The sequence below is a fragment of the Nesoenas mayeri genome (assembly GCF_963082525.1).
Source record: "Nesoenas mayeri genome assembly, chromosome: 13".
NCBI classification, from domain to species: Eukaryota; Metazoa; Chordata; class Aves; order Columbiformes; family Columbidae; genus Nesoenas; species Nesoenas mayeri.
This window is the reverse complement of record NC_137550.1, coordinates 7,874,984-7,947,072: the sequence shown is the minus strand read 5'-3', so window position 1 is coordinate 7,947,072 and position 72,089 is coordinate 7,874,984.

Here is a 72,089-nt window from a genome sequence, read left to right as displayed (position 1 = left end):
CTCTCCAGAGCAGACAGCCCTCAGCTGTAGCTTTCCACGCTGTGAAGCTGACACCACACAAATCAAGATGTGCCTTAAACTTGTCCTTGATGTGCTTTGCTTGTGTACTGACCTCACAGCTATTCCCTATAATTTTATAACAAATAAAAAGCAGAGGGATTTTCTAGCACCTTCCAGAACCAAACCAGACAAATCTACAGGAGTACTGCTACAATACTATTTAATTGCACCCTCAGAATCCAGCTTTTGAAATCTTTTTCCACAAATATTCATGTATATAGGGATAGTACATATGGAAATTGCTTAGATCTTGATGCAATAAATATATATCTGAAAATTTTGCAACTGCATAGAGCACCAGTAAAAACAGATGGCTCTGTAGACATTTATTTCTGTTCAAAGTTCATCAATTCTCATTCTAGACACTTTTATTTTGCAAGACAGTAGTTTTTGAGTGGTTTTACTACTGATTATCATGTTTTGATGCAGCAGGCTGCAGAGGAAAAAGTTAAACTAACTAGAACTAATGAGCAGTAAAACTTACCAGCACAGATACAATCGTGGTCAAATGACAACAAGCACAGGACATGAATAAGAAGAATGTGTCCAGTTACTCAGATTGAGTTTTTAAAAAATGTTTAGAAATATCAATTCAGATTATCTAGAAAATATCCCATTAAATGGACAAAAAAAATTTAGCATAATGTTAATATGCATATATACTTTATAAATAAATTCAGGAGAGAAGAAAATAAAAAATATGCAAAAGATCTTTCATATATTTTTCTTCTCTTCATCAACAGATGAAGATTTCTTCCTTCTTCAGATAAAATTAGCAATGTCTTCTATTAACTTAGCCTTTTAAAAACGACTGCATGCACTGATGGCTGTTTCGATATACTTCCAATCTTCTGTGTGAAACTTATCGAATTGAAGTTCATTTCCTTTTTTTTTTTTTTTTTTTTTTGTTTGTACTGAATTCTCTAGTTCTTCAATTTTTCACATATTTGTCAAATGCTCTTTGGATTTTACAATTCATTCTTTTCCAATGAAAATGTGATTAATTCCTGAAGGCTTCAATTAAGATTTTGATCAAAAATCATGCTGTAGGAGTGGGACAAGAAGGGCTGGTGCAATGCCCAAGTAGTGATGATTAGCAATGTTACTGTTATATCTCTGAAACCATAAATCATGCCAATCCCTGCAGAGAAGGATGAGTATCTTAAAAGTTTAGTATTAATTTATTACACTGCATGTAATACAATACTTTTGCTGAGTAGATATGAACCAAGTCTTCTTACGATGCCTCTGCGCTGTTTTGAGAGCGTACTGCTGCCACATGGTTACCTTGGGACCTCAATGAGTATGATTGCCTTGGTATAACCAAATTTGTACTGGAACACAATTAACATTAGCGCTGCTACAACTTGGCTTGACCTTTTCACTTACTGACATCCTGAAACATACTGGCTGTCATAACATGCAAATGTTACAAAGTAAAAACATCCTCTCATGTGTGTTACTGGGTACCCACTTTACCTATCACTGCTTTAGGTGAACACCAGCAACCACATTTTCAGTAAAATAATCTGTAGCTTGCCCCTCTGTTTAGGCTATCAACCATCTTTCTTGTTTTTTTATCACAAATGAGGCCATTTTAAAAGATACTTATCTAGAAAGATTGGAAGGTTCCTTACATCAGAGTACTGCAGGTAGTAACATTTTCCCACTGAACAGTAAAATTACAGAAATCCATTAGATAGCTAAATAAATGACTTTAAATATTAAAACACTAATATCACACAGATATACATATTGAGACTTTCTAGCATCAAAATATTGGAAGAGACAGTATTCATCTTTTGACAAGCTAATTAGCACACGAGACAGTGATTAGTAGCATTCCTAAGAAGTTTCATATTTTTTTTTTTTCTGTAGATTTTAAGGAAAACAATGCTGTCAAAGAGAACTTGAGCTTCTCAAGAGCTTGAGAAGGGCAAAATAAGAATATAAAATTGAAAGAAAAAAAAAATGTTACTTATTGAAGGAGAGGAAAAGTGAAGGAGTAACATTTTTGTAAGTAACTTCTCTGGAAGTCTAATGAAAGAAGATAAAAATCTTAAAGACCAATGTAGAAATATTTGAGAACTAGATCCAAGATTAAAGCCTCAGGCTACATGGGCTCCCATATGATCTGAGTAAGAAAGAGCTGGTTAATTTTCTTGAAAATTGGATTGCAAAAGCTTAACAGCTTGCAGTTGAAGATGACCCACTTTGCATTGAGAAGGCATACAGAAAACATTTAAGAAGGAAAAAAAAAAAAAGGAAAGAAAAATAAATCCCGATTCAGAGGCAGCATTATGCTTGGCCTCTCAGATGAGAGGATATAAGGAAAGGATCCTCCGCAAGGTAAAATATAAGGATAGTAAACTTATTTAACATGTCATTTTCTTTTTTATTTTTTTTTTTTCCTTCTGTCTCAAGTGCTATCACTGCAGCAAACAAAAGATTCAAATTAGCCCTGCTGAACTGAAGAAGTGAGGTGGCCATTTCTGCTTCTATTTCAACAGGAAATAACATTTCGCATTTCTTTTTCAAAAAGGCTTGGGGAGGACAGGATATGCATACCTGTTATAGCCTTCACTGCTCTTTCAAAGACACAATTTTCACACACTCAGAGCTCTACAGCTTTGAAAAATCCCTATAGCCAAATAGAAATGCATAACCTAATAGATCATAGTATTAATGAGACTTCATAATAGAGTTTAAATCTTTCTTGGAAGAACACTCCATGCACAGCACCACAGAAGTCTTTGAAAAAAAATTCCATTCAGCTCCAGGTTTTGATTTTTGTCACTAAAGATCGAATAGTTCCAAATAACAAGTAACAAATATTTCATCTCCAAACCAGTAATTACCACAAATGTACTGATTTCTACACATTTTGCACTTGTTCAGCACCTCTGAAGACAAGATCTGAGATACCAAGTCAGCCATACGAAAATTGGAATCAGTGAATCCCTTTGACCTTTCACCACAGGAGGAAATAAATTCACATTATTCTTAATAAGAACTATAGAACCTATACAAATATTCAGTCGGTACCTTCATAAAATAATATAATTAACAGGAGTAACAAAGACCAAACATTACAAAAAAATTTACGGAATCTCAAACTTAAAACATACAATAATCCTCTTTGTATACTGGTTTAATGATGAAATAATACATTCGCATTTACATTGCAACACTTTATATATCTATAGATCAGATTCAATGTCGATTAATTGGTTTTCAAATGGATCTAAGTTCAGTTGTTAAATAATCAGTAACTTCATTGCAAGGATCCTAGTTGTTTAGTAGTTCTCTTTCCCCCCCGCTCCCAATCTCTTTTTTGTTGAAAATTCCATGTCAGTCCTCTGAAATCTAAAATACCCAACTTTTAGAGAGGGGGGGAAAAAAAAAAACCAAACCTACAAGCTTTCAACAACTTTATAAAAAAAAGTTCTTCTATTTTAAACACCTAATGGAACAAACCAAACTAACCTTTGAGACTATGGCATGTTAAATTAAAATGTCATACGGACTTAGTATTATTACATGACTTCCTACTGATATTAGGAAAGACCAAAATATAGAATTGCAACTTTTTAAACATAACAATAGAAATTTCACACTTCAAAGGTTTTTCCTCATAGTAATTTTCTTACTTATTTCCACTTATATAAATGAACAGGGGATTATACAAGATCTATTTAGGTTACATCTCATAGTTGAACAGCTGCCTCACAGACTTGATTAAAAGCATTCCAAATATTGTTAGTTTTCAAGATTTCCAAGAATATTCTACATACATAGTGCTACCTATAGTTTGTTGATCTGCTCCAGCTGTGATCCTCAACTCTTATTTTTAGATAATTTTTCTTCCATGTACTAAGGTTTTCCATTCCTCCCTTCAGAAATTTATGTATATTGTCTATTTAAATCACTATTTATCCCACATATTCAGCTTTCAGGTATATAACTGACCTGCAGCTGAAATAGTGAATGGCCAGATTTCTTTAAAAGTCCTGTATAAATATACAGTCTGATTTATTGCATTTAGAATTTATTTAAATGAAATATGTTGTTTCTCACTGACGTTCTTTGAATGTAATGAAGGAAAAAAAAAAAAAAAGAGGCTACTTCAGGTTCACATACATAATTAGAAAGCTACTTAAATGAATTTTGAAAAGATTGTGAGAGTTATTTTGAGGTTTCTGTTTGTTTCTTTTAAATTCTTTAAATTTTTTTAAAGATTTTTGAAGTGGTTAGCTGGAAAACACTGGTCTGCATTCAAAAATATAAAACAGAGTGCGTAATCTAAGGAACAAAACCTTCATGATAACTACTTGATTTTATTTTTTTTTTTTACATTTCCAACTCAAGTGTGTATTAAACTGGTCTCTTGTGAGTGTACCTAATGAAAAAAAAAATCTATTTCAGCAGATATTTTTTCAGGTGATTTGCTTACAGCAAAATGAAACATTCAGCTAAAAAGATGATGGAAAATTTAACAAGTTATTTCCATTTCTTTTTTAAAAAATTATTATTTTTATGGTTAGAAACTAGTGATTTCTTTACCAGTGACTGAAAAAACATGGTGCTGTTATGCTTCTTCCTGTTAAGGTAATACTGCATCAGGAACCTTCTGCAATGTTACTTAATTGCATAATTATCAGCACCAGCATCCTAGGCTTCTACCTAATTATTTTCTACTACTTCCAGATTGCTGTTCCCACTCCACAATGTGCAAGGACCTCAAGTCCATCTACAGTGTATTAGAGATAAAGAATTCAATACCATTTAAAACTGAGGAAAACGTTCATTCATACCACAATTGTCTCAATTCTTGAAAGTGCAAAATACCCTTTGATACAAATTTAAAGCTAGTTCACTAAGAACTCATCACTCTTCATGTTTACTTTTCACATAATGAGATTTTTCTCTTCTAAATGTCCAACTACTTTACTTTGTGAATCAAGTTTAGGTTTCAACAATAGGGTTACACATCTTTTTTGTTCCTACCTCATTTTCTGCTCAGATATAAGTATATTCTGCTGTACCAACACCTTCACAATTGTCTCCAAGCTCCACTAGCAAAGCTGTTCTTCCTTCCCTCTCCTTCCTTTTCAGAAAGTGTACTTTCAGTTCCAGGCATTTAAAGCTAGTTCCTTTGGCTTAATTTAAGTAATCTCAATTTCTCTTCTGTGGAAGTTTAGTGGTTTTTTTAGGGTTGTGGAGATTTTTTTGTTTGTGGGTTGTGTGGGGGTTTTTTTATGTTGTTGTTCTTGTTGGTTTGGGTTGGTGTTTTGTTTAGCTTTGGGTTTGTTTTCTTTGGGGTTTTGTTGGTGTTTATTTGCTTTTGTTTCCTTTCAATGTAAACAGAAAGTAGTTCTGAACTGTATAGATTCAAGAAGTCTTCTCTGTTGACACACGGAGACTACAATCACATGGATGCTGTTAGCCCAGTGATCCCCTCACCTGCCTGGGGAGTAGCGTGTACAAGCAGGTTTATAACAAAGCCGACAGCTGTTCTGGTTGTTCCTTTGATATGTTATCAACCAAGACACAGAGTGCTACTAGAGAGAAAACAGAAAACTGGAGGCACTTTTGCAGCTCCCAGTATGCCATTTCATTCTACCCATCACCTCAACATCAGCATTCATCCTCTCTCACCAGTATATTTACTACTAGCTAACACTAAAGCATTTCAGATATTCCTGAAAGAATATAACAAAAAAAGAAAAAGGTCTGTAGTTCTAAGCACTCATCAGTAACACAACTAAGCAAAATTGTTGGTACTCTGTGCAACACTCATGCACACACTCCAATTTCACTTTGTTTACTTTCAATAACTGCTGTGAATATTTTAAGCCATGCTATCTGGATTCAAAGAATAGCCAATAATAAATGTGAATCATAGAATAGTTTGGCTTGGAAGGGATCTTCAAAGCTCATCTAATCCAATCCTCTGCCATGAGCAGGGACATCTTCAACTAGATCAGTTTTCTCAGAGCCCCATCCAGCCTGGCCTGGGATGTCTCTGGGGATGGGACAACCACCACCTCTCTGGGCAACCTGGGCCAGTACTTTAACACCATCACTACTTACCTTGAAGTGAATCTTTGGAAAACACAAGGGGTTTTTTTTCATAAATTTTTGCTTAAACTTTAAGACAAGTGAAACAAAGGAATGTCATCAACCCAGAGTTATCCACTGTCCTACACCATGAAGGACAAAGTGAGAGAAATTGCAAAAACTGGATGTACCACACGGATTTTAAAGCATTCTTTTCTCATGGAAGTAAAAACCAAGAATAAAATTTCACAAGAAGTGTGCAGAGCCTTCTAAGCAGGGGAACATAAGGCAATAATTGAATCCAAAACAACAAAGTAAGATCATTAATATGAATTTAATTTATGTCCTTCAAGTCTTACCTTGTCTTCCTCGATCTTGATAGTGAAACTCCATCATTGCCCTTTATAGCCAGACTGGAAGAGAGGGGAGAGCAATGCTTAGCACACACAAACTACTACAATTAATAAATAAGAACTGTCAGCAACAAGTTACATTTCAATTTAACAGTTGAAATGTAGAGAAGAAATCTCTATCAGCAAGACGACTGAAATTTAAGACTGAGGGGAAAATTATTTTTCTATCTATATAGCACAGAAGAAAAAAAAAAAGTGTTAAACTCATCCTAGTGTCTTAAAACTTCTGTTATAACAGTTTTGGATTTCATGTATTTTCAAAATTTCAAAGTTTACAAGACTTTTCCCCAACCAGAAAAGGATGACTCTTGTGCCTGTATACAACAATGTAGCTAAGGTTTTACTTCATATAATACAATGGTGTTTGTAAGGACAATGCAGAAAAGGTCAAGGCTAAAAAACCCCAACACAGTACTTCATGTCTTGTGCAATTATTTATATCCATGAAAAATGAACATAAGCTCCTATCAAGATCAGATGGATCAGATTTAAACAAATACCATTAGACACAACTTGCATTCACTTTGCAAAGTGAGAAAGCCACACTACATTACAAGGAAGTTAAGTTAATGTATTAAGACCCTATATTAAGCACAATGAATAATTATCTTATCAGTAAACATGCTTAAGCCTATTAGCATCAAAATATAACAATTGCCAGATCATCTAGAAAGCTCTCTCCTTTGCCTACAAACCGTTCCACTACTGCATCAACAATAAACACAAGTGACCTCTGCAATTTCTATTCATGCTAAATTAAAATACATCTGAACACATGCATCTATCAATTCAGAGGTGTATTCAAATAAAACCAGAAAAAAATGAGTAGCATAAGAAGTGAAATCCAGAGTTTAATAATCACACATACAGCTCACTTTATTTTGGCCAATCAGCTTTTAATAGTTTAGCCTAGTCAGACAAAAGTCAATTAGTACTTCTTTAATAGACTAATCATTTTGCATTTAATTGTCATATCAATAATACTGGCATATCCCTACAGCAAAGTCAATAGTTATTACATTAACTAATTAAAATCTGAGTTAAAAGGTAACTCACTGAGTGTTCTATTCAGAAAATGGAAATTCTTAGAACTAAAACCAACTCGTCATGGCACAGAGGTAGGGAAGGTTCATTTTATTTTGTGGCTCAATGAAAAGTGTTGTGTGACTCGCTCATACTGTTAGGAGTGACTTGTTAATTGTCATAATGAGAAGAACAGTCAAATAGATGGGTCTTCTCTGAAGTTGCACAAGATTCCCACTGGATAATATAAAATGCTGACAGATACTAAAAGAATTCACCACTTGTTATTCATTGCAGATTAAAATTTAAACACCTGAGCAAGTCAAGCATTTGAACCAATTTTCTTAGCTTGGCATTATAAAATACAATAACCTGTAAAAGGAATTGTTGGAGACCACAGGTCAATTAATGACTCCAGGAAAAATATCCCTATTTACTATAATGGAATACTACAAAATTGCTCTGTGTTCTTCTTCTCTTTATGAATTTGAAAAATCTTTCACAGTAGTATTGTTCTTAAGAGAGTTGGAGGATCATGTAATGGCATTACATGTATTACTTGCTGAAAAGAATAGTCAGAAAAAAAAAAACAAACAACAACAACAACACCACAAAACCCACACACCCGAAAACCAAACAAACACCACCACAAAACACAGGAGAGTAGAGAGTTTGATATCTGAGTGTTAGTCACAGTTGCTGCTTGGTTTTGGTTTTGTTTTGGGGTTTTGTTTGTTTGTTTGTTCGTTTTCCTAGTAGATTAAAAAAAATAATCTAGGATAGCTGAAACCCTAGGATTTATGGTTGAACTCAAAATTTATGGTAAAACTGAAAGATAAGATGCAACAAAATGGATAGAAACTTTGTTTCTAAAGGGAAGAAAAATAAAGTAATCAAGAATAGTATACTTAAATTTATATTTATTAAAAAAAAAAAAAAAAAAAAGAAAGGGAGAAGAAAAAGAGAAACACTGTACCAAGAGGAATACCAAGAGGAATAATGCCATGAGATAATTTTAGTGATGGTTGATCAAGGATGCTTTTGGAAATACAGTAGTCTGTGGAGATTAAAGGAAATTTTGAAGAGCCTGAGCTAATAAGTCTGATTTCAAGCTAGATAACATCCTGAACAACAGCAGAAAAGCAGACATTTTTCTTTCACTACAATGGCCATCCAAAAAATATACAACATTTTCACAGTGCATTTATAAATAAATTTTATAAATAATTGACATGTGAGTACATATACACTGCGCACAGATTCATTCACTGCGTATTCATAACAAATACACCTCAAGCTGCAATTCTAGCTCAATCAGTTTTTAAATAAACACATCTATAATTACCTAGGATTGAAAATACAAAATTGACTTTGATGAATAACAGAAACCTGCCTCTAAATACAGTTAGTACAGAGAAAAAAATATACGATTAGCACACACTTTCAAATATGTATATTCTAAATATTTTTACATACAGTTTATCCCAGATATTTAACATTGTATTTAACATTGAATACAATTCTGTTGTATTAATAGAATATTATTTGGGTCTGATAAAACCAATTAGATAAAAGCAAGGCAAAGCCATCAAGAAGTTGAGATGAAGGGAGAGTCGGAAGAACAAAAGCATGTCATAAATATCAGATCTTTAATGCTCTACACCACCACTAATCGTTATATCATCTCTAAAGGTGAAAAAGAGAGATGCACAAACTAATGAGTTCAAATCTTTGCAAAGAGGATTGCTATGAATAGAATCTCCATATTTCTAGTACTTCAGCTTCAGAAATAGAAATATCCAATAATTTTTAACAGGATTTTTCTAAGGCATTACAGTTTTCACATTAACATATACACGTGTGTATTTGCACACACATACTAAAGTACTGGTAAGCCCTGGCTGGGCAGTTTACTATAACAATAAATGGAGACAGAATCAACATCTGGCTCTCTGGGAAAAAATACCTTCAATGTTTCTCATGCAAAATCCACTAGTTTTTTTCCTGCGATTTATCATATTGTTTTTATGGTTAGAAGAACTAAAAAGCCAATGTAAAAAAATTACATTACTGCAGCGCTGGAACAGATTGCTTACAGAAGGTGTGAAGTTACTATCATAAGAGGTCTTTCAGGATAAGTTCTGACAGCATCTACTTAGGCTTTGATTCCATCTTGCATCAAGAGACAGACCAGACAGTCTCCTGAGGGCCCTTGCAATGCAATCTTCCTGCAGATCCACTTTTCTTCTTCATACTATGAATGCATAAGAGAAACCAGAGAAGGTGCAACGGGATTTTTGTTAATAGCAAATAATACCGATTAAAATAGAATGTAGGAAGCCTAACTATCACCTCTGTGATTTGACTTCTAAACCACAATACTTCAAAGCATGTAACCTCTTCCCTCATGACCTAGTAATGTATTCAGAAAAAAATTGCAGGAGCCAGAGATTTATTCCACTTCCAAGACATGTAGTTTGTTGTATGAACCAACTAATGCACAATATATATTTGAATTAAACCCTGTCCACCTCTCCTGCAAGTACTTCAGGAAATTCATATCAAATCTGTCTGCTGCAGTTAGTTTTTATGACAGAACTATTACAGAGAAATAAACAGTGTCACTGGTGAAAGGAATGTCAAGCTGCTTTGAATTGGCTAAACAGCATCTGATGTCCTCAAGGATTATAGTGCATTATGACCCTGCCCTGCCAATCTGTTTAGCTTCTGACGCTTCACCATATGGGGTCAGAGCACTGATTTCTCATATAATGCTAAATGACCTAGAAAAGCCCATAGCATTTACATTGCAAACACTTACTAACATTGCAAAGACTTACACACAGATGAAAAAGCTTTAACATAAGTATTCTGATAAAGTCTCATTATATTACTAAACTTGAATATCCTTATACCTTAGTGGCTAGGATAACCAAATAAATGCCCGCCTACATGGGTTTCACAATATACATGGCACTTTTTTTAACTGACCTCAGCTAAGAAATGCAGGCAATGTTTCTGATATCACCTTGAGACTTGTACAGTGTAATTTTTCACTGATCGTGGCATTTCATGGAAATTATCATGGCTTGCTAGGCCAGCAATGCTCATGGGAAAACAGAGATAAACTGAAAGAGGAAGGAACTCCTGTTCAAGTTTAAGAACAACATTCTGAGCAAATAGCACAGTGAAATGGTCATTAGAAGTAAATAAAAATACTTTCTTCTGATGAACTATAGTATAGCCAAGTAAACAGCTGCATGCTTACTGCAAGACAACAAATTGCTCTTCTTTCGCACAAACTCTGCTATTACAACGTTACAATATAAATATCTCCAAAGACAGGGAAAAAAACCACAAAAGTATACTAAGTTGAGCAAAAGAGAAAAAAGCTTTGATCAGGTTTACTATATGAGTAGATGCAAGGAAACTGGAACAACACAGGAGCAAATATGATGTCAATAAGGATGTCTTCATGCATTCTTTAAACATTCAAAACTCACGGTTTCAATGGGAGTACTGGTCTAAAAATATCCAGGCTGCAGAACACCATACATAAACAATGAACAGAAGGAGCCTTGAAACTTAAAATGTTTTATCAAGATTTTATTTCCTTTTTTTTCATAAGATAAATTGGCCTGTTTTCATTACTAACATTGATAAACATATACATTGAACCAACAGAAACATTACAATCAAACACTACATTCCTTACAAGCAAATAATGATGTTGCTACAACAAACCTCTACATAAAAACTCTCTTTTGGAATGTACGTACGATTTAATCTGGAAGATTAACATTAACATGAGAGCTATGGATAATGAGAAAGCACAGAAGAGGAATGGGAGGGGAAAGCGATGCAGGGAAAGGGGTAACAGACCAAAAGGTTAACCATCTTCTGTAGTTATTTCACAGTACAGCATGTTAGAACATCTTAAATTAGCAGAAAAGGCTCAAAGGATACAAAGAGGTATGTATTAAACATCCAAGAATGCAATTTGATGTGTTTACAGGGCTGTCAGAGGGAGCAATGTCAAATAACATAGTGGATATTATTTGATTTTATAGTCGGTTACAAGCGAATGTTGAGTGCTATGGTCAGGAGCAGAGACCCAACCTCTATTATTGTTAATGGAAGCACTGATCCCAGCTAGAATTATAATTGTGCTAGAACTGCAATTGTTTGGCCTTCAAATACCAAAGTGCTGAAAAAAAACCCCAAAGTTGTATCGAGGACTTCTCAGATGTGGAGGCACTAGAAAGGCTACACCAGGTAAGACACTTTAGCAGGGAAAGGAATTCTCAGCTCCTATTAGAGATTTTCCTATTTCAGGATTACACTTCTTGCTAAGAAACAATTGCCTGCTTCTTTTTGTTCTCACTCTTACATTTTTTCCTGCCTCTCTTACATAAAAAATGTAATAAAATTCAATTTATTTCCAAGTTTATAAACTTGCCCCACCAACATTCACTTAGCCTCACCAAACCATTACTTATTCATACCTGACTTTCCTTTCCTACCTTTTTTTTTTGCTTAAGAGAAAGGTTAACTAGAAAACAGGAATTCAATTTAATGAGAAACAAAGAGGCAGATAGCTTAGAAATGTTTTGCAAAACAGGCACCACTCTTACATCCCACACAAACAGACAGTAAGCCTTGTAAATAAGACTCTCACCTGTGATATGGTAGACTCATGTTCACGTCACTATTCTTCCCAACAAACACACAAATATAAAAAAAACATACTGACCTATTTAGCTCCCTATCTCCCCACTGAAAATGTTATAGATTAGGTGTCTTCACCTATAATATCAGAAGCGGCTCAGGAACTTGTATAAATATTTCTGTATTTAATAGACCTTAATTATTTATTTTTCTTCCAAGAATGGATCCAGTTCCCTCTGAACCTATGTAAAATCTTCATATTTAGAGTATCCTGTGGCAGGGAGTTCCAAAGCTTTTACTAAAAAAGCCACCCAACTGTTTGCATCAGGTCTACTCTCCAGCTCATTATTTTCAACGTAGGGCCATATATTCCAAACTGACTATTTGACATATCATGAGTGTGCCTTAGGCCCCAAACTAAAGAGCTCTTATTATCTTTAGGAGGCATTCTACCTAGTGTCATTGCTAACACTTTCCCTAAGGCAGAGCATGACAGACTAGCTTTGGTCCAGTGATTAAAACACTTATCAAGGATCTGGGCGAACGTAATAACTGGCATTTTTCCAACAGAAAATATATTTCATTGAACAATTCTCACCCAGCTATGCTGAAGAGCAAGCTTACTTTCCAGCTGCTGGGACAAAGCAATGACCTTGCCCTCATCTTGAGAGAAATTTCACCTTTAAAGTCCATCTCCATTAGAAACTGTACATACTGCCCCTGCTAATGGGAAATAAAAGGATACACCACAGAGGCCAGAAGTTAAAGAATATTCCTGCATTTGTACGTGGGAAAAAGACAGTTTCTTAATCTTTGTGTTCTCAAAACAGTCTAAGTACTGAAGGGACTAAACCAACACACTTCTGGATACTAGCTACAAGAGTAGAAGATGGCTGACAATGTTTACGATATCATCCATAAATGCAACCAAAGCAGTAAAATCAACAATATATTCCTCGGTTGCCCAAAACAATTTAGAGTTTACTGCTTAGGGACGTAATGACAACAGTGATATTAAGGTCTTGTGCAGACTTGAGCTTTCAATGCTGTATTATCAGTGGAGTAAGGGAGAGCTACAGGCTTCAAGACTACTTGGTACAGAACAAATGAGAAAGGCATCCACAATAATGTCACAAAAACTCTTTGGCTTAATTTTTCTTTTTACTGCACATGCAACAGTGTTAAATATCTAACCACCATTAATTTAGCCCTGATCAACAGGAAATTTAAATCCTGGACTATTACATTCCAGACTAAAACAGAAAACACAGACAAATGTATTTTCCTAATACTTATTTGTTCTGTTGGAGCGGGATAAAATAAAGATGAAAACTTCACACAGAGCCCTTTTTATATTATCAAAAAAAAATAAAAGTAACGGAATTAAGAATCCTACTAGCCAAAGACATGTTTACGAACAGTATCTTGCCTTCCTTAGTTCACTTAACAACACTATTTACGAGAAAACTCACAGAAGTTCAATCCATTCAGTTGTATTCCTAAACATTCAATATACAAATTTCAGCTCGCACCATGAAAAATGGTCAAAATTTTAAACGAGGTCATTTTGGGTAACAAGAAAACACATATAGAAAACATCCATCCATTTTTCTTCATGCTTTATGCATTTGAAAATACAAATGCACATACAAATCCACATTTTTTATGAGTCTAATTTTTTAGTCCCATAATTCCAGAAAAACATCAGTAAGCACAAATGCCATTTAAAATAGCAATATTCACTGAGAGTATACATAAACAAGTAGGCACCTATTACAGTGAGAGGAGCTCAAATTGGTCAGAGTTTTGACAAAAATCTGTCTAGACCTTTTCTTAAAAACAAGCACATCTAAAAAAGATCAGAACAGCTTTTAAGCTCAAATGCCAGGGTTTTTTTTTTTTAAATACACAACAGAGAAAGTAATTTCTGGTATGGAGATAATTAAGACTAAGATCAGAAATAAAGGAGATTTGCAAACAAATGTCTTCCTACTGCACCCTTGCAGAGTTTTCCCTTACGCTCAGGCTTGCTCTCAATCAAGCTATTCTTCAGGGCTTCCTAGGTTGCAGTAAACACACACTTTGTTATATCTGTAGGTAAAATATTTCATGTGCTCCCTCAGAAGCCTCAGCCTTTGCTGCACTGTAGGTTTCCTGCATGCTCACATCTGTTTTCTTCTTGCCCTAAATTCCACACTGGAAGTTTATTTCTTCTTTAGTATGTCCACAAGAAGGAGTAATCTAGCACGAGGTGCCTCCATCTGACCCTAAGCCAGGACAGGACAAGAATTTTCTCTCTGCCCAGCTACAGCCTTTTACAGAATGCTATAACGTGCAAAGTAATAGAACAGATTCTGTAATGATTGTACCACATATCTCCTTTAATAGTAATTCAGCTGGCAGGTTTCAACAGTAAGATGTCATCATAGGATTATAGGATCTAGTTCTAAAAGTAAGAATAGTCTAGAAACTGATGCATTAAACAAGTCAGAAGTTCTCAGATTACGCAGTTGAACAGAAGGCCAGAGTGAGTAGGTGCCAAAAGGCAGAGCTTCGAAGAAAATGCATAAAACCAGTATTAAGTACATTATCCATATTTTATGAATGAATCAATAGGACAGTTTTGCAGTTAGATGAGATCTAAATTTTGAGTTCCCTTATATCTTTGACAAGTTATTTTGCAAAATTTTTAATACAGGTTACTTCCATTAAAATAAAGAAATAGAAAGAACCCAAAACAAAACCCCAAAACCCTGAGTGAAACAAAATCTTCCATTCAGAATTCTAGAATTGTAGTGCAATAACAATTCTTCCCCACTGTTGTTTACTTGAAAAAATAATTATTCTTCTGCAAAATACCATTCATATGTGCAGAAACAGGCAATGTAAATTGTGGTTCAAGTTTAGTCCAGTGTATAGTGGTATTCCTTCCACTTAAAAAGGACACAGCCAAGGCCCATCTGATCTATTTATGCTACAGTTTTTATTACAGCATAGATCACATAACCCCACTGGACACTGTCATACCTTTGCCTCTAGCAGCAAGGTGCTCCTGTAAACAAAAGGTGGCTTGAGCACAGGACAAGCCTCCACAGCCCTAGACAAATCCAATTTTCCTAGGACTATCCTGCATTCCAGGAGACTAATACAGGGCCATATCTGTTACAGAAAGAACAGCAAATGAACTGCTATGTAACAACAAACATGAGCAATAAACCCGACAGGCTGCAAAATTTTTCCTTTAGCCAAAGAGAGTGGAATGCATTTCATCCTCTAGTTACTCTTTACTGATGACAAAAGTAGACTAAAATGTTACTAACTAGAAACACAATTTGGGATCAGCTTGAGAAAGTCATCCAACTCCACCTGTCCTGGTTGACTTGCATTTAAATTACATCCACTTAAGATATTCTCAAGGAGCACTAGTTACACTGAACAGATTTTACTATAATCTGATATTCCTTCCATTTCCTGAATCACATAAAAGCTGAAACAGCTGGAATCATACAGAGATGGCCAAGCCTGTTTAGATACATTTCATTGATTTTCATCTACTGATAGGCACAAGTTAGCAACTGTCTTGATAATTATTTTTATTTTCTGTCCTGTTACTTATTTCATCTCTTTATCTTCCCTCTCAGCTTACAATTTTCCACTGACCTTTTTTTTTTCTCTCCAGAGTTCACACAGCCTATGGGAAGTACACCAGCAATAGAATATTTACATATTACATTTGTTTTTTCAAGCTCTCACAGTTAGTGGTAGAAGAATCTCACCTCAAACGTTTTTCAGCATACTGATTAGAAACATTTTGAGGAGCTAGAAGCAAAACCACATTGCAACAAAATTATATCCCAAAATATTCTAACTTTGAGTTAACTAATAAAGACATTTTTTGTAACATCGGTAAACATACTCAGGCCCTGATAGAGGTCACAGAGATGGCTACTAGTAGGACTAGTCATTTCAGACAGCAAATGGAAGCTTTCAGATAGACATGTTGGCACTTTGAATCCAAAATTCCATGTAATCTGGCTTGTTGTAAGGTCAGCAGAAAAGGTCACCTCAATCCTACCAGCATCTTAGCTAGGGCTGGCTGACAGTAAAGGCAGGAAAGTTAATTATGGAGTGTAGAAGACACAGTCATTTTGAATAGACTGTGCTAATCTAACATTACCTATTGGGGCTTGATAGCTGGAAGTACTGAAGGTATTCCTTTAAAAACTAATGGCATGTTTTCAAAACTATAAAGCCTTAGGTATTTGGTCCTTTAGACCTGTTTTGTTGTGAGGTCTTTTCAAGGATATTAGAAGTTCTTATCTGTCAGCCCCCAAAGAGCTGGTAACATTTTGCTCTATGTTCTCAGCTCTCACAGACGTACTTTTACTAGGAGGACCAGGCCTTCAAATGTTTCTCCAAGTTTTTCACCCTGACCATAGAAGTTATTGTATCAACAGTTAAAATCTTGAGGTGATTTTCTTACATTGCTTCTTCCAGAAAATCTGTGTTATTCCCATTCCTGAGATCTTCCAGCCATGGTCAACCCACCACAAGGAGCTATAATCCAGAGAATTACATGCTTGGATTCTTCTGTAGGTTTTAAGTTCAGTGATAAAAGGCAGTGAATTTAATTGTAGACAATCACATCAGAGTGTCAGTTGTGCATTCTCAAACAGGGTCTCCTTTTCTTCAGACACCAAAGGAGATGAGGCTTTTTATAGATTTTACGAAAATACAACAAAGAATATTCATACTAGAACTATTCTACAAAACAATGGGAAATTTACACTATATTCAGCACTCTGTCATAATTATAATAGCCATTGAGTGATCCAATTGTCAGTTCTATCATGATGCTATCCTTTAAAACCCAAGGAAAATACAAGAACATAGTTTAATCCCCCTTTTATTCTTCAAAAAAGTCTAAAAGATCTGACCAACGGGAGGTCTGAATTACACATTTTCATTGCAAACTACTGTAATGTTCAGTTCCTCCATTATCTAACCAGAAGTTTTGTTCTGTTTCGTGGGAAATAAATCTTCATCTTCCTGGAACTTTCAGATATGAAGTAAACAGTAGTTCTGAAGGAAAACTCAAACATATGGAACTCCCAGACTAGCAGTCACAAATATGTATGTAAGACTAAGCACATCAATGCTATGTCTGCTATGTCCAGCATTTGATGTGCACGCACATCAGGCATTTTTGCCTTCCTGGCAATTGTTCAGGGAGTCACAAATAAGGATATAAAGTTGTATCCTGACTGAAGATAAATATGAACAAGATCAAAAAGGAATTGAATCTGAATCCCTCAAGTACTCCTGAGACTTCCTGACCCAAGCATAAAATAACCTGGCAGGTAAAGAGTTGTGGTCCTGATGCTAATATTAACCTCTGAAGTTCAGAAAAAGAAGGGCATTTCAGTGCAAGATTCTGATGATTTAAGCTTATGAGAAGCCAATACATAATCAGGGTCTTGTTATCTGAAATGAAACCAAGAGGATGATTAAGTGTCTGGAGATTGACTATGATACAGGTGCATCTTTTCAGAATGAGTTTTGTCTTGTTCTATTTACAAGGACAAAGTGCCTTAAAGAGGAAGCCAGTCAGCTCATCCAACTTGGTAAGTCTCCATTCTTATCTGCCCCATTGGCCCTTTATGTTATGGTGGCTACCTGGTGACAAGCTACATGGGAAAAACAAAGTGGTTTTTTTAGGTCAGTTCTGGAGTCTGGCAGCAATCATACTATAAGACTTTTTATGCAAATGTCTATTGCAATACTCAATATTGACACAGTGTTTCCTTGTACTTCCTTATGTTTATGAACTTTTAAGTTCCTATTGTATAAGCAAACTGCATGGTTCTTGATGGTGAGGCTCCATCTATTATCTTATTCCTAATTCTGTTACTTTCCATTATCTTTTTCTTGTTTACCCTGTTGTTCAATTCCTGTTCAAACAGGACCCAACACAGAAGGACCATGGTCTATCAATGATATTCTTAATTTCAGGAAAAACACAATGGCAAAAGAGGGAACAGCAACTCATCTCCCAAACAGATACAAGATTATGTTTTCGAATCACAAATAAGAAGGGTATGGTTACTGTCTTCAATCAATATTTGTATGTCATGAAAAACAGCTACTTAATACTTTAATCTTTTTTTTCTTTTTTTTTTTCTTTTTTTTTTTTTCAGCAAAAGAAAGACTGTGACAGAAAAGATAAAAACTACAGATGAGTAATTTAATGTCTCAGCAAAACACACTGATTAAGAATCTTGGCCTGGAACTTGGACAGTGAATACTAATAAATCTGAAATCCTTATTTGCAGATTCCTACTTAATCCATATTTTTTAAAGATAAATAAAACTGGAAGTACTATTACTAAACCTATGAGCAAACTGTAACAATGGTAAAAATCTCTCGAGAAGCTGAATTTTTCATGCAATTTGATACGCAATCACAAAAATAAGTGCAAAATTTTTCCAGTTTTTCTTTAAACTGAAGCTTGAGCATATTTGTGATCTAAAAGTATGGTATATTTTGAAATAAGCTCTTTAGATTGAGTTTTTCATTGATGGAGTTTTGGTTTTCTTTTTTATTGGTTGGGGTTTTTTTTTTGTTTTCATTTTATTTGGGCTTTTTTTGAGGAGGGCGATGCAGGGTGGATGTTTACAATGTGATAAATAGGTTGTACAAACTATTTTGCTAGCCTGCATAATAATTGAAGAAATGCATTCCCCTGTAGCAAACATGCCAACTTCAGAATTATTATAATTTATCATCTAGCAGCATTTTAAAAAGTAGGTTTTGATATTCAAATGTCTGATATGTGAACATTTGTGCATATACATTTAAGACTTAAGGAGCATGAATATTTGGGAGCATATAAGAACAAAGCACTAGCTATACCACAACAACAACAAAAAAAATGCTCACAGATTTGGTACTGGATCTCTGAGAAGACCAAAAGTAACCAGAAACATTAAATTTGTTCAATATCTATGAACTTTTTACTGAAATGCAACCAACTGTTGATTTTCCGTTATGAATACTTTAGTAGACAGAAATAAGGCAAAAGTAATTGATTTTCATCATGAGCACTGCAATCCAAGCATGACTTATTGGGTCTTACAGAGCACGGCTTACATTCCATTCAGTGCCTAAAACTTCAAATAAAATGTTAAAATTGATCTGTAAAACAAATGAAAGATGAGAAATAAGACCAACCAACCAATGAACCATCTCACCAAAAGATTAAGGAGATATTCCATAGCTTTGGAAAAAAATTCTACTAAGTTTTAGTCCAGAAGTCACATTCCACCCTAACTCATGATTGACATAAGGAGACTATATGTCCAAAATTAGAAAAATGTGAACTGAAAACTAGTTCAATGGCTGCTATGACATGACTAGAAAATATGAATTCTTACACATTTCCACAGTAGTTTTGAGACACTAACATCAGGGAAAAGGGATGCTAGACCTGAAAACTTTAAAGTAAATATGCCTTATGAAAATCAATAGATTCATACCTTTATCGAATCCAGTACTTTCTAATCTAAAATGAAAAACAAAAAAAAAAAAGTTCAAGAAAATAAGAACTTCCATTTGAATTCATCGTTTCATTTTGATTGGCCTTTTAAACATAATTCAAGAAGGCACACAGGGCACTTTCAGAAATAATTTAAACCTGCTAGAAATAACTGGCAATTTTACAGCTCAGGAAAAAACAGACAGCAACAAAAGTTACTGAGACTCTCTCTTTCCATTAGGCATAAAAATGCACTAAGGAAATTGCATATAATTGAGAAGATTTGAATTAAACTCAGAAGATACACTTGCTTTGAAAGAGGATTTAGAGTATTTTCTGACTTTCTATATAGATGGGCACAAATGGCAAAGCATAGACCTTCCATCAGCTTATTATTTTATGCTATATAGAAACAATTTAGCCAACAAGTCCTTCAGAAAGCTAAAGATTGCCAAAATGGGAAAATTGGGGAAATACCTCAACACTTAATAGCAGAGTTAGTGTAAGGCCCTGTAAGAAATTTAAAATAAGCTGTAAATGGAGTTAAATACACCTGAATCACTTGTTAGCAGTTTGATGTAAGATGTCTTCCCTTCCTAATAAGCTCTTACCAATTAATGTTTATTATTTTATTTTGTGTTATCAATCACTTATCACAGTTGCAAGCTCCAACAGAAATTTATCATTCAACACTACCTAAAAGCACTTTAATGGGGAATGCAAGCAATCCAGATTTCTCTGGCCCATTTTTACAGTATAGGCCTGCAATGCTCTGTCTAGGGCACAATGAGTGTTTGTCTGAAAGCATCTTGAGAAATATAACATTTATGTTTATCAAATGTAACTACCAGTTGTGCGTAGTTCAACAGAAACTCTTTGTCCCTTGACTTTCAAAGTAGGTATAACATCACCAGCATAAACTGTTGTTAGCTAATTATTCAAAAGAATGTTCTTTACAAGCAGCTGCCTTTCTCAAGGAACACAGTGTACAATTTTATACCTGATTCTCTCAGACACAGGTACCATTACCCCGTTTGAGTCCGCAGTGGTTTGGGCACTAACTTTAGAACTTGATAACAAAAACTCGTTGCCCTTCAGGCATGTTGTCACCTTTTCTAAAATCAGGCACTGGATATAACAAACAATACATCTGTAACTTTGGCAATGCAAGGTTTATTCTATCCTTTTACAAAAGGCAAAGCCAAGTTGTATGGAAATAGCATGCAAGGACTCTAAAGAGATATGACAAGTTCTAAGAGTCAGACTTCTCTGATAACATGAAAGATGAATCAAAAATCAAGAAAAAAAAAATAATCAGTGCATTCCTTTGACTTTACACATCAAAAAAAAAAAGCCCACAAAAACTGCAAAACAAGAATAATTTCATTTCCTTGCCATTGCAGACATTCATTGCTGTTGCACCAAGCCTGCTCCTCGTATGCTCCACATATCTACGCACAAAATGCCCTAAAAAAAGAACCATTTCTTCTTGACTTATGGTTTCGCCCAATATTACCTTAATTTGGCTCTGTTTGCTTTATAGTAATACCAGCAAGTAGTTCATCTGCACACATATATACCACAAAACACATAACATAGCCAAAAATTCACTTAGAATCAACTATCATAATTTCCACAGGAAAGAACAAATTTTTTAAATATTAAAATTTACTCAGCATTCAGATGACTTAGCTTAATTGGTTTTCAACCAATGATTAGCTAAGATTTTTTTCTAAATCCTTCTTCCACCCATCACAACTTTAATAAAATTCAAAGTTGTGAGAGTATTTTCTGGAAATACATAGTGGAACTGTATTAAAATAGGTGCACATGATATTAGATTTTATTGGCAGGTTACCAGGAAGAAAAAATTACAGCCAGAACATTGTTATTTCAACTACTGCAAATATAACTAGTCTAAAGTCAAATGACCTTCACATATATCCTCTTCAAAAATCTGAAACACTACATCATTCTATGTAACAACATCTACTTGATTTAGACCTGGTCTGGACCTCTGAGCTCAAGTTGACAGGGAAAAAACAATTCCTATCACCTCAAAACCATATTCATAGCACAGAATACTGTCAAGTCCTCCTGTCAGAGCTAATCCTTCAGTGGATTGCAGAAATACAAGAATTTTTAAAATGGATCTCTTCTTAGGGAAGAACATGCTCCATGTGCGTGTTTTCTGTATTGGAGACCTACCCACTGCCTCCTGATTTTCCTCTGCTTCTGTGCTGCATGCTCTGCAAATGTTTCCCTGTGCTTATTTTTCAAGTGGCTTCTCAGAGCAGACATTCCCTTGAGTGTATTTTCTTTCTTTACCATCACTCTTTTCTATACAAACAACAGATTGCTCTGCTGCTGCCCTTTACATTTAGAGAAGAAAAATCCCACACCACAGATGTCTGGTGATGGGAGGAGGGCTGTTTCTTCTGCAGACTTACTGGGAAGTCAAAAATCTCCAGTCTTTCTCACTGTACTCCTTCAGAGGATACAACCCTCGAATTTTGCTCTTATCCTTATGATGGTTCTCAGTTTGATTTATAGACCATTGTTAGAATGCAATATCATCCTAAATACTCCTGAACTAGTCTGCAAATTTTTCTATATTATTTTTATTAATAGGGCAGTGATAATATTACATAATAATCTATAAGGACTGAGAATTACTGAAGTCAAGCTTCCCATAGAATTGTACCCTCCTCAACAGAAAATAATAATAATAATAATAATAATAATAATAATAATAATAATAATAATGTAAAGTTATAGGTAATATAAATAACAAAAATGAGGCTGATCTTTTAAAATAGTCTACATTACTTCCACAATTTCTACTATAAATCAAAGTAAAATTAGATCCTGGAATCCAAACCTTTTTAATTTCACATTTCCATAATCAGTTATTTCAACCATTTCAGGTTGGGGTTTGTTTGTTCATTTGTTTCTGGATTTACAACTATCCTAAAGAGAGGTAATTTCCTAAAAATTCCAGCAAAACTGAAAACAAATACCCTGCCTCTACCCCACATCTGTTGCATGGAGAGTCACAAGGCTTTACAGAGGTAATAATGTAACAAATAGTCAGAAAATAATCTGACAATAAGCAGTGGAGGAAAACAGCAGCACAGAAATGAAATTGTCACTATTAAAAATAATAATATATATATCAGAGAACCAGAATGTAGTTCAATTATATGGGCCAACAGTTATACACACAGGCAAGTCTGGACAGCGATGAAAAATTAGGTGACATTAAGCAACTGTGGTATGATATTGTACCATGGTGACATATGTTGACATATCAATGATCCAATTTAATTGTAAGGATTCATTAACTAGCCAAAAAAATCAATGTTAAAATTACCTCTACTAACAGAAATCTGAAAAGCACTTTTCATGTGTCTTCTCTGTATATTTAAAAGAATCTCTCTGGAATTCATTTTTGATGCTGTGTCTCTTGAGCTAATATTTCGCATTTCTTTCCAATAACACTTCTGAACCACTTCTGAAAGGATATATCCTCTACAGAAAAGCAGCTTCTGACACATCATAGAAAAAAGGATTTATACTTGCATACCTTTGTTCACCTCAAGCCTCTTCTGGGGTTCAGGAGAAAGCATGTTATACGAGAAATACAAACAACTAGATTTCTGTCACTTAACATAGGGCTTCTACCACTTTTCCTCAGTAGTCCATCCAACAGCATTTTATACAGACACTGCTCAGAGCTTGGTTCAAAGAGGCCATATAAACAATAAAACCTTCTGTCACAGAAGCGTGTTATTAAAAATAAAATCTGAGTGTTGCAGAAAAAAAAACTGATAGCTTATATGCTATGTCATTTCTTCAGATATATACAAATGACATTTTTAGCTGCAAATTCCTCAGAATTGTGTTAACTTGGTTGTTAGGTTTCTTTTTCTGAAACACACTAATCCTGCCGACACTAGAACTCCCAGTCATCTTTCCCTCCATCCACATTAACCCATTCCAAAAGTTCTGTCCTTCTGAATGTACAGATTAAAATTCAGTTTAACAAATATAGGCCACAGAGAAGAACTCTACAAGAAATGACAGAATAGCCTGGAGAGCCAGCTGCCTCTTCGAAATCTCAGAATTGAGAAGAATTCTCTCAAATTGCAGAATTTCCCATTGATGTCAGATTGTGTCCCTGCAAAGTCCAGAGATTACCCAATTCCAGGGTGAGACACAAAGCAGGTATCCTGCTTGTCATCTTCCAGACAACACAGGTGTCTTTGTGCAGGAGTACTAGCATCTTGAGAAGGAAGGAGGACTCAGATCTGCAGACGCCATTAACCACTACAGAACAAGCAAGAAGAGCAAAGCAAACACAGACCTATTTCACAGTCTTCAATAACTTTTTTTTTTCCCTCTAGAGTATTGTTTACATTCTGTGAATTTGTTCTATCAGAATTTATTCTTCAATTACACATTTTAATATTTGCAAATTGCAGACATACTGTCGAGGGTTTAGATTGCAGGGTGACAATAAAACCCTGGCAGATGTATTGTTAACCTCCTCTCCCCCCACTTCCCCCTATTGCCCCTCGCTGCCCACTAAGGACAGGTGATTGAGAGGAAAAGAAGGACAGAGAGAAGAGAGCTGCAAAAATTAAAAATGTTTTACTAATGCTACTAATAAGAATAGAGAAAGTAATACAAAATGTACAAAACCAATCTTGAAAGTCTCTACAACTGCAGAGCCAGCAACCAAAGTCCTGGATTGGACCCTGCAGCCAACCAGAGCTGGATTCAGTCTGTCACTAGGCCTCAGTTTGCAGGGACGACTAGCAAGGTCCTCTCCTAATGTCGGCCATAAGCAGAAGGGAAAAGGGACGAGATCCTCATGTTCTCTCACTTTTATATGAAGTATTCAAGTGAATGGAATGTTATACACAGTTGGTCAGTTTCTCGATGACTTATTTCTTGTTGCCCCTCTCACGAGATGTGAATCTGTCCTTAACAATAACTTTGCATTCCATTGCTATGTTTACCAAAACATGTGTCTGGTTCTCCAGGAAAATGCAGCTAATATGAAGGCTTTAGCTGACAGACAAAATTCACTAAAAGAGAAACTTGGTTTTTAACAAAACCAGGACACATACGCAGTTTAGTAGTCAAGAAAACTGTTAGATTGACTGTTCTGAAGGTGTAAAAATCTCCAGCCACAAAATAGATAATAATAATTTAAAAAAAAAAAAAGAAAAAACACACAAAAAAGTCCTGATTATTTTGCCAAAAAACATTAAACGTATTCCAATATAAGATCCTCAAGCAGTGAAAACAAGCCATATTTCAGTTGCTAACACTATATAGTCATTAGTTTCCCTTAAAAGACAAAGATGTAAAAACATTAATTTGTGCCAAACATAACAGTTCTACTTTGTGACCTGAAACTTTAAGATAGAAGAAAACAACAGTTGGTATCAACTATTAGACATGTCTGGCTTTGGTCACCTTAAACATACACATCCAGAGCCAAATCCTTGAGCCATCTAATAATTCTATTTGAGTCTTCTAAATTGAATGTGCCTTTGTGTGTTTTAAATCAGTTTCTCATAAAAATAATTTCTCTTTGCTTACTTCTTTCCCTCCCTGCTCCTTGGTTATATTTTAACATGTGATTCCAGCTTTATGGGGAACGATGACTGAATAAACTTACATACATACTGCTATTTACTGCAGGACATCAAGCAGCCCTTTGTTACAATAATACTACATGTGTCTTGCTCAGATTTTTTTTTTACCCTAAAATACCTCATAAACAGTTAATCCAATAAAATAGGAAATATATGGAAAGACTCAATTCTTTCCAGAAGTTTCAACTCTTTCATTGCCAAAATACTTCTGCTTTGGTTCATCAAAAGTACCGAGCAGCCTGCCAGAAACAGCTGTGAATTTGACAGGAAGGACACACTCCAGGAAGACCGTCTCAAATTCCCAAAAACAGGGGGTAAGCAGTTTCATTTTGTAGTTATTTTCATTTAGTTCTTAAACTAGTGCCTTCTTGTTTTTGAGAGAATTTTTCATAATGCCTTTCCTTCTCTAGAAGAAGTCAATGGCTTAGTCGATTTCCAATTTCAACACTCTTAACAGTCATTGACTTTTTTGAAAAACAAAAGCTTATTTAAACCCCTGGCTATGATTGCTCTAACTAGTAAAACTGTGGGCAGCAGTCCACACCACAAAAATAGCTTTTTTAGCTTCCTTATCCTCTAACCACTTGGTGATCACAAGTCTGCCGACCCTGCTATCTTCCTTTGCCTCTCTGTTCTTGAGAAATGTTGGGTCAGGAAGTTAAAAAAGATGAGGATTTTCTTTTTTATCATCAATCACTGTATACCTCTGGGATTTAAGGGACATTAGCTACAAGCCATACTTTCACTACAGAGAAAGAGAGAAGGCAAACGTCAGAAATAGATGAAGTGATAGAATAAAAGCCAGTAAAGTGCTTTGATGACAAAGGTTATGCAAGCGTGAAGGAACACTCACACCTCTCATCAGTTGGGAGGAAAGGACTTTGAAGCGCAATTTAATGGCCAAACAGAAGTCATGAACTAACTGAAAGTTTCAGTTTGGGTATAAAGCACAACAGTGAGAGAATACACAATGCTAGCATGTATAATTCTAATGTGCATTAAAAACAAACAAACAAACAAAAAACCTGATAAAGCAGCAAACCTTTTAAAACATGCAATTTTCATACCTCAACCTCAGACATGCAGCTATTCAACACTGAATACCCTAGAATCTTTTTCTCCAGGGAAGGTAGGCTCTGCTGAGCATTTTACAGGTTCATAAGCAAGAACAAATCCAGCACTGAAAAGCAACCAATACATGCCAGATCAGCAGAATCAGAAAAAAAGATACAGGAATATTGTAAATATATACAAAATTGATACTAAAATGTTTTTTAAACACTTAAAACTAACAAGACATTCTTTATCCTGCTGTTTCTCTCTAAAGGCAGTTTTTTAAAATGGACAGCATACCAAATAATGTAAAATAAATTCAAATTATGTATATTGCTCTACATATTTTTCAAAATATTCAATAGGAAACCCTTGTTTCTTGTTAAAACCAAAATTATTCATTTCTTTTCTTTAGGATATGACACTAGACCACTGCTCGCTATATTACATTCTCCTTCTGGGACAGTACATTCTCTGCTCCTGTATCATACACATTTAGCAGTGTATATGAAACTCATATGACAACTCCCTCACCTCATGTGTTGCAAAGGCCACTTTCCTGATCCAGAGCTCCACGTGCAAGACAGAGGCAGAAGAAAACCCAAAAAGGGCTTATGCTCCCCAGCCACATCCTTACCCCCTTTAACCTTACCACCCTTTCCGGGGCGTCCATGAACAATCCCACCTGCCTGAACCCACATGGACTAGAGAAACTTCCCGCAGAAACCCTAAAGCTGTCAGCGAGAATGATTCCATCAGTCCCTGTACCATACCTAAGCAGGAAGGTTGTCAAAAACTGCTAATGAAATCCTTTCCTTCATTTACTGAACACAGTAAGCAGTAGATGGAAAATATCATATGGAAGCCACTAAATCAAACACATAATTTGCTTACTTAAGAACAGCATGGCAATGAAAAGCTTTGAATACATGTATATGTGTATAACTATGAATGAAGGGAGGAAAAGGACCTTTAAATCATCCATAAATTCAATCTCTGCTCCTGTATTCCAGAGCCTAATTTATAAATCTAATATATAAAATTTGAACCAACTAACCTTCAACAAAATGGAAACTGATCATGTAAACACACAAAAAAACACCAACAAAAAACCCACACACAAAAACACACCAAGACCAACCAAACACACACACCCCACTGCCCCTGACAAACACATACAAACAAAAAACCCAACCAAACAACCTTAAAAATGAAAAAGGTTGTTGAAGAAATTTTGGTCTCATTTTTTGTTGTCTTTATAGTTGTATTATAGGTCACATTTCTGGAAATAATGAGCTCTCTCGATAAAAATCACTTTTACTCTTAAACAAAATTAGATAAAAATCAAATGCAGATTATATCAACTTCTCTCCCAAGTTATCCCATGAAATAATTTTGATGGATTTTTATAAATTTTTAAGTAATGTTTACTTCTGAAATGCAGGAATAGCTTATGACATTTCTTTGATCTATACTGAATTTTATCTATTTTTATTGTACTATAGAATGCACCTGGTTCATATATTGACATCTTTTGATGTACAGAAGTCTTCATATATATATATTTTATGCATCATACTTAAATAAAAAAGATAAACATATGGCAAATATTTATATACTGTGTGCAGAAGATCACAGGTAAGTTCAGTCAGTTGTTCATGAATAATAAAGAACAGAATTCTGATTGAAAACAACTTTTCACATGCCTGCATGCATCTAAAACCAGTTTTACTTATAGCAGTAACCTGTGTTCTCAATGAGATACAGTCTGTATATAAATTCTCATCTATGTATCCTCATTCCCTAATATATGTGTCTTCAAGGTTTTGCATGCATCTAAGATGCACTTTTCTCCATTCCTTTTGCTCAGGGAATGTAATAGAGGCCACATCCACTGGCATTTCCATTTCTTCTCTGTAAGAAGCAGGGAAAAAACTAAGCGTCAGCTACTGGTCTTGGAGAGTGAGCGAGAGATAACCAGGACTTTGCGTCCAGGTCTGTGTTCTCATACTGCAACATACGCAGTTGCTCTTCAACATGTACATACAGCCCCATTCCTGTAAAGACAAAGCTTGCCTGAAGTTCAACAGCACTTCAAAGGGGCCCACTCCTTCACAGGTCACTGAACCTGAGCCAGAAAAGTATCCAGGTGAGCTTCTCATCTCACAAAAGAAGCACATTGCAAGAGTTTTGTTGGCAGAAGTGACTAAAGAAAAAACTGCTCAGTTGAGTCACCGGGGAAACGAGCCCTTGACAGCTGCAATCATCTCAGAAACAAAACAGAACTCTTACACTGGACTTCCCTGAAGTTTGAAGGAATGACAATAATGGCAGTTCTCAAACATGGCCATCACCAGGGCTGTGCAAATACCTGGAACATGAGAGACAAAATGGGCTACGAATCTCAGAAATACCACAAGGAGAGAAAGCCACTCTCTGAGAAAGCTCATGGGATTCAAAGAGAAAAGGAAACAGTGTCAAGCAGCAAGAAAGCTCAAGAGGCTGGAGGGAACCGAAATGGTGGCTGGTGTGTTTCCCCTTTCATGGCACACATCGGCATAACAGGGGGAAATGGAGACTTTCTCGTCTCCCAAAAAAGCACGCACATGTATCCACTGAGAGGACACACACACACTTCGAAAAAGGAGAATTTGTGACATGGTGCTTAAAAGATCAACATGAAGCTGGCCATAGATTATACTAGCATATGCACTTGTACAAAACTCTATATATCATATTTAAATATGCTAAAAATAATTAAAGATGTTGAGATCTTGAATCATGTGCCATAGTAAATTTTAAAGTAGCTTAACAACAGTCTATAGCAAAGACTTTTTCATAACTTCTCATAGTATCTTTTGAAGTAAACAAAAAAAAAAAGAACATAGTAAAGTTCCACAGGGTTTATCATCACTTTTATGACCTGATCTTAATTTCAACTGTTACCAAAATCTGCTGATTCTCCTCCCCGCTTTTCTTGGTTAAATAATTAGTTACCATGGAAACAAATCTATTCTTGGTAGGGACGCCAATTTGCGACATCAGCTCTAATGTGAAATGTCTCCTCTTTCTGTAGATACATGGAGACAGCAGTGATCATGAAATATTCTTCATGTTGTAAACAACTTCATACTATTTATGATGACAAAGAATATTAACTTTGGATAACATTGCACAGCTGTGCAAAAAATATAGGAAACAAAAATCAAGATTTTTTTTTTAATGGAAATGGGTTTAGATCATATTGAACAAGTACTTAATATTCTTCAATTTACAAGTATTTTAACTAATCTGTTTCAAAAAATGAATCACAATCAAATCTGAAAAGAAGGAATCAGGTATCTCTTGGACTTCCAGTGACAACACAATACAAGGCTTTTTCATTTCAACTACTACATAAAACCTGTCTGGCTTGTGAAAATAAGTTGTCTAAAATGCCACCTCAGGAGATTTTGTTTTAAGTGAGTAATCAGAGTTCTTTCATCAACTCCTCTCACTTGAAGATATAAATGGCCCTCAGAAATATGGGGTGCAGAAGAACTCATGTCAACATTTACCCTCACAGGTATTCCTGTGCAAATAAATGCATACTATTAGATGTATGAGAGCTAGTCCCATGAGTAAGAATCTGCAAGCCTACCCCTTAATTAGAACATAGCTTCCTGTCATTTAAAAACTATTTCATATGCAAATATCATAAGAGACATCTAAATGAAATAATTTATTCCTGCAATTATTTCAACACGAAAAGGAATGTCAAAGCATGAAACTATGACTGAAAAGTGACTTGGCTTTAAGGCTGTAAACACTATCCCGTATTTTCAGAATCATAACTGTACTTAATACAGTACTTAATTAATTTACTTTTTTTTTCTCTCTTTTTTTTTTTTTTTTTTTTTGGCAAGGGAAAGGAGAGATAATGATTAGGAAGATATGAAAGATATGGCAAAGAAGAAGAATAATCATGTTTTGGATTAATTTTGCATAAGATCTCTCTAAAATATTTAAAGCCTCATAATTTGGGGTATTTTTCTCAGGGTTACCATTTCTGTTTTCCAAATACTTTGTTTTGTATTAGCTTGAATTATCAACTAGAGTATTTTTCCTGTAACCCATGTACATAGATAATTTGGGAAGAGTAGAAATAAAGGAGGTCAATGAGAATATTTTGTAAAAGCAGAAGTCCTACTGTTTTCTCAACATATTTCTTCAGAAGCTAAGAAAGTGAATTTCTCTAAAGGAACTACAGACAGAGGAAATGCTGTACATAACCCATAGTGATAGAAGAACAAGATAAATGTGTGTGTGGACTGGAGATATCAAATAAAGCCTCACATGAGGTTTTTTGTTTTTTTTTTTAATAATGCTTTTAGAAGAGCTTATTCACTCAAAACCACACTTCTGCATTACTTTGATTAAAATGTAGGGAAGAATTAAATATATTTATTTTCAGACATTTTCAATTACAACTGCAACAAGTTTCCCATGAATATGTTCCTTTAAGTTCTCGGTTTGTTCTATACCATCTAGTAAATCCCAGCTTATCAGGCACTCACCATTGCTAATACCCATAAACTTATTAATAAAGATCATAGATGCCACACACTTCAGTAAGCCCCTTTTCATCTCTTTTGTTACCATTGCGAGCACAACAGAGACAGAAACGTTGTTACACAGAAGAGCAACAGCTGGACTGCACCTTGCCCAGTAAAAAGAAATTCCCTAATGCAGACTTGTCACACAAGAGAAATTGGGAAATGTAAATTATTTTCTTTACATGGTTTGAGTAATTATAAAAAATGTGTGGCCTTATACAGGTTAAAAGAAAACATAAATTAAACCTAATTATTTTGCTAAAGTATTGGACATAGAAAAATCTTTGACTACCTATCCAGAAAAATCCATAATGAAACTTTCAAATCAAGACTGATTTTTGCAGCACTGTACATTACATGGGGTCTAACTGTTCTAGCGAACAACCAACAATTAAGAAAGAAGATTAAATAAGTAAGCTAGTACATACTAGCAATAACAGGACTACACACATGGTATATAGTCGCAAAAAATGCAAGCATGTAAATAACAATAGCTCAATAAGTTTTTGTTCTTTAACACAAAGTTACCAATGTTCAGCTGAAACCCATTTTATTTTTGCATATGATCCTTGGGGGACTGTTTCAGTTGCTCTCTCAATCATTTGGTTACATTCACAGTGTAACTGACATCAAATCATGACCAGGGTGAACTTGTTAATGAGATAATAATATCAGAAGTGACTACATGTCCATGCCCTGATGTCCATCTCAGACCTGCAGCCTAAGAGAGAAAAGGTAACTGTTCACCAGAACATGTCTCTAGGTATTGTTAGAAGGGCATTTTAGATATTTTGCCTGCTTTTCTAAGAAAAGACAACTGACACAATCACACTACCAAGTGCAAATTGGCAGTTTAAGCACCCATGACACTGCTGGATGTCAGTCTTACTTGATAACTTTTGTGCTGATTGACCAATTATAACCAATATGACAACAGCACAGCAGCTTCACAGACCATTAAATTCCTGATTAGGGGGAGGGGAAGAAAGAACAGGGAATCAGGGGAACGACAGATATATAATATCAAAATTAGTGTGTCTTGCCACAGGAAAGGCTTCCACGTCAGCTCAATAGTTCTTTCTTCAACCAATGAACAATTAAGTGGAATTAATTATGGTGTTTGTTATCTGTTATTCAGCTAGAACACTGGAAATGTTTGAGAATGCTGTGGAAGAAGGGGCAATTGAAGGCACAAGAAAGTTCATGAATGAGCCTGTTAACACTTCGGGAGAGCTCAGAAAATAAGCAATATGGTGCTGAAGAGTAAGAGAGTAATGTAAAAACTGCAGGAAGCCCAAGTCCATTAGTTCTCCTTAGGCACAAATCAATTTTGTAATAATTTGCCCGCCAAACACTCTAAGATGTTCGACAGCTAGCTTCATCTCATAGAGAAAATCCTCTACAGAACCACATTAAAAGCAGTATTTTCAAATCTAAGTCACGGGACAAAAATACACTGATAAAAGATACAGACATGTGTGACCACATTCTGTCACGTACGTATCTCATTGTTTCAGAATTCCATCATCTATCACCTAATTCCATGCTCTGCTAATCACCATCAGTCTCACAGAGTGGCCAAGTTCAATGGACAGCAAACCATTTTTTTCCCCTAAAGAGTTAACGTAATAAAGAGAGGATATGTGCAAGGACTTCTGAAACACACAAATTGCACAGAGAGAGAGTATATGTAGTGAGAAAGAAGGCAGGAAAAGAATCATCAGCAGTCAGAGTAGATGCTAGTATTTCAGAGGCTGAAAAGCCAATTGACCTCCAAAACTGAACGCCTGATCATTGCTCCTCTTGCCCACTTTGTTCTCAACCAATTTGCGTGCCTCTGAAGAAGGCAATGACAATGAAAACGTAACTATTTGGAAAGAAAAAGCAAGAATGCTCGTGCTAAAGGATTAGCATCTCATTTATCAAGTGGCTGAGATATTTCAGAAGAGCCCAACTCTGTCTTGGCCCGTTGGGTTGCCACTCACAGGACACCATGGATGAGCAAAGCAAATGCTGAGGTTTTGCAGGGAAAAGTCTCAGAAAGCTGGAGCCCTAAGAAAACACTGGTATGGTAAGTGATGCTAGAACAATCAGATAATATAGAAGCTGGAACAATATGAACATGATAATGTTGATCTTTCTGGAGAAAAGAGAAACTGGCCAAGGACCGGGCAGACGAATGGTGCCTCTGCGCTTGCTTACCCTCAGCTCTTCTCTCTGCTCACCAGCAGCCATGCTGCTGCACCATCTGAAGGGTACAAGACAGCCCTTCCAATACTACTTCCCCCCTAGGAAAATAAAAAAAAAACGTAACCACACAGGAGTTAAAGAGATGTGAACAAGCCTCCCAGAATGTGCTTGGGCCTCTCCACTGATCTACTTCTAAATATCTCTGTATATGGGAGCTCCTTTGAGCGCCTCCCTTGCCACTTGTTCTCTAAAAATTCTCGGATATTGCACAACTTGTGTTTACATTGCAGCAATGATATACTCCACAGTAACTTCATTTCCATGTTGGATTAAGCTAGTTGATAAGGAGCTCAGTGGGGCAAATTTCCTTGGCAGGAATTTAGGTCAAGCTCAGTTCTACTAAGACTGTCTGTGAAATATTTATACATGGATGAGGCATATATTTTGACACAAAGAAAACCAGACGCAGGCAAATATCTATGATCTGCCATCTTAAGTGGAAGAATAATAATTCCATTTCATTTTGGACTATAGTCTGTTTGACAGCTCAAGCCTCGAATCCACAACACTTTGACACTAAGCCAAACTGTCACTCTGACATTTCTGTGTCTGAGGAATCCTGAATCTCACAGGTAAACTGTGAAAGCTGAGAAGCACGGAGTGAAAGTGTGAGGCTCACAACTGCGACAGCAGACAAACTCCAAAGAGTCACTTTGTATGACCTTTGCTTTCTTATAACTGGGGGCAGCATAAAGCTGGGAAAACAGGAAGGAATAAAAATCCACAGAATTTTTGCAGACAGAAGAAACATATGCTCCACATAGTAAAAAAAAAAAAAAAAAAAAAGAAAAAAATACTCGTATGTGGTAGACTAGATGAGACAGACATTATTTAAAGTGAAATATACCCTTTATATCTAGATAAAGAATGCAAGAAATACATTTATGTTGTCATTTTTATACACTGTTGAGCAGGCAAGAAAGAACATATTACAAGTTGGAATTTTCTCAGATGATTTTTCTATAGTACTAGTAGGAAAGGAGAATGTATATGGGCTTTCTTAGGGTCAAAAGAAGAACCGAGAGTTCCTGACCCCTATAATTACATTTTATTGATTTAAGTGAGGTGTTTATATCCTGGCAGCACATTTAATGCTGTTAACGTTTACATAGTCAGTTACATCTCACTAAGATGACACTCACACTCTCACTATTCCTTGTTTCTCAAAAAAAAAAAAAAAAAGCCTTTCTAGTTCAATGTACGCTCTAGGAAAAGTTTAGTACTTCAAAGGAGCTAACAAAATGTGGCTCACGAAAACCACAAGCCTAGAGGACAAATCACATGCCCTCTCCGAGCTCAAGTAAAGCTGAAGTTCCTCAGACAAAACAGAAGCACAAAAGCACATCTTATCTGTAGTGACTCTTTATCTCATTTGTACAAAACCTTCCAGACACAAAATAGCTTCCACTAAAAAGGAAAAGGGCTCAAGACATTTACTGGAAGCATTGAGGACCAGCACTTTAGGAGATATATTTTGTCAAGTCAATTAATCCACTAAGAAAAGAAGCACAGTTTTGGGGAAAACACAGCACATCAGTGACTGGATTAAATGGTTATTTTAAGCTATTTGTAAGCATAATTTTGTGCATTATATAAAAACAGAGAATGTGCTCAAAGGCATCATCTAATATGAAACAGTAGCATTTTGTACTGGTATAGGACCTTTCACCTAAGAATAACTGGAAGATGTTCACAAAGGAAGGACAACGTACATTATCCTTTATTAAACATAGAGAAATTAGGCATAAAACCACAAAACCATCTAAGTCTTGCAACAGGACAGTGAAAGAATTAGGAACAGATTTATATCTATTTTTTATCTGCTTTTTTTAAAACGGGAAGGTTTTTACTAAAAATTCAATAAAATTCTGAAACTGCTATACCTAGTTTAAACAAACAAGGCAGTCTGACAGAACTAAATAACTTCCTAAACCAGTATTTTTGGGATTTGAATTTATAATCTCTTTTAGTCCGAAAGGAGAAGAGGTGACAAGCACAAATTAAGACACATGAAGTTATATTTGAACACAAGAAAATATTCTTAATGTTGTTTTTGTGGTTTTGTTTGGTTTTTTGTTTTGTTTTGTTGTGTTTGGTTTTTTTTTTTCCCTCATGTAAGGATGGTCAAACACTGGAACAGGTTTCCCAGAGATATATTCCTAGAGATATATTAAAAACCCAACTGGGGGCAGTCACAGGCATTGTACTCTGTCTGACCCTGCCTGAGCAGGGGAGGTTGGACTCAACATCTTAAGAAGTTTTTTCCAGCCTTAGTCAAAGGTTGAAAACTTGCGCTGAAGCAGACATCAGTCATCTACTTATCATCTCTGATATTTTTGGTCCTTGACCAATATCTAGTACATATAATGTGATGAATATAATATAATTAATAAAAACTGAATGCAGTTCCCTCAAAATTCCCAAATGCCATGCCTTTCCAGACTTGAATTCAGAAAAAAAACAAAAAACAAAACTACAGAGACGTTTAGGTCTAATTCTGTAATCATGTTTTGCAAAGAACATACTTTGCATTTGCATAATCTTGTCCAAGTAATCTGCTACTTCTCTAATTAAGATTTTATATACAGTGTTTGTACCTGAGTTGGCTTTCCACAGTGCAATCACCCAACCTTGAATTTTAAAACCCGTTTATTCATGTAAGCAGTCTTACAATACACATTTTACATGCTGCCATGCTGCATGGAGGAGCTGAGTAACAAGCGACATCAGTGGTTCAAATAGGAGCAGTAGAACTACCTGCTTAAGCAGTTTAAATGATTGCATGATGGATGAGGAGAGAAAGAGGCATACTTTTCTTTAAGAAGCTATGGATGATATTGGAAAATACCAAAAAATGAAATTCTCTACTGATCAGCAGTAGTTCAGTTTCAGGATTCTCATGCTGCTATTCCTCTGTCCTTCACCCTAACCTAAAGACCACTTATAAAGCAGAGAAGAAAATACATTAAAAAGTTCCAGGCTCATTAAATTCTTGGCCAGAATGGACAGAAATACTTGCGGGTGAGTACTATAGGAGGAAGAACCTGAACTGGTGACCTCGCATGAGCAGACATATACTTTCTCAATTCCCAGAGTTAGAATTTACAATATGACCCAAGCTGCTATTTCAGCAGCAGCAACCAAGAACCTTAACTTGCAAACAAATACAGGTATCTTAATACTCACAAGATGTCTCAGTTCAACCTGTCTATGCTCAAATATATAAACCAAAAATATGTAACTAGGTTTGCAAGATCAGCACCTAAATAACTAGACTTGGTACTTTACTTAAATTAACTTCAAGAAGTGAAGGTCATAGCAAAAGTTTGTTAATGTTTTCCAGAGCTGAGTGTTGGGTGAGAAGACTCTGCTAGGATGTCAAGCTGTAGAGCTAATTTGGATTATTAGGAGTTGATAAAGAGTGACATTTTGTGTCCAAGAGGCATATGATAGGAAATGCCATGAACCTTGTCACGCTGCAGAGCCTACAGCTTCTCATAATGCTGAAAAAAAATTACGCTAAAAATGTTCCCAGACACACAGATACACCACACACACACAAATTCCACAGTAATATCTTCAAATAAAAAGGTTTTTATTAAAAGAACTACGTATTATTGGCCTCAAAGTTTTAAGATTTATATATTTTATTCACTGAAGAAAAAGGTAAAACAGAAAGTGCTCCTATGCTATGCCTTACTTCAATGTGCTTAGAAATACTGTACCAATTTATTTTCTAGCTCTGATGGAAGCAAGCTCTGTATCTCAAAATGACATTTAGCATTGGACAGAAATGCATGCACTGAATAGAATACACACATGATCATTAGAAGTAATACTTGCGACTGTTTCAGTTTGTAGCTGGCTATACACAAATAAATCATCCAGTGCTCTGAAACAGGACGTCATACAGGAAACAAACACACACAATAGCTCAGAAAGTATGTAGTTTGTGTTTCAGCCTATTACGTTCATTATAGCTCAAGACAATTGAGAATCTTCTGTATTAAAACACAAAGTGATTCCAAGTAATTTGTAAATCAAGCTAGATAACTGGAATTTAGCAGGATAGATCTGAGTTTCAAGTCAGACTATTTGCCTAACATATCACACAGATTTATTTTACCATGGGCAGCTCATGCAAGACTTCAGTAGGACTATCCTAAGAACACAAACGTGCTACTGAAAAAATAATTTAGAAGCTATGGATCCACCTTCACATTGTGGAGTCTGTCAACATCCCAACACTTAAGAAAGACCAGGCCTATATGACCAGTGACCAAAACTTTGCAATTTACCCTAAACTTCCAGATGGAGAAGAGACTCAGGGAAAACTTCAGTCTTCTATAGGCAAGTAACAGTAACCAGGTAGTTCATTTATCTGGACTACAAAGCATTTAGCTGATTAGAAGCATACTGGATTCTGCCCTATGTGACCTATTTTATGAGTTTCCATCAGTACTGAAGCAAGCTTCTAAATTAAGAAGTAATTTTAATGCTGCCTTTCGAACTATTATTAGTGTGCTAGATTTATTCCTACACAAAATCTTAATTTTTGATATAATGTTTAGTAAACGTTGCTATGAAAAGCCTTTAAAGAATCCAATGAATCTTTTACAGACTATGCAACTTCAATCAGCTCATATTAAAACATGATTGTTCTGAGTACAAAATGAATGAATATTGTAAAGTTCTGTGTACTACATTAAAAAATATTTGGCAGATGTGTATTTATAGCAGAATTACACAGACATATAAATTTGTTGCACAATAAAACGTCTACACTATCAGTACACTGCTATTCTATTGCATTTATGTAATGATTTGTAATTTCTAAAAGTTGTTAGGCATTCTAAAAGCCAAAGTATGAATGGGATTACAATCTATCTTAAAATTTACTGCACTCAGTAAAGTAACAGAGCACTCAGGCTTTGAAATCATGTACTGCAAAGGCTGTTTATTCCGCACATAAAGTCTTTCAGGATATTGTATGGACGAAGATATAAGGGTTGCAGTGGAACAGACTGTTAAACAGCTCAAATATTAATTTATTAGCTTCCAAAGTCGTGTTCAGAGAGCTTACAGAATGAAATAAAATAAATGAAGGATTGTGTAAAAAAAAGTACAAAAATCTGGCCTAACTAGTTGACTGTTCTGCAGTTTAGAGTTTGAGTGTTCTAAGGCTGTGAGTTATGTGAATGGAAGATCAATGTGAACAAATGGATTTATAAAGTACATTTTTAAATACATATCATTAAGATTATTTCATTTCTCTCCCCTCATATGTGAAAGAGGGTAAAAGCAAGTAGACGAGCTTTAAGGAGAAGATATAGGAACAAGAAAGGAAACAGGAAAAGCAGCTTTTTAAAATATTATTTCCTCTCCATTAACCTGCCTAAATACCATGGATTTCCTCCCCTCCTCAAATGTAATGATCATCAAGAAGCAACATTCTTGCTTCCACCTACTGATTATTCTATTTATTCCTTGAATCATGAGCAGAAGAGTACAGTCCTTGTGTTTACGCTGGTCCATCTCCCCTGAATATGCAACAAAAGTCCTGAAAATCAAGTATCCATTTCTAAAACAACTATGATAAAAATTCTCCTAAAAAGGCAGCAGACTTACACTTAATCTACTGAGGTGGAACTATCTACAAAGCTTTGTATTTATGATTTTCACATTGTTCTAACACCCTAACAGTTGGGGGGCATTTTGGTTTGGGTTTTGTTTTGTTTCTGCACAGGTGGCATAGAAGGCTTGGGTATTAACTGCAAGGTAACACTACAAAACAGCCACCTAAACAACCTTTTATTTATGTAAACACTTCTAAGTAATATGTATTACAGGTGGACATGTTTACAATAGGTTTTTTTCAATCCTGAAAACTCCCACAGCAAATGCCCTTACATATGGTATAATTTCTATGTAGGTTTTCTGTATTTGAAGCTCAAAAGTGAGGAACAAGGCAGTAGAGGTGTGTGCTGTCACAGTTTACTCCAATTACAAAGAAACCTCATCACAGAACTTTTCTGCAAGTAGCTCTCTTTTTTTTGAGACTAAACAGCAAAAATCAGAAGAGACAAGGGACTTCGCCCAAAGGAGCAGAGCTCTAGATGTAGAGTGAGATAACCTAAACCCCAAGTCCTGTATTTTAGCCACAAGAACATTCTTCTCTCTGAAAATTAATTATGGTTAGTTCTAAATGAAGCATAGTCTTCATTGGGTGATTTTCCATACCCTGCAGCCATGAACGCTAATGAGAAAGCCAATTGATATTAAGAATGCTGCAGCTTCTGTAATATGGGCATCTGTGTGTCAGGAACTGAACTGACAGGCCAAATCATATTATGTATTTCACTGAGAAAACAAAAAGAAATCTTTGAACTGACAGATGTCTGGTTGGAATCTGATCTGGCACATAAACATCTTCAGACCTCTCAGAACCTAAATAATAAAATTTTAGTGCTTTGCAATGCCAGCACCTTAATCCTTTAATAAAAAGATACTTCACAACATGAATTGTATATTGGAAATGTACTTCCAGTGTAATGAAATGAGGTCATAATATATCTACTATTTAGCTAAACAAACAAGTCTGCATATTTGGAGGCAGTGACTACATAACTAAGACCCTTAGTAATCCCCCCTACCTCTAATAATACGTTTGTTTTTTTTTTAATTTAGATTATTTCTCTAACAGTAATTCCTATGTAGTTTATACTTTCTGGGCCACAGGAAAATTGTGCAGCATCTGTTGTTTCTGTTGAAAGAAAATGCAGTAACTGAAGATCAGAAACTTTCAAATTGCAGGTATGAAGAGTATCTGGGAGTAGGCACTGTGAATATCTCCAGAACTGAGGCACTGAGGCACAAATGTCTTGCATTATGTGCACTGAGATTCCCATACTGGACATACTAGCTACAGGAATTTTTGCAACTATGCTATATTGTAAATTATAAGATTCAACATATCAAGGTACTGACAATTTTCTTTTTCTTGCAGGAAACTGGGCCAAGTTACAGTATCAAGAAACAGCCTGTTCAGTCACAGAATACTTCTATATAGCAAAGCATCAGCAGTAAAAAGACAGGAAATCTTTTTCCTGCCAGAGAGAGATTTTCCTTTTTTTTTGCAGCAACAGAAGACCAGCTTCCGATGCTAGAAAGAAAATATCTTCAAGCAGAAGACCGCAGGAGAAGTGCCATCAAAAGCCAGTTTGATGGGACAGGTTTCTTGTTTATTACTAATATGCAACTACACTACAGACAAAAGCAACACAGATGCTTAGAGCAGTCGCATTCATATAAATTTGTCTAAAAGTACTAATTATTTGCTAGCATACGGTTCCTTTTTAGAAGTGTACAGAAGCCATGAAGCTGTATCAAGAAATCCAAATAAAGTCTTTTTCTAACAAGCTTAAGAATGATCTGCATAGAAAACGTGTGAAAACTACATGCTTAGTTGTCCACATCATTCTAAAATACATGCCAGCTTTCACTGTAACAACCAAAAAAAAATCCAGTGAATATGGTTCCCTTAGCAACCAGTAAAATATTATCTACACCATTCATATTAACATTATTTACAGCACCCTGTAATTAAGAGATACCAGTTCACAAAGAGCATACATATTCCTCATTATACAACTTGTTAGCTTTGAAATTTCAGTGATGCTTTTATTGTAAGTCCTAGCATTCCTATTTAGTCCTTTCCTGCAAAAACTATATCCTGTCATAATCTCCTTTTTGTTTCCGAGTACAGTTCTTTTTCATGATGACTATCAACTCTGTCCAAAGGAATGTTTGACATGAATGGATCTCCTTTTTCCATTCTGAACATGCTCTGCATACAAGTGTGTGCCCTCATTCTACTGTAAGCATAGGTAATTCAGGTGGACATCTGTTTCTAAGATTTCTTTACAAACCCATCTTAGTAACATAAAAATCCTTCTCACTCCAAGGTGTGGTTCCCAAGGGATTTGTGGTATTACCTCTGCTGTGCATTTGCAAATGAAGGCGTCCAGATCAGTGGGAGAGACATTTCACCAGTATTCTGATGAGATTAGAGACATTAAGAAACAGGAAAGGCCATTTATAACTGAGGCCAAGCAGAAGAGACTTATGTTTCCCATTTTCAGTTTTAGACATTTGTTACACACTTGCCTCAATACAGAAAATAAAGAATTTCATTACCTGTACAAGTTATTTGGATTAGTTAAGAAAGCAGACTTCTTGATTTCCACAAACATGCAAGAAAATTTTATGAAAACCAATACTTAGGATGAAGTACCACTAATACATTAAATACTGTTAAACAATGTTAATAACAGTTTACAGCTGTACATTTACAGCCAGAAACATTGGAAAATTTTAAGTTCAGAGAAAAACACTAAAGTTTCACTTAAAAGAAACAAGTAATTCCTCCTGCTAACAACCATCTCTTCCAATGCCCCATTCTTAAGGTACCAGAACCATGGTTCACAGCACAGAGATATTTCTGCCTGACTTCCGATAATTTCAGAAACACATGGGAAGGAAGAACTGAATAAACCTTTTTTCCAATTTCCAAAATTGAAAGATGCACTGACATCTGGAGGAAAGTACAAGTGTTGAAATGAAGTTTTTTATTCTCTAAACGCTTTTGCCTGTCACTTCCTTTTGTACACATAATGTTTGAATGAAAAGAAAAAATACAAGTTAGGAACCTACAGTGACTATATACATTATTACAAACTGCATAGACAAAGATCAGCATACTGATTCCATTAGTTATCAAGAGAACATTGCTAACATAAGGGTTATAAACACTGAACCTCAAAGAATGGAAAAGCATTATGTTAATCGTATGTTCTTATCGAACAGTTAAAATCAGAATCTGCATGACACTAAGATCTAAAGCCCATAGATAAAGAACAATTAATCAAAGTCTGAAGTAATATACGGTGTGATTTCCTTTCCAAGGGTCATTACAGATGCATATATGGTTTTATAAATAGGTTGATAAACTGAGAAAATTTTTTAAAAAAACATAGTCCTTTAAGTATCTTTTATATAAAAAGTGCTGTTTTCTTAAAATTATATCTATAACCAATATGAGATACTTGTGTGATTACATCTGCTGCTTAGCTCCTTTTCACTATTGATGATAAAAAATGTTCTCTTTCATGCACTTTGAAAATATGCATTTAAAGAGAAAGGAGGAGACTAAAGTGTTCAACAGCAGATATGTAGGCGTTTGCTGAAACTGGGCCAAGACACACGAGTTTTATGATCAAAGAGGATAAAACTGAGTTTGGGGGGAAAGAATTGTTGCTAATGAGACTAACAAAAAGTGACACACACTAGGAAGAATCAATAGCCCAGGGCAATAGCTTATCAGAGCCTGAACAACTGGAGTTAAAATCAACTCCCCTTTGCTGAGGCTTTATTCCGATCGCATATGCACCAGGAAACCAAGTCAATTTACTCTCACGAAAAAGCAAATAGGAAACTAACTTCCTTCTACTACATGTACCAGCTAGATGTCCATTTCAACAACAACACACAACACTGAACAAACAGCACAGCTTTTGTGGTAGAAAACTCTAGGTCAATAATGCCCAATGAGGTTTTCCTCATAGGCAGAGCAAGACCACATTTCTTATGTGAGGCATCATTAGAACTAACTCATTTCACTCACTAGAGAAGAATACAGGAGACAATCAGCTTGGACTTCCTCACACATGCTCTCTCCAAAACATATTCACTATTCTCCCTTTGAGCTCTATTTAAAAGAAAGATACAAAATAACCTTCACATTCACAGTAACTTTTTTTAAAAAAATGGGCAAATTACATGGGAATGTAAGTTCCATATTTTTCAACAGCTCTTTAAAATACTTGACATCTCAAAATGGAGGGAGGAGTTCTCAGTGGCTTCAACCAGTTATTTCTAAGTCACTGAAAGATTTATTTATTTATTCATTTATTTCCTGGGTAACCTCTATACTTTAAGAGCTCATCAGAGATGGATTATCAGCAGTGCAAATAGTTGTCTCTACCAAACAATCCCAATCTTCTGTTTCTTTTTAGACTTTTCACCTAGACCAACCTTGTACGTGTAGGGATTCACTCACACTTATACTACATGGATACATCTGTAGCTCTTTCATCTTCTGCATTTAGCCTTGTCCTTCAAATACAAATTAAAGGGGCAGACGTACTATCTGAAAAACAATGTGCTTGAACACTAACAGCTTTGATGGAGCAGACCCAGAAGGCTTGCAATATTTCTGCACATGCTTTTACACAGTTATTGGATATCCTTTCTTGAGAGGAATGCTTGACAAGGGACATAGCACGTGTTTCCACTCCCTTCAGGAATTTGATATAAGGTTTGCTAGAAACCACAGCAAAGGCAATATGAGTCTATTTATCAACTGTGCAGTGTTCTTATTTCAAGAAAGCAGCTAGGTCATCCTTCACATAGTGTGACCTCCATGACACTCTCAGGCATCTTTTTAATAGACAATTACATATAAATCAAAAGTTAACAGAACATAATAATATTGACATAGAGGTACACAATTCACCTACAATGGGAATTAAAAAAAAGGAAATAAGAAGTGAAAGTCCACTCTTTACAAGCTAAGTTTCAACTTGGCTTTAACGGAAAGTTAGTTTCAAAAATCACTTAGGTCACAAAAATGACATGACCAAATACTATCTGTCACTAAGAATCTCAAAGTATATACCAACCTTAACTATTTACACTCCAAATATAAATGAAAACCTAACACTTCACAGATTAAATGACCTCTAAAAATAAATTTCTTCGAGAAAATGAGTGCATGCTGTATTATAACTCAGTAAGTATATGTCTTTCAACTTCTGTATATGCCAGATATCAAAGTAACAGCAGATCACAGCATAGGCATATAACAACATGGAAAATGATGCACACCACACATACTCCTTTCCTGTTTACTTTCAACATTTTCACATCTCCTGAAGCACAGATTCACGGATGTGATTCTGTATAAACAATTCCTACCAAAACCACAGGGAAATCACCAAAACAGCAAACAAAATTTGGAATGTAGAAACCACAGATAGAAACCAAGCTACATCCCCAGACTTGCACAAGAAGCATATTATTGTTTGCCATGTATCAACTGAATCATACTACTAAAATTTATACAACCTTGATTCCTATTGCACTGGCCCTACTCTGATTAATTTACATTACGTTTGCTAGAAGAATGAAAAACCTGCACCCACCACATCTTTGGTTTGCTTCACTTCTCTGTACCAACATGTAAGCAATATTGTCCCTTCATAGAAAAGAAACTCACATAGGACATAGATTTGCTGGGATCCATCAATCCTCTTTCTTGAAGTCCAGCTGACTTACATAACGTCAAGAAAAATAGATTGACAAACCAGAACAAAACCCCAAATTAATCACCATGACATCACGTTAGTTTTAAACCTTAACTTCTTACAACTGTATGCATTATGGTAAACATTTATCTTGTTCTCTGAAAGCTATTTTTAGGAAACACATTTACATTCAGGCTGAAATTCTGTATAACCTTAAGCATGAAGCAATTGAAAAAATTAATTAAAGCAAAAAAAAAAATAAATGGAGTCTCAGAAATACTGCATCAGCCTCTGTAGTGACGGCAAAATGGCTGAAAGATTTTGCAGCTGTATCTGATCCAGTTTGAATTTACTGGCAGAATCTTACAGGCAAGAGATTAAGCCACTTCAGAACACAGAATTAAATGGTTTGGTTTTATTTAATATCCACATAATACTACTTTGAAAAGAAATCCTTCATTCTATTGCTTCTAGAACAAGAAAAATGTAGATTTTTCTCTGCTGGCTGTCAAGAGAAGTCACTTTTCTTTTTTCTTCTGTACATGTGCTGTGTGAAATTCAGCAATTTCATTTCACAGGGTGTCTTTGGCATTAGCCACAGTGTAATGTAACTGGAACTATTGAAGTTCATCTGATTTCACACCTAACCCATGCAGCCTCACAAATTACACATTACTTCAATAAAAAGAAACATACATTGCCTAAGTTTTTCTAGCAACAAAGCTCATATTCCTTTGAGTTTTCTGATCAAGACAAGCTTGCCAATGAACACAACACATGCTTATGCTTTGTAATAAAATGTCGACATAGAACCACAAGGTTTTCATGTGGTTTGATATATTTTCCATGTTGAGTTTGTTTGCTTGGTGTTGGTTGTTGTTGCTTTTTTCCCTCCCGAGAAAGCACTGCATAATGATGACATTTAAATATCATATTCATGCACAACTTCTGTCTCAGTGTTGTGAAAAAGTAACATAAGACTTTCAAAAGTGGAACAAGATTTTTCATCCTTGAACTACATGCATTCTGTCCATTTCAATTCCTTCAACCAAATGTAAAGAAACATATTTGAAGGAGACTGTACAAGAGCAGTTACTAAAGAACAGTGGTCTTTACAGTTTTCATGATTTTATTTAAAGCACCACTGCATTCTGGATTTTATGATCCCAGCCTCATGCTCCTATGATCCTGCTGCCAGAAGTCCTCAGCCAGTTCCCGCCTGGTTTTGGTCACTTACCAACTTTCTTCATCTCTAATGATACATTCATCGCCCTTACTTTTGAAGTCCTGCTCCCCACCTCATCCAAAGATGCAGATCCCAGCAGTGGTTCAATCGATGTGCAAGGTACTGCAGAGGACGTAACAGAAGGAGCATAGAAACTGAAAGCTCATCCCAACTAGTGAACAAATAACTCATTCTTGCTCAGTTGTTTATGGTGTCTGAGTACAGGCTCTTACCTTCAAGCATCTGCTAAACATTTCCAGGTAAAATGCTCTGCGTAGTCTGGGATCATAAAACCAGAGTACTGATTTGAAAGAGAGGCTATGGCAGAAAACAGGAATGAGACAACTGTACACTTCTCATCTTTTGTTCATTAAGGACTATAATAGAGAATGTTCCTAGAAATACAAGAGAAGCAGTGTAGTGAATTCTATCACAGTAATTTCAGTTGCTGAAGGATCTCCAGAAAGTAGTTCCAGGATGGGAGAGGGAGCAGTGAAGGAGGTGTGAAACCCCAAAACACACATACCAGTCATCACTGATAGAAATAAAAGACAAGATGATCTAGGACATCAAAACATATTAATGTCACAGGACCAAATTTCTATGCCAAAATAGAAATTTTAGAAGTTCTCTAGGGGAACTCTGTTGGAAGGATATTAACTGCACAAATCTTTCATTACAAGTCAACATACATTTTATCCTTTAGCCACAATTTATCTTGTTTTATCACCTCTGTTTTGAAACAATGTGCTTTCCCACTTTCATTTAGAATCTACACCATTAGATACCCAGCACTGCCATACCATTTTTCTGCAACTCCCTTTTCCTCTGAACAATCAATCAACACCAGAAAACACACAGAGAGATGTAGCATGAAGTACAGTTCAACTATTGCCATTTCAGATCTGAAAAGACAGAATTTTCAGGAAGAACGAACAATACATCAGTAGGTAGGAAAAGAAAAAAAGAAAAGGGAAAGAAGGAGGTTGTGCCTATTCTCGTACATCTCCCTTTTAAGATGCACATCTTACATTCCTCATTTGTTTCAGCTTTCACTTCTGGCTGCAAGGGAGAGCAGCTTCACTTTATCACCCACTGACATTTAGTACCAGCAAACTTTTTATTTCACCACCTTCTTGATACCTACTTGCAGCCACTGTTTTCACTAGCAGTCTGTTCAGTGCTGTTCATTAACACCAACATTAATGACTCAGAACAGATCATTACATTTCTGCTGTATCCCGAAGCACAAAATCTCTCAGCATCTAGGAATTATGGATGCAGGTAGTGGTTAACCAGTAGACACCCCCTCTTTCATAACAAAAAATAACAGAAAATCTTCCTGAAAAGCTGATTCTTTATCTGCATCAATATTTTTTCCTATAAATCACAGAGAGACACTTCACAGGAATAGAAAATAATCTTGTGGATAAACAAATAATGTCACTTTGAGATTTGCAGCTCTGCATTTCATGCAAATGAATTTTACTTTCAATTTGGCATCAACTATTTAAACTCATATTGAAGCACACTGATGAATTTAATTAGACTGACAATGTACTGCTTGAAGCTATTAAGAGGACATACACTCATGCCCTAGGTTACACATTCACTGTTTTTATTATTATTGTATGATAATTTCCATATATATTTTTATAAGAAACTCTCCGTGGACTAAGTAATTGGTAGTTGTTCATGTATGTTTTAATAGTCTTCAAAAAAAAGGTTTCCCAGCAAATGCTAGCTAGTAGGAAAGACTACTTGAACTGCATTTATTCCTATGGTAAATTTCCCTCGTTGACCAATTAATTACAAGGTATGAGAGTCTTCATAAAGTCACTTGAAAAAAAACAGGACAAACAAACAAAAAAAACCACACAAAAAAGACCCCCACAACACAATCTAAGAAGGACAGTTATAGTTCATTGTTCTTATCTTGAACTGATTCTGCTAATGTACACAGAACTGCTTAAAATGTTATATTTAATATTTTTAGGAGAAGGTTTTAAGTTATCAAAACTAACAAATAAGGCTACATTTTTACACACTAATTTTCCCTCATTTAAGTAACTCAGATTGCTTAGTTGAAAGTGATGGCACAAAAGGTTTACATATTGTGCCTACTTGTAACTACATTAAAAATATAGAGCTCTAGATGTACTGTATTCAGAGAAGCCAAAACTACCTGAGGAAATTACAAACCAGCATGACACATAAAATATTGTAAGGAACTGATACAGTTTTTACATCCAAAAAAGTGACTGTAGTGCAAACATAAAGCTTATATGTGAACAAAAGACAGCAGTTGACTCAACTTTTACCACTGAAGTCATGTATTCTGCAATGTTAATTTCTGTAAATTTGCAGCTCTTCACTCTGACTTTTTTGCACATAGAAGTAAAAACAAACAAACGAAAAAAGCAAATTGGCTTCAACAAGAAACTTTGTAATTGGCAAGTTAGACTTGCACATTTAGAAAAGCAAGATGGTACTCCAGCTACCTGAATTACAGGACTGAATATTCAATGAATCCTTTATTCTCTCAAGGTGTAGCAAAAGATCTTCCCAACAGTATGAAAAGTTTTGGAATACTGAAGTAGAATTTGTAACAATTTCTTCATATACAGACATGCTGTAGACCTGCCAGCTGTCTGTCAGTAAAATTCAGTTATTACAGGAGTACAAGATATTACAAGTGGAAGAAAGATCCTCTGTTTATGCAGAGCAGCAATGGGATCTGAGTTCTTGACTTTTACTTCTGCCACTAGGATCATCCCATAGCTTCTAAATAGTTGCAGCTACCAGGGTCATAGTGGGGAGCAAAGCATTAGAAACAGTGCTAAAGAAACCAACAACCATTAGAGGCTGGCATTTGGTTTTGGTTAGCTAAAATTTTAATGCATACAGAAAACTAAATTTTGGAGTTGTGGAACTGTAAAAAAATGCTGGTAGTTACATTTCTAGATGCTACCTCAACCACCTAAGTCACAGTGATGTTTAACTTATGCATGATTTTTCTCCTCTTGTGAGTACTGTTTCTTTTTGCCTATGAGTGTTCTCTGTAGAGCTTTCTAGCATTCCAGAAAGAGACTGCTTCTAAAAAGAGAAAAGTAATATACTCAAATTTAAAGTATTAAAAAGATGCCACCAGATTAATATAAACAAATGGATCACAAACTATCAAACTGAGACAGAAAAAAAATCATTTGTGGAACCTCTCTTGCATTGTCATAGTTACATCAGCACTAACAATTGATAAACAACTGTTTAAGATAGCACTAATGGCAGAGGGGAAGAAAAAGTAAACTGTACAGAGCTTTTGGGGATGTGCGTGGTATAGGATACTGCCTAAAATAACACTGCAATTGGAGATGTTATCTGGCAGGAATTCACAGCATATACATTTGAAACAAACACTCTTGACTAAATGTTCTGTCCTAACCTAATGCTTCTCATTCAAGTGTCTCTAAAAAAAACAATACCCAGGGGTTAAGTTAACAAGCTATTTTGAGAAACTCAACAAGCTAAAACATAAGGAGAGACCCAACAGGAGCTGAGAATAGGGAATTAATTGTCTGTTTAAATATGGCAGTGAATTGAACTCACTGAAATAGGCAGCTTTTTAAGCATGACAGCCCACTTTCTTATGTGGTTTGTGGTGGGTATTTTCTGTACAATCTTTGTCGTAAAATTCTTAAGTACATTTTTTTTTTCTTATACAAAATGTATGGCTGCAGTTATGTTACTTACCTATCCTGTTTTGTCAATCTATTCTGTCCTCAGTTATGCCTTTTTTTTTTTTCCCCCAATTTTTATTTCTTCAGTAAAAACAAAGCAGCACCCAGGAAAATTATTCAAGAAAACATCTCAGAAATAAATTAGGGTCTAAATGAGGCTGACATTGTCAGTAAGCTTAAACAAATTACAGGAGTTATTCTTGGAAAAACAGCCCTTTACAACAGACAACACATCAGTACAATGAAGAATACACATAGCATGTTGCTGAAGACCGTTTCCTTGGCAATGTACACCAAAATAATTCATCAGACATATTACAGTTATTACAAAGTTTATCAGAAACTAAAATTTAACAATCTGTGACTGCTCTAGATTGCCGTAATGCAAGTCACACAATATTTCAGAGACAAAAAAAAAAAAAAACAAACAAAAAAAACCAAAATAAAAAATAAAAAAAGGATAAATCTATAGTAAAGGTTTCACTAGTATAATTTTACAAGGAGAAAAGGATAGAAATACAGTACAGTACAGTAGTTTCTAACTCTAAACCAAAGCGATGCACAGTTGGCAAATAAAGGTACCAAAAAATTGTCCTTGGTGCCTAAAAAATATGCTGACCTACGAATAACACACAAAAACAATAGACAACAGGTCCTTTCCCTATGTAATCATCAGTGCTGTGAGTCTTTTCCTTCCTAGAGGTTTAAAGGGGCTGTCCCAGATCTAAAAGGATTAACTTTGATCTGAATGGTACATTCTTGATTTTCTATGCCAGCAGCATTCAGATCTATTCAGATCTACTACCTGATGTGTAACTACTCACTACAAATCAAACTCATTTCATTTGTGATAAGAGCTGCAACTGGACCTTTCCTCCCCTGAGAGTACAATACTAATGTGTTAATCTAATTTATAAGTCTTCACAATACAACTTGTGTGACATTAAAACAACTTTCCTTCCACTGCATTGTTTTTTGGTTTTGGTTTTTTGTTTTTAACCTTTCCCATTGGTGAGCAAAACCTACATTATTCACCTACCTAACATATCATAAAAGCAGGATAATTTTTGCTGATTGTAGAAACATTGGATATCCACAAACAGTGGACAAGGCAGAATATTTCCTGATACAGAAAGAATCAAGTCTCATTTCCATATTTTGAAATATGGAGGACATGAATGACTGGCAGAGAGAAACGAAGGAATCCACCTGATAATCTAGATTTTTAATGACACTGGACACCAAGGAAAAAAGTCATCCTTTAAACATTTTTTTTTTCCTGTGAGAGGAATCATTTACTCAATCAGTACGTTTTTCTAGGAAAACCTGAGTGTGAATGAGTGAAAAAATACTCATTGAGCAGCTCTATTAATTTTGAAAATATAGGACTCTTTTCAGAACAATACACTACATGTATGAAGTCTCATGACTATCATAAATCTCCACCTTAATATCTCACTTACCAGAATTATTAAATTACAGTGTAAGCTCTCATTGAAAGATACAAAACTAAAACAGTTTCCAGAGCAAGTGTTATTTGGAATTCAGTGTAAACTAAGTGAAGTGGGAAAACAATTACTCTTTTGTGACTTAGTGTAAAACTTGCATTTTCTACTGACATTTTTTCAAGTTTTTCATAAAGGATCTCACTCAACTTTAAAAAAAAAAAAAAACAAAAAACTGTATTTTTCTGTTGAGTTGCAATACCTTAATTTCACTTATAGAGAGAAAAAGACAAAAAGACTCGGCAATATCTGACAGTAACGTGTTGCGCTCAGACTCATTGAAGATAGGCTGCCTGACATAAGCAAGCTTCTGACAAACATTAGAAGAACATGACAAGATCTATTACATTCTGCTCAATGAAGTGATAAAGCATCACTCACAGGCATTCTTAAGCAGAGGCATTAATGGTCGACACCTTACAAGGTACTCTATGGGCACAAACCAGTAAGCTTAGTGCATGGGAGTCTCAGCAAAAGGAGACTACCAGGTTAAAAAAAAAAAAAAAAAAAAAAAGGTAGAAAGCTGGCAGCTTAGAGCACTTTTTAAGCTTTAATGAGAATGTTAATGACCCAAACCAAAATGAAGAAGTCCATAACCCCAGACATTCATTAATTCTGTACAAAATATATTGGCCAGAAATCATTAATGTTGGGAGAAGTTTCTGTAGATGTAGCGGTTTTAATCAACTCTCAAATCTCCTGTAATGATACACTTATGGCACAAGTTATTTTATTTATTTGGATTTCAACTCTGCAGCAGCAGCACTCATCTCAGATGCTGAATTATTAACATAACTAAAAAATATTACAGACTTAATACCTTACTTCACTTACAAGGTAAGCATAACTTCTTATGGATATGAAGTCTAGTTTTATGTATCTGCAATACAGTTCTGCTTTGATGGTACAGCCACCACAAGCACACTGACAAAAACTACCCTAAATTTTGTAAGGTTTAGTGCAACAGACTTGAAGAAATAGAGGGGTTAATTATTTCATATACACTTTGAAAGACACCTTTTACTACCCATAATAGTGCTGATCTTTTGGAAATCAGAGGAACTAACAAACTTCAGAGCAAAAACCCAACACTGTTGGAAGCACGAAGGGCATAAAGAACAATTAATCAGCAAACTAGCTGCCTCTGTTTGTGGGTGTGCAAAAATTGTTCAGTCTCTTCAGAGGGAGAAAAAGCTGAAGAAACCCTATTTCAATTGTGTGAAGCCCACGCAGGAGTCGGACACAAATAATGCCTCAAACTCCATGCATATTAACTAGTTGGTAGATATAAAAGCAGTTTTCATAGCTACTTGCCCAGATTTTAGATGCATAAATCAATGCAACTCTCATTCTTTGGTGAAAATTCAGAAGTCTAATCAAGGGTAGATTTGGTTTGCAGGATCTTTCTAGGAATGGTAGACAAAAGCTGAGACGAATACAGCTAAATTTCCTGATCTCAACAAGAGCTTTCTATAGATGCTCACTTAAATATACATATATATATCTTCTTTATAACTGTAAAGTATACTGAATTTTCTCTGAAGTCACTGAGATAACATGAGATCTTAACAGAAGGTAACTTCTATTTCGTGATTTTGAACTCAGAATTCACTAAGAAACCCCAAACAAACAAACAAACAACAAACAAAAAAACAAAAACACACACCAGCACAACCTTGTTTTAAAAGTAAAATGTACCATTAACATGTAAATCCTCAGCTTCAGAATTCCCAGGAAAGTAATGAAAATTCCCTTCTAATCATGCACAGCAACCCTAACTCATGACAAGTCAAGTGAATCGCATTATCATATCTTCTGTGCGCTACAGATGAGGTTCCACTTCGTAGCAGTAAACAGGAACCCGTGGGCTCCTTCACAGAAGGAATGAATTTTGACAAATAGTGACTGACAGATATAGTTCTTGTCCAAACAATGAACAAGCTATTTGGGGACCCTTGGAAGAGAATGTCTCTTTAAGTGCAAAGAAGATGGCCCCTTGTGTCAGATGTTTTTTATTATTTTTCCATGGTCCTCCTTACAGTTTGTTAAGTGACAAATGGGGATCAGGGATTTTTTTAAATTACTATTCCTAAGAAAGACTTCAGAAAAAATAAACCCATGAAATTTAAATTCAGTTGATAGAGTAAGTATATGCTTTGGGGAAATACCAGTCATTTCTCTCAGTTTTTTTCCTCTAGGATAAATGCAAATATCAGCTTTAAGAGAGACAGAAAAAACTCAAGACATAACTAGAGTTTCCTTGGATAGCATTTCCCTAAGGAAAAAGTCAAGGTCTTTCATAATTGCTGTAATTGTTTTTGATGTTGAGTAAGCTAAGTGATAAATACAGGACACAAAACCATTGCATTTCAAAAAGAAAATAAACAAAAAATCTCAGCATATGCCCTCCAGGAACACATCTCTGTTTGTAGTTGGATCAATCAATCTTTTAAAAATTGCTTACTTATTTTTACCTTTAAAGCAAGTGTTTTCACCTAATGAGATTAAGAAAGCTGAAGCAGCACCTGGGCTGCAAAACACTTTATATTTATGAGGTCTTTACCCACACAGGAAAAGAAGCTGGTTCTATGGCACTGGTGTAACTAGCATGGTTTATATGATTATATCTCATTTCTGAAATCTACCTTTGACTTCAGGTGTGAGAATCTAGCCCAGAGAAAACGGAAGGATAACCAAAGCATGAAGGAAAGAATCAACCTAGAATTACTTGGGTGCAACATGGTAACAGTGATTGACCTCCAGGGAAGCTGAGGACAAAGAGCATCTCCCTGCTCCTGGAAATCACTGCAGCACTCACACACAAAATGTGCTGCCCATCAGCCTCTCCCCATGCCAGGGCTCACCCACCCCCTTTGCCAGACTGGGACAGAGGAAAGCTGCCTCACTGAGCTGCTGCCTGAAAACAAAATGTAAAAGATAATTTCAAAGGTGTTTTTGTTTTCTCTAGTGCCAGTTGGGTAAATATTTTTATTTTCTAAAAGTATATAGCCAAAAGACAGGTGAACAAGCTGTACGAGGCAGGATGCGACTACGTGCAATGAGAACACTCATCTAAGAAACACATGCACTTTTCAGTATTTGGATGACATTTGGCATTTCTTTCTAGAAACATTCAGATTTTCTTCCGTGTCCAACAACCTTTGCCTCAGAGGGCAAAAAGGGGATAAATACAACACAAGATGGAGAATGTGAAGCAATAAAAACTAAAATATAACCTTTAAAAATAATAAAAAGTTTGGAAGAAGTGACAAAGCTGACAAAATATACCTATTTTACAGCAAACCAGTTCACAACTGGGTCACGAGGATTGACTAGATCTGGGCACATCCTTTGTGCAGCTCATCACAAATAGGGCTCCTGTAATTTAGAGTCAGCATGTTAACTTCACTTGTATGATTCTTTCTTCACAGATAAAACCTCTTTCCTCCCTCCTTTCTTTCCAACAATTACAATCTTTCCCCTCCTCTGACCTCCAGAAAACAGCCTGTCCATTAAAATACCTGTATAGTTTACCAGCAAGCAAGTATGGAGAAATGCAAGTTTTACAAAGTAAAATAGTTTTCATTTCATCTAACAAACTGCTAGCCTCTGCTGACATAGAAGAAACAGCTTTGTGTCTCTGCTGGGAATTGTCCACTGGGATTTCACTCCACATAGAAATCACAGACTCCCTCTGACTATGACACAACCCCAGGCTTTATGGATGCCGCTACGTAAGGATAAACTGAATACACTTAGCTGGTACATTTTACAGCAGAACTCATCTACAAGTTAAAATGTTCTAACAGTAACTAGCCACCATCAGAAGAAAGAGACAGGACCTCTGAACTGTTTATTTCACATTACCAACAGCATTCGTCTAGGACGCAAGTGCCATCACATGAGCATTTTCACAGTCTCTGCCATTGGTTTTCAGTGAATGACCTGCTGTACAATATTTGTGCCTTGTTTCTTCCACTACATTTCCTTTTCTGAGCACATACCAGGCTGTCAGCTCTGACATCCTAACTTTTTATAATAAGAGGAAGGGCAGTGAATGGGGTTCATTGCAAACACACACACAGAGGAACAATCAGCAACCCTTCTGTACCCTTATAACTTTTGAGTGTTGCTACCAAATCAAACACAAAGGCAGAGACCAGCACTATTGGAGAACAGGAGACGTTACTGTCTTTTTCAGGAGAAAGCCTCTTGACCCACTGAGGCTTATGTGTTCCCAGAAACTCAAAAGCTGTGATCATAGACAATTTAACTCCTTAGTGCCTCACTTGAGGAGAAGAGGGGCAGTGCAGAAAGCAGGCTGCTGAACACCCAGCTTGGTGCCTGGTCTGTTCTTTCCTAAAAACACAAACCTAAAGAATTGCAAAAACCCAACCGTTTAAAGCAGCAGCATAAAGGACAAAGGCAGCGAACGTGACTAAATCATCCAGGTGTTCTTTCAGTTTGCCACTGATAAGTAAAAGGGCTTAGGGGAAGAAAACCAAAATGACACAAACTTACAGACTTCTGTGGGTACAAAAAAAGTCAATTTCATTTCCAGGATATTTTATGGCTCTGGGATTGCAAATGTCAAAGATAAACGTTGCTTCAAATTGAATATTCAAAATTTCTGCATAACTTTGGATATAAAAACAGGTGTGTGAGAATAAAATTTAGAGTTCTGAAATGCAAGAATAAGGGGGAAAATACTGGCAAAATTTTATTTTATTTACTGTGGATGTCTTATATCTCCAATATTTTTCCTTTCGCTGCAAATATATACTTCACAAGCATAGAGACTAACAGTCCACAAAGCGCCTGATTTCAGAGTCTATATTTCAGCTCCCAGTTCAGAGAGACATTAAACTCGAGTCAGCACACATTCAGTGTTGGAAAGGGAACATGCTGGTCAGCTGCCACTCAGCAGCATCTGACAGCACTGCTGCATGGGGAATTTCCTTCCTATGGCTTCTTTTCTAACCTTCCTTCTGACTTTGAGAGTGAAGCTCAATTTCTTCCATTGGAGCTCACTACTCTCACAGCCTAGGTGACTTCAATTTCCACTTTAATGAACGTCTTTCCACTGCTTCTCATTAACCTTCCTTTTCACTCGCCAGCTCTGAACTGTCTTTCACAGTCACTGGCTTGTTGATCCAGGGCCTGACCCAGTAAACTTGTATGCTCATGAAGAATTTCACTCCTGGGAATAACCAGGCTGACTTTTGTACAGTTTATCCCAGAAGTTAAATTACCTACGTGGATATGGTGAAATAGATGGGGAGTTTTTGTTTGTTTTTTTCTTACTGACCTTTCAAGTCTTGGTTCTGGCATATCCAGTATTACTGATCCTTCAACTTTTTATTTTAGACTTTCAGGCTTATTCATTAGACCATAGTGAATAATTTATAAGGCTTAATTAGAAAATATTGCAGCTATGTACACGCTATAATGCAGGTAAGTGCATACTTAGGATTATACAGATATCATAGTTTCTCTGAATTTTAAAAATTTTAATGGAAAGTGGAATTGTCCTCAACTCCATGAAATACAATATTTGAACTTCCAGTGGTATTACACAAAATAAGTCATGTGCTGCATGGCTTTTGCATACCTGCAATAAGTACATGGTGGAATCACACATATCCAGTTAACACATATGCAACGTCTGCATTCACTCTCTGTGAACATTCACCCAGCTAAGCTCATGTTTTGAATGTTTGTGAAAACAAACAGGAGAAGGAGTGAAAGCAAGATTTGTTTAGAAACCTGAATTCTAATTTGCAGACATGTTTTTGCAGTATTTAGCCAGATTTAGTTTTGTTTCTTTTTTTTCCTTACATTTGTCATAAGCCCTTTATCCAATCTTATTTGAATTAGTATTTCCTAGTTTTGTAATTCTTAAATGTTTTTCCACTTCTTTAAACACGTTTCCCTAATGTCCCCATGTTCCACACACTTTCACTCATTTTACCTCCAGAATCTACAGCATGTTCCTTCTATTTCCCTCTCTTCATCTTTATAATCTACTGTTCCTTCTACTATTTAACTTCATTTTCATTCTTGGTCCACCATATTTTTACTTTCCTAAGTTGCTTCCTTGCTACCCCCTGGGTATTTAGTCTTTGAGTTCTAGGCAATTTTAAAAAAAACTAGTATCATAACTAGTAAAATTATCCTTTAATATTTGTCTCATTGAATTTAATGTTAGTGCTTAAAAAAAAACAAAAACAAAAAACAAAACAAACAAACAAACAAAAAAACCCCACAACCACTCTTAAATGTAGATTTCAGGGCAGCCTCCTAATAATGTGTTCATGGAAGTACACATTCCTGCAGAGGTATTTGTTATTAACAATACAAATATGCATACATGATTTTTATAACACATATATAACATACACCTTTACAGGTAAACATTGGAGACACTGAAGACATAACATAATAAAATTTGATTTTAGAGAAATTAAGAAGATAGAAAGCCAGATGGTAAGAATTAAATAGCATCTCAACACCTGAAAATTATGATAGCAAAAGCAGCATCCTCTGTTGGAAGCTGAACAGAGTGGATTATCTTTACTGTTTGACAGGGTGGTTGACAGTAATAGCTACACTAACATCTTAGAACATCCTTGATCTCATCACTTCACCTCTTTGATTTTACAATGACTGTACCTTCAAAATTAAATATTGCTCTCATCATTGATGCTGTCTAATGTGAAGACAATGCACAGCACAAATCTGAGAGCAGCAATTCAGTGCTGTTCCCCGCCTCAGAAGGCCCTGGTTAGGGAGCTCTCAATAGAGAACAAATCAGAATTAAACAACAGAATATTCAGATACATTGCAACCAGTCAGCTCAATCTCATGAAGAGATACTTATGCATTATTCATTCTATGAAAACTGGGAGTTTTTCCAGAGAACATGTCACAGACTAGAGATAGGGTTTATCAACTGTTTTAAATCAGCAAGTTTTATCTAATACAATAACAATTTATTTACTGAGGATATTTATACCATCAGAGCTTTTACAGACCTAATTGATTCTTTTCATCAAGATCCTCTGTACTGGGAAAATCATCTCATAAAGGAATTTGGAAAGAGACTATGCTGAATATCTACAAAATTATTTAGACAATAATGGGGTAAAGTTATGAATCTGTTAGCATTTCAATTACCAGACTCTTTTTATTTGGAGCTATTCTACAAGGCCATCCTCATTTAAATGATGGCAAAAATAGTTTTTTGTTTTAGAAAACAGTTTATATGGTCTTAAATAATCATAAATCACCAAAGCTACAGTTAAACAAATCAGTTTGTAAATATACCACTTGCATTGACAAAAATCTTAACACAAAATGAAAATTTTAACTACTAGTGTATCAAGAATGACACAAGTATAGACAAAGCATATTCAGTTCAGTATTTTTCCCCATAACCTACATTGAACCACATCAGTGAGGTAAGTTTTATCATAGTAACAAAACTGGAGTAGGTCAGTGTTTACCCTCACAGACGAGTAAAATTAAGTATTGCCAAGTTCAAATTTTCAAAAATCATGAGACGGACACCTGAAATTAAAAAAATATTCTAAAAATGAGATTAATATAAAACAGTTGATGAGCCAATTCCTCACTTCATGTTCAACGTTAAATCTTTTGATTCCAGAATCTAGTGGTTTAAGATACAAACTTATGAAAAATAAAAGATACTGCACAGATTTAAATGAACAAAACTATGCTAGTCAGAAAAATCTGGAGTCACCAGTACACCAACAGTAACTCTGACTGGATTAGAAGGAAGCCAGGTCCTTGTGCCAATCTGAGAACACAGAAATCAGGATATAATTAGCATTCTTTTTCATTGTAACACAAGCTAATACAAGAGAGAAACTCTCATGGACTACATTCTGTTCTGATTGAATAGAAGAATTGCAGTATAAGATTTTATATACAAAAGCAAGGACACTTCCTAATTACCTGTCTTCAGATGGTTAAGTACCTTGTAAGAGTGTAAAGAATTCTTCTGCTATAGATGGTGTTTGGATAAATCACAGCAAAGCGGAAAGCCAGCACAAACTCCTCTGACATATTACAGCTGTTTAATTGAATAAAAGCAAGCAGATGTTGCTGCAGCAGGTAAAGAACTTCTACCTTTAAAGACAGACTGTATGATTAGAGAATATATTTTCATTCATGTATGTAAAGTTTATACGTAGGAATTTCAATTCTATGTGAAATTCTAGCTAGAAAAATTAGCCTCCCTAGTAAAGAGAATTTTTTTCTTTATTTAAAGAACTACCAACAGACTAGTGTGAAGACTATTTGTGATATATTTCTAACAAAATAATTTCAAATCCTTTTGACACAGAATGCAATTCCTGCTAACCGCTGGCCATAGTTCAGCTGAATGCTATAGCAACAAGGTGGCAGAATACTAAGGAAATAAGAAGCAGAGTTCTGCCAACACCTGTTGCTAGATATCAACTCTCCATGCCATGCACTTTGTTCTCTGAATGTAGCTATTAATAACTTCTCTGCACATGAGTTCTTGTCCACACATTTCTTGTCTGCATGTCTTTCACCTCAAACAAAGGAGGTTTTATATTTTATTGGTTGCTTGCTTTTTTACGGGTGCACTTTGCTTGCATTTTGTTTTAATTCCAAAAGCCCTTTTCACTGTGATGGTAAATATTCTTCTCTTCCAAACACCACAAGCTACTGTTTTCTGAGGCATAGTTTTACAGCTTCTGAATCCATCCCTGAAATAATCTGTCTGCAACCAGGACCATATCCAGGCAATAATTGTGTGTTCTAGTAAGGCCCACTAGTCCCAAAGTACTTGTCTTTTAAGGCAAAATAGCTTGGAGAAGGGACAAGATGCAAAATGACAGCAGATTAAAGAATGATGGAAATTAAAGGTTTAAAAAGCATGAGAAAGCAATTAGCCAAGGAACAAAATGGTGCTTCTAAGCATATAGAAGCTCGTAGCCTCTGACAGAATCAAAGCCTCCTGGAAAAAAAAAATAAATAAAAGAGTCAGCTAGCAAAGCTACTTAAAAATATAAATTTTTATCTTTTTTGTAAAGAGTATAAGTGCTATTTCAATTCCCAATCCACAGTACAGGGACAGAGATAGAAGTATGAAAAAGAACAGTGGTAGTAAAGTTGTGTGAGAATCATCAGCAAGGGTCCAGGGCCAGACTAGATTCCCTGTTTCATTCAGGATCCAAATAAACTTTCAAGATACTAATAAAATATTCAAATGAACCCTGAGAACTGCAATTCAATAGCTTCCTGGTCTGAAAGGAAAAACAGATCAATAGATTGATCTCAGCCTTTTTTTAGTCTTAGGTCTTTCTACATATTTTACGCAGAGGAAAGAACTAGCAATTCTTCTCTAGATTCAGAGGGAATTTTGCTCCTCTACTCACACAGGTTTCTTCTTCTGAAACAGCATGAAGAAAGCATCTGACTTACTCCTTCCAAAAAGCCTGTAACAAAGTCTATCACACAAGTTTGCTAAGGAAAGTAGAGTTCCAGATGAGAGATAAGACACCTCTGCTTACTGAAAATGCGGAGAATAGAGCAGCCAAAGGGCTTTTTAAGGGGGATTAAATGAAGTGACTAAATGTTTAAGTGGTATAAAATTTCACTAGAATAAAATATAGTTGAAGAAATTTGAAGGATCTATAGAAGACAGTTGATCATGTATCATGACACAAGTGGATATGCAACATTTACAAATGCAAAGTAACGTAGAAATTTTACCTACTTGAATATAATTTCAGAATCTCAACCAGCTATAACTTAGGAAAGAGACCCAGACATTGCTGTGAAAAGTCATTAAGGCTATTTACTTCTCCCACAATACTAAATAAAAAGCAAAGATAATTAAATAAGAGAAAAAAAAATATCTAGAGAAAAATTAACCATGATATAAGAGAACAGTATAGCCTCCTTTGTAAAAACCCATGTTCTTTTCACCCCATTTTAAAGTGATAGCAGGAGGAGAAACTGCTAAATGGAAATTAACTGCCTCAGATAAATAAAATACAAAACGTTTTTCCTTAAGACTTCAGTCAATCTCTATTTGAATGAAAGATTACCATCAAGAACTGTGTTAGATCTAATGTACATGCTAAAAACGAAGCAATGCCTGGCTCTGCAAATTAGGATCTTGATTGTTGTCTGGGCTCAATGTTGTTTAACAAGTTACTTAACCTTTCCTTACCTCAATTTCCTAGCTTTTTTGAGAATGAAGCTGCTTTTTTTTTTTTCCCAAAAACCTCAGGCAGAAACCAAGATGTTGTGACAATTATTAAAAAAATTCATAAACATTTAATTAAGTTGATTCTAAAAGTTATTTCTAAATCCCTAATTCAGTGCAGACAACAATCTGAGTAGAAACCAATAAAAATCAGCAAAAGCTATTCCAGTAACAGAAACTGTAGCTACAACTTTAAGAACAATTTTAAATGTTTACAGCTTTCATAATCACTGGCACTTTATTTTCAAACTTTTTTTATTAGAACATCGACTAGTCATTATCCTGGCACAGCTAAAGTGGGACAGAATCAATGCCCTGTAGACTGTCTCCTCTGCTGTTTGTGATAAACACTGTCTAACAAATTAGAAAAAAATCCATTTTGATACCGCTTCCCAATTAGACCTGTTAAATGTTTTTTGAATGACTAAATTTTGTTTGATTTTACATCTAGATATGTTGCTAAGGTAATATTTTAAATGGAAGAATATTGTGCCAATCCTAGTCACTTTCTTATCAAATTTCAAACTAAGCAAATCAAATTGTAACTGTTTTCTTAGGACTCAATGCAAGTTATTATGTACTTGGTAACTTTCAGCATTCCGGTCACTCATTGTCACAGCAGCAGCTGACCTAGATGCACGCTTAGGAAATCATGTCATTAATACCATGCTATGAGACAGCCTTTTCCACATGTGCTCAATACAAATAATACCAAAATAAAACAAGCAAATGTCAACAACTAACATTAATGCCTGCCCCATTTAATCTTATCATAAAAGGTATTTTCATAGAATGGTATGATGGCTTGGGTTAGAAGACACCTTTATGGATCATGTAGTCCAGCCCACGTGCCATCTGCAAGGACATCTTCCACTAGACCAGGTTGCTCAAAGCCCCGTCCAACCTGGCCTTGAACACCTCCAGGGATGGGGCATCCACAACCGTTCTAGTGTCTGACCATGCTCATTGCAATAAATTCCTTTCTCGTGCCCAATCTAAATTTACCCTATGTCAGTTTCAAATTGCTGACACTACAGGCCCTGGTAAAAAGTCTGTCTCAATCTTTCTTATGAACCCTCCAAATATCCAAGTGAAAACAAAGTCTGCTTCAGATCAGTTAAACAACAGATTCTGAAATATTTTCTTCTCATTAATCTTCCACATGAAATTAAAATATCTAATATGTTTTTTTCCTTCTGTACTAGTGAACCTGGAAAATGCTCATTTATATTTTTGTTCAAGCTGACCTCTGTCCTGTTTTCTCTTACCCTTTTAGCTTATCTTCATGTTGCATTATTTGTCTGAATCAAGCTTATAACTCTTTCCATTTGCAAATTCACTTAATTATCAATGTAACTTGCCTCTAAGTTACAGATACTTTAAGGTTTAATGAAACCGTATTTTCACATCTTAAGTGTCTGGGTCAGCAGTTGAAATGAATATTTAGAAATGTAAGCAAGCATATAGAGATCTAGCTAATGGGGTCCTGTCACAAAGAAACAATAAAGAAACAAGCAACTTGAGTATTCTCAAAATTCTCTGTTCTCTGGGGGTTATTAAGACATACTCTTTAAAAAAAAAATAACTAAAGATATTAAGTTTTTTATTAACAAAACCAGTTTACACAAAACACATCCCACATTTTGCAGCAAATTTTCACTTTTTTTTTTCTGCTAGCCATCTTCCTCAATCATTGTCCAAAGTATTGTAAGTGCTAGGATCCAAGAGGTATTGTTTTGTAAACCTGAAACCCCTTATAGCTAAAAGATCAAATTCTTATGACCAAGTAGAGGGTTAGGATGTGCTGTACTCATTTCAAGATGGAGCTTAGTGTCTTCAGGAAAATTTTTAGATTAAATTTTAAACCACAGAGAATGACATAGTTAAGAGAGACAGAATGTCTCATTTGGGTACAAAAAGGCTTTATATGCAGCCATACATTAAGCAGGGACAGAAATTCTCTTGTTTTACTTTAGATGATTACACCAAAAATTTACTTGGAAAGGACAGAGAACCTGAATTTGCTGCCCTTTGTATCAGATTCACAAGAATAATCTGCATTAACATCAAACCAAAGTTATTCTTCCCAGATATTTAAGATAAAGAACCATACAGGTTTAGTGTTCAGAAATTACTCTTGAAATAATTTTCCATAGCATATAAGTAACTGCTTTCTGCTGCTGGTATTTATTTTTCCTTTCATTTTCTCACAGTATTTGAACACAATAAAAAATCCACATAAAGATTTCTGTAGCCACTGATGACTATGAGATCCTTTGTAATCTGTTTCAAAAAAGGGGACAAACATTTCTGGTCAAAATGCAAAGAGGACCATATACTGAAAACAAGAAGGGCAATAAAGGAAACTTTAACAAATATCCCCAATGTGCGTAGACCATAAGAACAGGGGTTTGGGAACATTGCCGTCATAATATTACTAGTTCACAGGAATAAAATTTAATTTTTAGTATGAAATCAAAACAACTTTATCAGAGTAGCATTTCTTAAACAATTAACAGTGACACTGTTCAGATCAAAAAGGTTATGAAGTACTAGATAGCAGCTATCAGTAAAATTTTTGTTTCTTCATTATGGGAGAATGGGAAGAAGCTCTAATTACTGCATACAAATGTTTACATTACTGTGAAAACTGCTAACTGCCTTTAATTGCTAGCAGGAATTCATATGCTTTAGGGTAAAAAAAGTATAAACACCTGTAGCCAATAAATAATTCAGTTGTCATTCTCACACCCCTGAGAAGCTGAACTGCTGCTGACTCAGCATGAACAAAAATGAAAGTGCTCATCCAGAAGGCTTCAGAAAGCAGTGCTTTAGAAACTACATACGACAAAGTACAATAAATCCATAGGACATGTTATCCTGTGTGTTATTTGCATTTTGAAACATCAGTAAGATCTAAAATGAAGAAAAACTTCCAAGCCCAGCATGATGGTGTTATTTCAACTGCTAAGCCTCTAAATTAACTTGTAATGGAAGTGCTCCTGGCACTAGAAACAAGCCACATTGTGGCACTTAAACTTCTAAGACCTGTCTGCTAAACTCTGCTCCAAAACTGCAAATCATGGTATGTAGTCTTCTATTGTCTACACCTATTTAGGAATCTGTATTGGTCGCAGTCCCCAGAAAAGTCCTAGAGAAAAGATGTGAGTATGCACACACACACAATCTTGTATTATTCTAGAGCTGTTGGTTGTCTTAACTTTTTGAAGAACACATCTAATTCTGAGATCCTTTGTCACTAAAGAAACAACACCCTGAAGAAAGTGGTTTGTCTTTCTTTCAGGAACAAATTAGGTCAGAGCAATGAAGGAGACAGTGAAGCAGCCTGAGTTGGATCTTTAATTAGTGAATGGTTTAGCAAATTAGCTCTGGCTTTTGTTTTAGCTCTTTCCCAGTTCTTTGGGTTGTGGAAATCTGTTCACATGAGAATAAGATTACCAGTGAACCATTTGTGTACCAGTGATTACACTGATTGTCTATGACATCCATATGATGGCAATACTACCAGTCTTGGGAGAGTTTAAATGCACCACAATGATTTCCAGTTTAGTGATTATTTGTAGCAAAAGCAAGTAAATTTAACATTCAGGACTATTCCCCATCTTCTACCACAGTTATTTTAATGAGTAGCCAATTCACTGTACAAAATGAATAGCAAGTATATGAAAACCAGCTAACGACTGAAGTCAGCCAGCCTCATCAACCAGACAGTGTTGATGTCTTACCTCATGTTCAGATGGAACATTTTTCAAGTCTTTTTTTAACGGATATAAATTTCCAGGCAGTTTTCAGTCAGCCCATTTATTAATACTGATCATAAATTTAGTTTGGCGTCCTTAATTTGCTACATTCTTGATTCTTTAAAAGTATTCTGCATTGCAGAATTTACTGCTCAAGCAAAGACCTTCAATTTCTGCTACTCAGATGAGTTCTGGCTGTACTGCTGATTAAACATATTGCTAATGTTTCAGCTGACATATTTTCCTGGGCTATGGAGGCACGCATGCATGTGTCTCAGTGGTGATGATTTGTGAATACTTATGAACTGATCCACATATGCACAGTATTGAAAAAACCTGTTAAAATATAAATTGTGAAGCATCAGTACCAATACATTGACAATACAACTACACTAAAAGAGAGGCAAAACTATGAAGGACATGAACATTCACCTCCAAAAATTTTTGAAAAATATGAAAATCATATACATTGATAAAGGCTAGGGAAGAAAGCAAGGAAAAAATAAAGGGTAGGGAAAAAAAAAAAGCCAAAATTGAGCTAATAAGCCTGATTATAAATTATAAAGACTGATAAGGAGATGAAAAGCCATTAGAAGAACATAGACTAGTAAACAAGTACAGAGAAAAAAAAATATCCATCAAATGGATTTACTAAGGCAATACAGTCAGTAGAAGGACTAAACCCATAAAAAACTATTTAAAAATCTGGACTGAAGTATGAACAGATGATCAATAATCAGTAAATTCTTATAGAAAAAACAGTACTTTGAGGAACACACATCCAGGAAAGGAGAAAGGGCCAGCAGCAGCACAAGGAGCTGATACACTGCATGGCTGAATATCCACAAATGGAAGATCATGTTTTAGATATTTCTGCAGATTAATATGAAATGCTAAACAAAACAATTATAACCACACCAGAGAAGGCATTTAGGCAACAACTCTGAAATTACTTCACTCTAGGGAAGGAAAAAACAAAAAAACCCCAACCGTCTCCAAAAAACAACAACAGAAAAAAACCAAACACAAACACCCCACCAAACACAACACACCAAACCTCAGAAAACCCCCCAAAACAAATACATTCTAAAACCTTTCACAGAAGTTTCAGCAGAAATTCTAATGAGAGGCTTTAGCTCTAAAAACTGAACTACCCATTTCTTTCAGAGGTGCTTGTCATATGAAGAACAGCAGAATAAAACCATTCCTCTGCCACAGCTTACAACTGTTAGATAACACATATTAAATCTCTGGGGTTAGCAGGTTGTCATGAGCCCTATGTTAACAGAAGGAGTATTTTATTCTTGAAGACACTTGCTAATTCTGGAATTTAAACATGATACTCCAACAAAGTAGAAAATATCATGAAGGAAAGTTAATATTCCATTGCTCTTTCTGTATTGAATTTTAAGATACATACTGAAACAATATATAGACAATTAAATCACATCAGTTTTGGACAGATGTACATTCTAGCTAGATCAAGAAGAACGCTGGATTTTATTTTGTTAGATGTGCTTGTCGTTTGGCACAATTTGTGATTTTTAAGGTCAGGAATGACACTGAAATTACCAAATTCAAAAACAGACTGAAATCACCTTTCCATTCAGTAGTTTTTAATTTTTACACACAGATTTTCAGGAGCTCTTAGATATTATTTTCTTTTTCTACTTACGTGATCTTGAAGAGTCAATAAAACCTCTGCTCAAAAAGATAACTCATATTGTGCTCCCCATTCACTCAGCTCTGCAAGGCTTCACAGCAGATTTTCGGTGTGATTTTTGTTTGTTTTTTAAACTACATATATTGAATTCCACTGCAGAAGGGTTTTAGCAATGATAATTTATCCGTAAAAAGTGAATGGGGCCATAACCTCCAACTGTCAATGTAATATCTTTGTGAATGGATTTGGTTTTAGAGATAACTCTGGTGCTCCCTGGCCAGAAACGTTTCGAGCAGAGCTTTTAAATTAAATTATTTTTCTAAAAGTGTACAAACTTCTTGAAGGTGCTCAACATTTTAATGCAAACAGACAATTATCCTCTATTTAGGTAATCAAGCCATTTATTTTCCTATTTTTGACAAGCTCTCTTTGGTTAAACCATTACCCACTAAGGACAACCGAAATCAGTAAATTTAAACCAAAACTGTTTGGAAAGTTAGCATTCTGCCACATAAAATTAAGACTAAAAATTAAATGCAAAGCATCCCAAACAAATACATATACATAAAAAGAAAAGTCCCTAACTGAGTTATATTTTGCAATGAAACAAGTTCTTTAAAGGTTTGTTTATTCTCTTTCGATACATCATAATAAAACATGTTCCTTCCAGATTTGTTTCTTGTCAGTGCTAACAAAACAAACAAAAAAACCCTACCTGATATGGAGTCTATAGAGATTAGAGATGAACACAACAACTACATAACCCAGTATTTCTGAACATCAGGGGGATCTGAATGTAAATCTGATTTTTGGTCTGCCTTGTTCTATAATAAGACAACAAAACACTCGACTCTGCTCTGGAATAGGAATATTTGTAGTTGAGGACGCACCTCAGGGTGATGTCATATACCTTACATAATTCACCTGTAACAGGGAAAGATATAACAGCAACAAATATCCGCTTATAAGGCTTAGGTAGGTAGGTACATTCATTAAACACCTCCTTTAAAAAGACAAGTATGAAGGTATCTCTGCATCAAAGTAAACTGTGACTTTCTAGAAAATATTATCCAACTGCAAAAATACATTCAGATCTCTTAAGATTTAAAAAAGATCCAGCATAAGAGTCATTCTTCAGCAAAACTCTGCAATACATTGCATCTTAATTGAATGTTTGTGAGGAAATTCATATTGTATTTTATAGTACAATTTTATGCACCATCAATTAGCAATTGGACCAATTTAAAACTCGGAACCCTTGAAAGCTTCAAGCACAAAGTAAATGTTGCAGCCTACATTCATTTCAGGGGCAAACTGACAAGCAATGCTGAGCCTGTTACACATTCCAGAATATCTTTTCCATGTTGCTTACACACACAAAAACAACCTCAAACAAACAAACCTCACACAATTAGAATCACCTAGCCAAAATAAAACATCGCTCAGCCAAAGTACAAAGAGAACCTGAAGCATATATTCTAGAATAAATGGCATTTCAATTAGTGCTTTGGATTATTCATATTTTTATCCCCTAGGCTCTTCTTATACAAATCCTCAGAGCCACAAACTCTCAGTATATATGCAAATTTACTGTATCAAAATCTTTATAAACCTGTTCTGAAGATCCACAGGATATAGATGAGCACTAGATATTGCTCCATAATGTAACCTTGGTATCATACATGAATATTTGTCTCAGAACTAACAGAGAATTAAAGAAGACAAGAATGAAACACCGCAGAGACAGGAAGAATACACAAATCCATAGGACATTTAGTCTAAGATAGCTTTTTGCAAAATAAATCAATACAGTTTAACTATATGTACATCCCAATAATTATGTACTCTTTAATATTTATTCATTGTGTGTGATTTGCTCTCCCATAAAGCATTCAAGGACAGAACACCTAGTGACTTTTTCTTGTAATCTGACACAAAATCAGGATTGACACCTCTTCTCAAAATCTAGAAACAACAACAAAAAAGTCATTTAAAGAAAATTAATATGTACACTCTTCATTTCACCTTCGCAAGGGCAGTAAAATAATCTCATACATCAGGAAATACTGCATTACATTAGCAACTATCAGAGCTATTAACAAAACTGCAGCTTAGTTTTCTTTCAACTGACCAATGCATCTGTTTTCTGAAGAAGAACAAATGGGAAAAAATGCCAAATCAATTACAACTATATATTGGCTTCCAGTATTTTCTTCCACCTTTTCATAATGTTTATCAAATGACTTTTTTTCTTTGCAAACTTAAGTGAGAATAACTGGATGTTGCTACAGTACTTTATTCATATGAAAATGTCAAGTCAAGTAAGGAAGCAATAAAAAAAAAAAAAAAGAAATATATCTTAGAAGACATCTTGCTTCTCTGATGTTCAGTGTTCTCTAAAAAAATATAGAGCCAGATTAATGATATCATTTTTCATATATACAATTTTAACCAATAAAAGAACTCATATCCTACCTACTCTCAGTACTCAACAAAATACTATTTCCAGTGTTCATTTCTATATTTATAAAAGAGCAAGTGTAGCTATTTAGCATTTTTTGGTATTTAAGTTAATATTTTCCCTGCATGTGTTTTTTACTTAGTAGTCACAGGATCTGGTTCTGTGCGGATACAACAGCACTAACACAAAATGACACAGATACGTACATCATAGAATGGGGGAGGAATGAAAACACTACCACAATTGTAAATTGCAATCCCAACGTCTGCAACAACCCACAGGGTTACTAAGCAATTACAAAAAAGCTCGGGCTAGCCGTTAGTGCTGTTCTTGCCTGTGACAGGAGCTGAATCAGTCCCTAAAAAAGCAAAGCATAATAGCAATCTTGTGTAAGGATGTTCATACTGCAGCACCACCTCTCATTTATCTCAGTCTGTGCCACTGTATCCAGTTCTCCATTTACATTTGTGACTCAGCGTTGAGACTGGGCATCATCGACTGTGTTTTCTTACAGCAGGTAGCACGCTCCTTTCACATTTGATTTCTGTTTGACGGATATTGTTTGTGACTATTGATGTTAAGCAGGCTTTAGCTTCTTGTATTCCAACAATGCTGATTTATCTTTCCCACTGCAGATAACAAGCTGCTCTCTTTATGAATATGTTCTGTCCTCCTGACATGGACAATTGAAACATGAGATAACAGAGCAAGAGCTGGGATTCACGATGTGCTGCAAAGTCACCCTACTTCACAAAGCGATGTTGACAGTGGAGCCGCTGGGTCCTGCCACTGCACCTTCTTCTGCAAACATGTGAGAGTTGGTTTTTTTTGCCCCAATATAATATTTTCTTTATTTGCTCTTAGGTTCTTCCCTGCTGAGAACCACTGTTTGGCAGATTTGAAAGCACTTAAGGCAGACAGATAATTTTCTCTGAGATTCCATAAACACCAGTCTGCCTCGGCAGTAAAAGCCGCTCCTGCCTAACACAGAATATGCAAGACAGAGCAGAACAGGAAGAGATACAGAAAGCAAAGCATTTAATACCTTTATCAGGCACATATATAACTTAAAAAAAAAAAAAAAAAACCACAAAACAAACAAACAAACAAAAAAAAAAACCAAAAAAAAAAACCCTGTTCAAAGTAGCATATTCCAAGGAATACTCACAATGAAGAAGCCCTTGGAGACTGAAGAGAAGACAGTGAACTTTTTTTTTTCCATTTGCAGTCAAATAATCACATTTATCTCTAGTCTTTCCTTGATTGTACCTTAAGCCTCTCGGATATTCCTGACCTTCTCTTCAAAATATTCCCTTCTCCTTCTCCAGCATACTTTTTGTCATTTGCAATATCACACCCAGAAAAGACCAAGTTTGCTTCTCTCAACTAGATAGGATTCTTTGCCCTCTGTTTTTTTTGAGCCTGAAGACTGCAGTTGGATCATGTTCTCAAGCTTTCTTGGGTAAAACCATATCCAGAACCATTTATTATGCATAAACTCAAATTCTTTTAAGTACCTTCATACTCAGTGCTTCCAGAAAATTAGAAAACAAAAAAACCCACAAGAAATGTAATGTTGCAAAGTGACCAGCACTTTCCTCATTCTAATAGTACCATGTTTCATTCAGCGTATGCCAGTTTACTTCTATCTGCAAACTAGAACACTCCACACAGCATTTCCATACAATTTAGCCATGACTACTATCTCCATTTTCATTTCTTACTTGCACTCATGTTTATTTTCCTCTCTTTCACCTAGTTCATTCTATCCAACATTTCTGAATTCCGTATTTCTTCCTATTCTGTTCTTAAAGGAGCATTCAACATCCTATTAGTCACCGTCCCCTCTCCACTTTAAATGCAAAGAATCCCATTTCAGCTGTAAAATCTCTACACTAATCTCTACAGCACAAGACAGGCAAATTCTTCTCTCTCAGTAACACAATCCATTACGTTTTTGAGATGCAGAGATGACAGTGAGAAAATTAAATTCTGACATCTGTGTGCTTTCCTGTATCTTATCACTTCACTGTTGATTGCCAGCAGTATTAATTTGATTGTGCTTCATGAAAGACTTTCTTTCTTTTATATTGGTATGAGTTAATTCATAAGTTAGAGAACAAGAGGGAATTTCTTCCCTCCCACTCACCCTGCATTCTGTATAGTGCAAAGCACTATGTATAATTGTATATTCGTAATTTCTGTTTAATAACAATATATCTACATCTGGCCTCAAGATGGAAGCTAAAAGTTTACAGATATATAATATTTGGATACAACTTTGCTTAATGGCTTCATTCTCATTAGATCAAAATTAAACTTAGTGTATTTTATTTATGTAGCACTTCATCATTCTGGACATTTTTACAGATCTTCCCAATTTACAGTAGAAAATTCAACCTAAAGAGTTCCAGTAAAAGGGCCAAAAAAGCCATCTAGAGGTACAGCCTAAAACTCCTCTTAAAAGAAGGAAAATAATGACCCACTTGGAAAATATCTCTAGTACAATTCGTCAAACCCTGGTTGAACATAACAATATATGCATAAGATCTCAATCAGGAGACAGTGTGGCTCTGTTGCATAAGTTAGCTACATTCCTTTCAAAACTTGTTTCATGGGCACAGGCAATTATCAAATAAAAATTGATATTTGTTTAGTCATGGTTGAAAACCAGAGCAGAGATTACAAACATGATCTTTACGACTAGTTGACCAGAAAAGCTAGCATTTATTGCAAGAGGGTTAAATATATTTCATTCAGTGTGCATAAATACACATGCAT